Raw genomic sequence first — 72,089 nt, 5'->3', positions numbered from 1 at the left:
TTTATAGAAAAGTTTTAATTTTTGGAAGCAACCCTATTCACCTCTTTCTAATGTTGTCATACGATCCTATATTTTTAGCTCTCCCTCTTGCCTCCCCCTTTCATACTCTCACAAATGCTTGATCTTGCTCTCATTTATGTTTGATCTTTGTTCTCATTCATATTTGATCTTGCTCTTGCTTCAACTCTGGCCCTATGACCAAAAAACTAAAGTGCGACCCAGTAGGCATTTTTTTTCTTCTCTAATTTAAGATTTTATATAGTGAAAAAGATTTTGTTTAAAACATATATACAATCATCTAAAAGATATCTATCACAAATATTCATATCAACATTACTTTGCCCTTTTATCATTAATCAATGAAATATTTCTTATAAAAAAAAATTCTTTGAAAAAATAAATCGAGATTAACGAAATTTATTGTAATTACTATATTTTTTAAATCCTAGATTTTTATGGTTTAGGCAATAAATTTGGTTAAATATAAAATTTCAATTACTAAATAAGACAAAAGAATGAATAAGTATAAAAAGAGATTCTCACAAATGCATAGAGATCACTACTAAGTCATATTTGGCATGATTGAAATGCAGCTTTTCTCTGCCATAAGAAATTCTAGAGAATGGAAAAACCTTGTCTTCATATCCCCAAGTGAAAGAACCTTACTTCTTTATGTGGTTTATGGTTTAAAATACCAAAAATATTGGAGAAAATTCACCTCTTTACTGAATGCAATACAAACAAGTCAATACAAATAAACCAAGCCAGATTTTAAGTACATCATTGAATGAGAAGAGTTTCTTTTAGATTAAACATCCATTACATAAACAAAATGATCATCACATAAACAGCCAGCAAAGAAAAGAGACATATACCACCAGGTCTGACAATTCCACCCTCAGAAAACACCTTATCTTCTGCACAATCAATAGAAGAAGCAGCAAATATCATAAATCTCAAATCAAATGTCAAAAAGTAAAAATTAACTTTGTAAGATTAGAGAATCAGAAACATACTGCACTCAAGAACATGGCATATGCATCTCAAACCCACTCCACAATGCCCATCAGGCTTTTGACACTCATTACACAAATTAGGAACATGATCAGGAATGTCAAAGGAGATTGAAGTTCCCAATTTGTATACATTTTTCAGGTCAAAATCTGAGGAGTTTCTGTAAACCCTCCTGAAATGGGAGCAATTCAAGTCATTTGGATGGAAGCTTTCCTTCAGCTTTCCAAGATCCTCAAAAATCAAACAAGATGTTCTTTGGGACATTTCTTTTTCATCTTGCTTTTGTAAAGCTTCAAATTTTGGGCAGTTTTGGACAGATTCAGAGATGGGTTTTGTTGGGTTTGAGCAGTTGAAGAGGAGGAGTGAGTTAATGAGGTCTGGTGGTGAAGGAAGCCCTGAGAATAGAAGAGAAGGTGAAACAAAATGGTCTAAAGAAGAATGAAAATGAGAGATTATGAGAGTTTTTGTGGTGTAATCAATTTTGGAGATGGGGAAAAGGCCAATTGAAGTTCTGAAAAACAGTTTCTGAGATCTGCAAAGAATCATATGGTTTAATGGGAAGGACCCAGTTAGATTAGAAGAACTTAAGAAAGGAGGTTGAATTTGGAATTTACCACAAGAAATTGGGTCAGTTTTCTGAGAAATGGAAGAACCTAAGCAGAAATTCAGGAACAGAAAAGACTGTAGAAGATGAAAACTCTGGATTTTCTGCATTTTTTTTTGTTTCCTTTGTCCTCCCTGGGTTGATTGTTTTTTTCAGGTGGTGAAATTTCAAAGGTGATATGTTCTATGGCTAATGGTTGAATACAGAGTGATGATAATAAAGAATCAACTTTTGGGTTTCATTTCTGCTTTTTCTGGTGGTCTCTTTGATCGAGGCTTCTTTGGAATCCAAAACAAAAGAACATTTTTCAGTTTTATAATTTAAGAGATCTCATTTCTTCCTTTCATGTCTGTCACTTTCACAATAAATTATTGACTCTCCCTCCTTTTGTAGATTCCCTTTAAAATAAAGAAACAACAAATGCAAAAATCAAAAACTGAGAGCATCAATAAGACTGAATATAGTGCTGGATATGACGAATCATATCCAGCATCTACAGATTTAGCTTTTAACTTGGTTGTGTTATTTCTCCCCCCCAAGAAACTTGTATGGACATGCATAGTAAAGAGAGGAGAAAAATCACAAGATAGCAGACCATAGTTTTGGACAAAATAAAGCCAGACAAGCATAACCACAATTTATATCAAAATTTGCAATCCATACATATGTTATCAATTAGTTCATTTTTTTCATGTCATGTTGTGTCAAACCATCAGTTGATAGTTTCGTCCACATACTATATTAACATTTAGCGGTTGTTTGGAGTACTGAGTTAAGTTCTAAAGTCTAGAATTAATATGTTAGAGTTAAAAAACTTGTATTTGGGATGCAAAGTTGTTTAATATGAAAATGGGAAAACAATAGAGGGAGGGAGAGAAAAAGAGAGGAAGATGAAATTTCTCGATAAATATGTAAATTTCAATAGTGAACACTATTGAAATTGGTGAAGTTGAATTATTTAAAATCAAATTATGAAATCAATAGGCCAAATCGTGGCCATGGAATGAAAATCAACAATTTAGGAGTATTGTAGAAACTTCTTTTATAATTACTCTATCATCCGTTCATCTAGGCAAGTAATTACAGATCTTCCGACAAAAGAGTGTTTAAGGCAACAATAGTGGCAGACAAACTTTGTAAAATGGGGCCTCCTACGTTTGAACAAGAGTGGATATTTTCATCATCCAATTATCAATCAGGGAAACAAAAGAAACGTAGGAAGTACATATTAGACGAGCTTAGCAAGCAAATGCATGGATCATCAGCCACTTTTTTCCCATTAAGAAAAGACTTCACTTTCCATGATTCTCAAAGCAAACAGAAGAGTACATACTGCAAATAAAGATGAGAGAGTACTATTTTTTAACGCTTGACAATGCCACATTGTCTTTGAAGTCTCCTAGATCATGCTGAAGCAGATGCCGGTGTTGGGGCAGGGGCAGTGGCAGGTGTTGGTAGAGGTGTGGATGTCAACACTGGTGGTGGAGCAGCTTCCGGTATTGCTTCCACTGCTGGTGGTGGTGGCAGCGGTGGCGATGATGGAGGTGGTGCAGGTGCTTTGACAAGAAGAGATGGGAAATCAAGGACTACAATCTTGTCAATGGCTGCACTGAAAGTGGGACAGAACTCAATATGCTTAGGATGGGTAAGAAATGAAGTGATGGCTTCTTTATCATCAAATGTCATTGAGAAGACGTGCGTGAAGCCTTGTGTCAGCATGTCTTGGCCTTCCACATCATGTCCCCTAACAAAGCCAAGCAGTAATATATTTGCATCACCCATTTTCAAGTTCCAACAGCACTTGCAAAGAATAACACTCTATAATTTGTTTCGAAAGTGTTGTTTTCAAGAAGATTTCAACAATATGCTAATAATATAACAGGAATTTTAATCTTCTAAATGATCAACTATCAGTAGAGTACTGTCTCTATCTAAATTGAACTATCCATCCACTATAATCCAAAAAAGATGATAAAATGATTGTAATTATGACTTGGAATCAAATATAACATGGATTAAAAGGGATAGAAAGGGGAGAGATACCACTCAAAGGACTTGACAGAGTCAATAACAGAAACCATCTTCTCCACTTGCTCCACAATTTCATCCACATTCACACCCTCCTTAAACTTGACAACAACAAGGTGCTTGAACTCGGCCATGGCTGCCTACAAACACTCCAAAGGTGAAAAGAAAGACATTGGAGACCAGAATATATACAGAGGCATTTCATCGAACAGTTTAGCGTCAAGTTAGAGAGTAACTGGGTTTTACCCCCCCTGTTCGCTGACACACCCCCACGTTCCACTTTCCCGGTTGGATTTTGTAATTGTAGCAATCAAACGCCTAAAAATGGCTACGGCTACGGCTATTGCTAATGCAGTAATGCTTGGCTTTGTTTCCATGTTGACTGCATCAGCTCTGTAAAAGGATTAAAGGAGAAAGGACCCACAAGTCAGCCGCTTCGGCGCTGAGCCGCACGGTTGGACCTGTCCTTCCCTGCTTGCTTACCCTCCATGGGACCCTCTCTCTTTTTCTCCTCTTATTATCAACGCAAAATTGGAATACATTCATATAAATTGGAGCATCAATATTTAAGAATTAATCTTCTATTAATCTCCATATAGATATAAATAACAATTACTTAGTTTTCCTTTTTGTTGGTTGGTTTTCTAAGTAACAATAACATAATATTTAAGAATTAATCATCTATTAATCCTCTTGGTTGGTTTTCGAAACTTAGCTTGAAGGGTATCTTTTCTTTTCGGATTGTTCATTTAGCATGGGGCATGCATGATGTCACGGTCATGTTTGTCCAGGGCGTGTTGTCCATGGCTGCATGTCCGCCTCCATCTCTTCCTACTATGCTTTCATTCTATATATTTCATTTTGCTAGTTAGTTTACTTTTATGTACTTTTCTTAATGTGTGACCGTTCACCTATTTCCATATGCAAAGGTGACAGATGTCTTTTTGTTTATAATGCACTATATGGGGTAAACTAATCATATCTTCATAACCGAGAGTTGTATGCTATAAAGTCGTTGTTATTGCTTATTACTTTCTAGCTGTACGACTAATCTTCATCATTTAATCATGTTTTCAAACGTTTGCGAAAACCTTTTTCTCTAAACCCGTTTTCTAAAACATTTTCTCAAGAACGGGGGTGGAGGTTGTGAAAAACGTCCATTGTGCCATCGGCTATTTGAATTTAGATTGGTTGACTTGTTCGAGGGTAAGAACAAGTGTCGCACAATCGTCTTGAGCCTCTTACGAGGATGTGATTGTGAAATACGATACATGTGGTTTGCCACTATATGATAGATTAAACTAAGAAGTGAATTGGTGTCCTAGTTTGTGATTATTGCCCGTTGCTTTAATATATTACATCTTTTGAAAAATTAAATTCTTTTTATAAATTTCTTTATTTACAAAAATATTCGTCTATGTTGATATTTTATATAATGTACATTTAAAATTTAGATATCAATGTTGTAATCCTTGGTCTAAACATAAAATTTCTTTTCAAATTACAATTTCATGAAAAATTATATAAAATCTCTTTGAACTTAAAAGATGCCCAAAATAGCTTAATTCATTAAGGGGCATTTGGGGTAAAAACTATTTAAAAGACTATATAACCAACTCTTACTACAGTATATACTATCTTGTAGTTTCAAATTAGCTATAGTAACCATCTTTTACTACAGTATACACTATTTGCTATAGTTTTTACTTTTTTTTTATTTTATCATTTTTTTACTGTCGTGTTTACTATTTTCTTTTCAAATTAAAATAGTTTATACCTCAAACACATACTATTATAATCCAAACTAAAATAATCTACATCTCAACATAAACTATTATGACCCAACTATAATAACCTAGGACTATAACCAATTCCTTCCTCCAAAAGACCCCTAAAGTATTGTATCTTCAATCAAATTATCAGATGTTCAAATCCACACTCCAAAAAATAATAGTATACTGCAAGTTTTTTGTTTGCCTTTCGTGGTCTACTTACTCTCTTTTCCCTTCAATTTGTTGGATCGTAAGAGTATTAGATAACATGAGTTTGTTTTCTTTCTTAGTACGATAAGGGTAGGAAATTTGAGCCACATATCTCTTGATCACTAATACATCCGTATATCAGTTGAACTATGCTCACTTTGACGATAACATGAGTTTTTATTTCAAAATTAATTGACAAAAAGAGAAATGATCCATGTATTTTACAAAGATTATGAGGTCTTTCTATTTTTCCCATCTAGAATTTCAACAAAGAAAAACAATATTTTACCATAATTTCCAAATTAGTTCTTTCCTCCACAAATCAAAACGACATCATTTCAAAAGTGATTTAAGACTTTTCATTTTCTTTTCTTTTTTCCTTAAGCTCGTTGTTGAGCCTAATGAAATAGTTTTTTTTTTCTTAATAATGGAATAACGAAAACCTAACCTAAAGTTTAAAGGTATAATTGAAATGGCCACATATTATTGTACAAATCTTTGTCATATCATATAAGATCTTTTTTCTTTTAGTGAAAACGATGTCACAAGGGAAGATGAAATTATTATTTTGAAATATATTTAAAATTAAAGGGTATAATTGAAAATTTTAAAAGTTCATTGGTATAATTGAAATGCACAATTAAGAGAATTTGGTATAAATTAATCTTCCCTTTTCAATTTTATATTTTTAAAAACTTATGTTTGCCTTCCAATTAAATTTGAATGGCATGTTTTCCACTTCCTTTTATATATTCGTATTATTAGCTAATTTTCAAAAATAAAAATACATATTAAATAACTTTTTTATTTTTAAAAACTTTGCTTAAATATTCAAATCGTTTTCAAAAATAAAATAGCAAAACAAAGACATACGATTTAGGAATGAAAATAGAGTTTATATGTGATCCTGGACTAAATAGTATAACCAATATAAAATAGGGATAGAAGCAACAAGGCCAAGAAAATGACAAAGTTCAATAAAAAATAGCATCATAGGACCAAAATGGGTCTAAGGGTGAAGGATGACTTAGGTCAAGGCCCAAATCAATGTGCTCGGAAAGGTAAAGATTGCGTCTGGTTTAGCAAAATAATTAATGTGCATGCCCTTCCTTCAAAAAGCTAAATGATTATTCTATTATAGTTCCGAAACTCAATTGGAAAAAATCTAAGTCATATACTCCTATAAATACATCATTATAGCTCTTGAAAAAGGAAGTCTATTTCTTCACTCACAAACTATTAACTTGTTGCATTGATCTACTTTCTAATTTAAGCATCGAAGTGCATGACACTGGTGCTCAAATCTTCCTATTTTATAGGTCACGTTCCTTTTCAATTTCAAATAAATTTAACGTAGTTATCACATGAAAGTTAGGCTCTTCCCCTTGTTTGAATTTTGAAAAAAAAACCCAACTGCATTTTGTTTAGTGGAACATGTAAGGATGTGATGATTTGAATCTTAAACCTCTTGGATCAAAGATATATTATCCCAATCAATTGAGTTTTGTCCATACTGATATTTTCAACTACCCACTAAATCATAATTGTATGTAGTTTTCTATCATTGACACGGTTAATTAGACTATAATATGACATTTTTTAATGGGATAATTGTCAAAAATAACACACAAATAATATCTTTTTTGGCTATTATTTTTCTGTAGTGTCCCAGTGTAATCTCAGCCAAAATCGATCCAAGACCAAAACAAAATTTCTCACTTCTTTTTTTTTTTTTTTGGCACATTTGAACTATCAATTGTGCACTTTCTTGGTGGTAATTCTGAACAAAATAGAGACCAAAACAAAATTCCTCAAAGCAACACTATTTTGATTTCCACCTGTTTCATTTTCTTCTTGTGTTTAGACCATATGTTTATGTTTATGTTTTCATTTCTGAATATATTGATTAGTTTTTTAATCGACGTACGACTCTCATCTAAATATTGAAAATATGTTTAATTAGTTAAAAAAATCTCGAGATAGAAGGTAGAGTTCGACGATAGTTCAAAATCGTTGGATTGTTGAGAATGAGAAAAAATTTCATTATAAAGAAGGAAGTAAAAGAGGTGCAAGACATTTGGAAAACTAATGAAAGAGTGGGATGCTTTAGGGGTGATAGTTGGTTCGATTTCGTCGGTTTTGAGGTCAATCAAGAATCAAACCAAATCAATTGGTTTTACAAACAAGAGATCTAAACCAATGTCCAATAAAGAATAAAACCATTGAATTGGTTTTAGTTGGATCGATTTATTACCGATTTGGTTCTCGGTTTTTGTAATTTTCTTCTTTCTTCCAATTTTTATTTTTATAATCACTTTATTTTGAATTGGTCATTTTTGCTAATTTAAAATTAAAATTAGGTCTATTTCTTAAATGAAATATGACAGTTTTGTGTTTTTTTCTTAACACTTTTATAAATAAAAAACATACATAGTCCATAATAATTGGTCTTTTTTTAAACAACAAATATACATGCACCATAATACTAAAAAGATAGTTATTTTTTAGGGTATATATATACCATTGGATCGATTTCAGTTTTGATTGGTTTTTCTAATAAAAATCGATTGAAACCCATATTTTTTAGTTTTCTCCAAATACAAACCAAGATGTTCAATTTTATACTAAAAAATCAAACCAAATCATTGGATCGATTTGGATTGGTTTAGTTTCGATTTTTTGTTGTACTCCTAGGAAGCTTGTAACAAGGGGATATGCAATCTCCTATGAATTTATTAAGCCAAAGAGCAAAGATTACACACATAATTTGTGGTTCGATTGTGCCATGCATAAAAAGAAAGTTAAAATTTTGGACAAATATCAATTTATACTCCTAAACTTTGGCGATTGTATCAATTTAAACCATAAATTAAGAATTATATCAATTTAAACCTTAAACTGTAGGGATTGTATCGATTTAAACCTTGAACTTTGGGATTGGTATTAATTTAAACTCCAAACTAATAATTATATCACTTTAAATCTCGAACTTTCATAGGTGTATCAATTTAAATCCTGAACTTTTATAAATATATCAATTTAAACTCCGAATATTCATAAGTGTATCCAAATAAAACATAATAGAGAGTTTAAGTTGATACAATTATAAAAGTTCAGGGTTTAAATTGATATACTTAAAAAAGTTCAGGGTTCAAACTGATACAATTATTAGCTTGGAGTTTAAATTGATATCATCCCTAAAATTCAGGGTTTAAATCGATACAATTATTAGTTTAAGATTTAAATTGATATAACACTCAAATTTTAAAGGTATAAATTGATATTTATCCTAAAATTTTTGTTTGAATCCAAGTATGGATCCAATGGAGCTGGTAAAAAAAGTGTTATTTGTGAGAGGTAAAATTTTGTTGTGTTATTTATGATAATTGTCCAGGGATATTTTCGGTATCTTGCATTTAAAACATCTGTATATTTGACCTATTTTGGAACTTTTTTTTAGAATTTCTTAAACTATTTTTATTACCAAAAATTCAAATAGCATGTTTAAGAAAATCAAGTGAAAAATCACTAAGGGTGTGTTTGGTGTGTGATAAAAGTAGAGAGTTGAGTTGAGTTGAGTTGAGTTGGTAATTATTATTTGGAGAGTTAAATTGTCTGCGTTTGTTTGCAGAGTTGAGTTGAGTTGATAATTATTATTTATATTTGTTGTGCAGAGTTGAGTTGAGAGTTGAGATCTAATACAGTTTTTTTTGTGAATGAAATTAGTTATATTTTTTTTCTGTTTGTTTTTTATTTCATTCTTTTATTTTTTTAGTTTTATGTTTTGCTATTGTTGATTAATTTTCAAATATACACGTATTTTCTCAAATCATTTATGACATAAACTGAACAATCTCAATTTTTTTTCTCAATTTGTAGAACATAATAGATTATTTTTTATATATTCTTTTAAAAAACTGTAATAATTCTAATTCTCTTCAATCGGTAAAACATGCCAACAAAATATATTTCATATTGCTACTAAATTAATTGGTATATTGTATATTGTATGTATATATATTGAAGGTAATTATCCCAATTATTAATTGATATATTGTATGTATATATATTGAATCTTGCTAACTTAACTTTATTATTTCACATATCATACAAATTATTTTTATATAATATGGATAGTATATTTGGAATTGAAATTGTACATAAGATAATTACCTTTCATTTGATTATGATGATGAGAATGTGATGTAGTACAGTAACATTTTTCATAAGATCACAAAAATAATATGAACCGACCGAACACGTGGTCGTTTCCAAAGAAATTCACAAAATATATGTTCTTTTCGATACCTATAATATCGTGTCATAATACAAACACAAAAAATTTTTACGACAAATTTTTTTTCGATACTTAGAATCCAAATGTTTGACGATAAAAAAAAAAAAAAAAAAAAAAGAATCAGATCTGGATCCAAACGGCAAAGATGAGGGAAGAGAGAGAAATAAAAATATATTGATTTTTAGGATTAGTTTTGAGGAGATAAAAAATGAGAGTTTTGAGTGGTTAAAAGAGGGGTTTTAATAACTCATAGGTTTTCTTTATGGGTTTAACAAACACGAGTAATAAATACCCATCCAACCCAATAACTTATACTCATTTATCAAACACCTCCTAAAAGAAATCTAAATAGGTTCAGCTTTCAAAATTTATGAGTATAAATTAACTTTTTCCTAAATAAAATTCAAAACTAGTGACAATTCAATGAGTAAACAAACACAATGTTATGTTGATCAAATGTAATTTGTAATTTATAATTTATTTTAGTATAAATAAATAATAAAATAAAAGCCTTGTGCCCCATTTGCAGTAAATTATTGAGTGTGAATATTGGAAAGTTTGTAGTGACTTGACTTGAAGGGCAGAGTGTACTATTTTGGGAGTTTGTTGAGTTGAAAAGAAAAGCCATTTCAACAAGTAAAACATAACCCACACTCAATTATTCACTCTTTCCACCTTTGCAACTTTCTTCAAAATTTCACCTTCCTCATTTTTTTAAACAACAATACTTTTAGGTCTCATCTAAGTCCATACTCTTCATTCTCTATACACAAAATAATAATAATAGTAATTGCTTAAATAATTTTTTTAAAAAAATTAATTACCACGTGACAATTTTTTCCCTGCTACACTGAAGTTTTTTCCTTTTTCAAATATACAATTTTTGTTCTTTGAAGCCAACAAAATTAGATATTACAACTCCAAATTAGAGGAAGAAGATCGAATATCGGGTTGAATAATGAGAGTTTATTTTATTAATAAGGGAAACTCCACTTACATAAATACATTTCATAGACCTATTTATATAAGGATCTGAAAATGAGAAACTAATCAAATAAAGACTGTTACAAAGGTTGTCGGATTACCAAACTAATAATAGAAAATACTTTTATAATATTGATTACCAAGATCTTAATACTCCTCCTTAAGTTGGAAGGTGGATATCAACAACACCCAACTTGGATAAACATCTTGAGAGAGCTAAAGATGACAAGGCCTTAGTAAACATATCAGCTAGTTGTAGATTCAGACAAATAAGCAAGACTTTGAGGAAACCATCAACAATCGTATCCCTCACAAAGTGACAATCAATCTCTATGTGTTTAGTCCTCTCATGAAATGTAGAATTAGAAGCAATGACAATGACTGCTGGGTTGTCACAAAAAATTGTGGATGGCAGTAAACACTTTATATTCAAATCAGTAAGTAACTGAGAAATCCATACCCACTCACTTGTGACCGATGCTAAGGCCCTATATTCAGCCTCTGAAGAAGACCAAGAAACAGTGGGTTGTTTCATCATTTTCTATGAGATCAAAGAATCTCCTAAAAAGACACAAAAACTTGAGATAGAACGACGAGTATCCAAGCAAGTCTCCCAATTAGCATCAACAAAAGCTTGGAGATTAAACTCTTTAGCTGGTTTGATTAGAATACCTTGACCTAGTGAACGTTTTAGGTACTTTAATAGAGGGTATGCGACATTCAAATGAACCTTGGTGGGTTGTTGTAAAAACTAACTGAGACGATGGACAACAAAACAGATATCTGGCCATGAGATCTGTAAATAGAGAAGACGTCCAACCAATCGTTTATAAGAAGTAACTTTTTCGATTGCCAAAATAGTACTGGTGTCCTTTGAATGTTTAATATTAGGATCCATTGGTAATAAGATTGTCTTGGCATCAAGATAACCAGTGTTTTCGAGTATTTGCAAACAATACTTCCTTTGAGAAAGGAACAAACCTTGTCGTGAATGAGACAACTCTAAGTCCAAAAAATACTTGGTCTATTCTAAATCCTTAAGTCTAAAATGACTCTTAAGGATCTCTTTAACAGAATTAATCTCATAAGAAAAAGGATCTATGAGTAATATATCATAAACATACACTAATAATGCAATAAAGGTTGAACCATTGCCTCGAGTAAAAGGGAATAGTCAGACTTTGATTGTATAAATCCATGTGCAGAAAAGGCTGAAGAAAACTTAACAAGCCATTGGCAAACCATGGATGGATTTATCTAAACGACAAACAAGTTTCTCCCCCTTACTTGGAACAATAGAAATCTTATAACCCATAGGTAAATTCATGTAGACTTCTTCAAATAATTCACATTTTAAAAAGGCATTATTAACATCAATTTGTACTATATGTCAATTAAAAGAAGTCACTATGGTGAGAAATACCTTAACTTTGACAATCTTAGCAATCGGAGAAAATATATCAGAAAAATCTATGCCTTCTCGCTGACAATAACCTTTTGCAACAAGACATGCCTTGCACCGATCAACTGTGCCATCAGTGTGATACTTAACTTTATACACCCATTTGCTTCCAACCGTGTGATGCTCCTTGGGTAGTGTTACCATTGTCCATTTCTTATTTCGTTCTATGGCAGCACGCTCTTCAGATATGGCATATCTCCAATTTTGAAACTTGACAGGCTGATGATAGAATGATGGCTCATAAATGGAAGCAACATTTAACAAAAAAAATTTATGTGTTGAGAAATATGCATCATAAGACAGATATTTCCCAAAGAAATGAGGAGCTGTAGAGGAAACAAAATTATTGAGAAGAAGATTGCAGTGAAAATCTTTGAGATATGAAGGAGGACAAGTTTGTCTCGATGATCTTCTTAAAGGAAAAGAGACAAGATCCTCAGCCTGAGATTTTGATACAACTTCTTATTCACATACAACATGACATGGAGAGGAAATAATATTAATAGGTGGTTCTCAGTACTCTATTCTATATCAACATCAATAGTTGTAGGATTCCCAATAACAGGTGATGAGTCAGAAGATGATCCATGTTGAAAACTGCTACTAGAAGGCCCTTAAGTCATATCAAACAAGGAACAAAGAAGGACAAAGTGATCCAAAAAATCATTATGTTCAACAATAGTACTACCAAGTTTTGAGGAAAAAGGATACAAGTCTTCAAAGAAAACCACATCTCTAGAAACAAAGAAAGTTTTCTTGATCATATCAGACAATTTATATCCTTTAACCCCTAGTGAATATCCAACAAAGATACAAGGATGAGCTAGTGGATTAAATTTGGAACGATGTACAGACAACGATGAAGCATAAACAAGACAACCAAAAACCCTAAGCAAAGAATAACCAACATGCTTTCCAAATAACACAACAAAAGATGTAGAATGAGATAACAAAATCATTGGTATTCTATTTATTAAATGTGTTGCAGTCAAAATACTGTTGGGATTGGTGTTCTAATTCTCTCGGAGTCTCGTTATTTTGTAAAGATACACATTGTTCAATGAATAAAATAAATGTTATTTAATTCTGGCATTTACTCATATCCAATAAACAAAACTTCTTGGTTATCTTATGTGAACTTAAGCATGTATATGTGATATATAAGTGGATCATGCCTTAAGTGATAACCTAAATCGGTCTGTAGTATAAGGATTAAGGTGGGATACTTGATCCTGGTGATACTACGGATACGACCCGCTTTGTAGAGGTTTGCAAGTGTTGTAAACTACTACAGATGGTAGATCCTGACCATTCGTGTGGAGACGTGGAGCGGGGGTGTCATATACAAAGAGTTTGTATAAGACCTAGACTACGAGATGACTAGACCTCTTATATAACATCGTTGATACTAGAGACTTGTATCTCACCTAAACGACCATAGGTGACACGACCTCAATCCTGAGTGTTTTGGGAACTCCTACCTTTGAGGGCGTGCCTTTGATTAGTATGGGTGAGAGTGGCCAGATTGCCAACTCAACATGCCTACCTTTTTTCGAACTTGTCTGATCTGGGAGCTTAAACTCAATCCACAAGATGGAATTCACTTCTTTCCCGAAGCAGGGATAAGTAGAGAGATTGCTCCCTTAAGGGTTGATTCCGAAGCTTGAACATAGTGGCCACAGCTTCTCTTTGAAAGAGAAGACTCAGTCATAGTAGAACTATGAATTATGTTCATTAGAGGGATCAATGGTACTCAAGGAGACAGATGTAACTACAGGGCCATAAGGTTATTGGCCCAGCTGTACTTACAAGTGATCTGTAAAGAGTTGTCACACTGCTGATTGGTAAAGATGGACACATAATATATCGGTAGTAAGAAGAGTTTAGCTGTCGGTCTTTAGTGGAGTACCTGGCAGTTAACGGATGGTGGATCCCGTGAGTAAAGAGTTTAGTCAGTTATTCACGTACCGTTGAAGCTTTAGAGCTACAGGTCCATGAGGTCCCCTTGGTAGCTTTGATTCAGTTGAAGATCAGTTCTTGGTATTGATTTGAAATGTTCAAATTGACAATAGGTATTTTGATTATATATAATCGGTATGATATATGAGATACATCTAGTGGAGGATTGATGTAAATGAGATTTACATTAAGTACCATGGAATAGAAAAAGAACTATGGTTTATAGTTTCATGAGATGAAATATTAAACTATAGGTTATAATATAATATGGTAAGTTGGTTATCATTTAGTTTATAATAATATTAATTATTAGATAATAATTCTTTTTCTTTTAAATAACCAAAGTAGTGGGTGGTTATTGGATCATGGTAACCGTGAGTTTAAAAAGAAAATGGTTTTCCTATTTGAAAAAAAGTTAAACAAAAGATTGAAAAAGAATTTTTGAGATTTCTCTCGACGTATAGAAACTCACGGTGGTCGTCAATAAATTCAGATTTACTAAACGACGGCTGGACGAGCTAAAAACGATCGTGCAGGTGCGAGCTAAACGATCGTGCAGTATTTATAAATGATTGCATAGTTTTGCTAGACGATCGCTGGCCCAAGGTAAACGATCGTTTAGTGTCTGTAGGCACCGAGCTAAACGATAGACTAAACGATCGCATAGCTTTTGCTAGACGATCATATAGCTTTATCTAAATGATTGGGCATCGACCTATACGATAGGTCTCCGCCATCTTCCACTTGCCCAGTCGTGTACGCGATCATTGTTTCCTCCGTTCTTCTGCCTCATACCAAGTCCGAACAGAGCCCACCCTCTGGATTCTCACACCGAGAATACCAAGGTTGCCTTGTTGGTGGTGTCAGACTGAACTCGACACCATCGAGGTTTTTTGGAGGCCGTTCGTGGTGCTGTGGAGGTCGTTCGTGTTGTAGAGGAGTTCGTGACTGAGGAGATCGTTGAGGACGAGCGCGAAGTGTTCGTGTTGTGTTCGTGCGTTGTTACGATCGTATAGATTGGGTGTTCGTGGTCTCTGTTGTTCAAGTGTTCGTGCGCATTGAGCGTGGAGACGCTTCTGCCTTTGTGCGTTCAGTTTTCCTCTGTACATTTGAGATTTTCATGCTGTAATTTTTGGATTATTTGCATAACTGCTTGTTTGAAGTCGAATGTAAATGATTTTTTCATTCATAATTGTAATTTGGAATAGTCTTGTTCTGCTGCTTATGAAAATCTGATTTCCGATTTCCTTCAAATACATTTTCCTCAAAAGGTTATAGGGACTTTAGGTTGAAACATCAAGGCCCAGAGATGTTGATGTTTCCGTTCTTCAATTGAATTTTGTTGTGGTGTATATACACGAAAGAATTGATGAACCATGCCAGTAATAGCAAAAAAAAACTCATTAAAACTAAGTTCAGGGGCATTGTCTAAACGAAAAGTTTTGATGACTTTGGAAAATTGAGTCTCAATGAGTTTAAAAAGATGAGGGATAATGTGTAAGACATCACTTTTATTTCTTAAAAGATAAACCCACGTATACCTAGATTTATCATCAACTAAGGTTACAAAGTAAGAATAACCAGCATGTGTAGGAGTTTTAAAGGGTCCCCAAATGTCACAATGAATCAAATCAAACACATTATCAACAACATGATTCAGAGAAAGGGAACAAAGATGACATTGTTTAGCTAATGGACAAACATGACATATATCTTTGCAACTAATAGAATCATTAAAAGATAATACTTGTGATAAATATTTCAATCGAGCAATGGAAGAATGTCTCAAATGTCGATGCCAAACATTAGTTGAAGTTGCACATGTAAGGACTGAATGCTCAACAAATGAACATTCAGATCTCTCGGGAGTGGTGTCAAGTAAGTAAAGACCATCAACAATATCAGTCTTCTCAATGGTTCTCAAACTTAACTTGTCCTGAAGGATGCACTAATTATTAGAAAACATAACAGAATATCTGGAATCCTTTAGAAACACACTAATTGATATCAAATTATACTAAAATTCTGGAACCAAAAGAACACCACGCAATAATATATCCTTGTTAAATTGAATATCTCCCATATACTGGACTATTAAGCGAGTCTTAGCAAGTAAAACAATAGGAACATTATGAGCAGAACGAATGTTTATGAACAAGGATTGATTATGGCTGATATGAATGGATGCACCAGTCAATAAAATAGAGAAACAGGTATCTGCCACATGTGTGATTTCTTTCTGAGGATTACCATCAAGTTGAGAAGAAAAAAGATAAGCTTGTAACATCTGCAATAATTGAGAGTATTGTTCACCATTGAGACTTGCAAAGAAGGCTGATTAAGTTGTCTTAGAAGTATCCGTTCCCTTGTCAACAACAACAGAAGAAGTTTGCATAGCAGAAGGCGATTTTTTATGAACAGAGGTATTAGTGTTCACAAACTTGTGACCTGGTGGATAATCATGTAGCTTATAACATTTTTCGACTACATGTCCTTTAATGCCATAATTAGAACAAACCAACCCTTGTGCATCTTTTTTCTTAGACCGATCAGCATTAGAACGCTTATTATTAGAATTGGCCATTAAAGTGACTGCTTCAATTGGAGAAGTATGATTAATAGATCGTTGTCTCTTTTCTTGGATTATTAAGGAAAATACCTTGTTGATGGAGGGCAATAGATCAATTAAGAGGATTTAAGTACGAATCTGAGCAAAGGAATCATTTAAACCCATAAGAAATATCATAACGAATTCAACAATAAGAAATTCAAGCATCTTCTTCATTCCTCCACATGTACATTCATCAATTGGACAATATTCAACAAGAGCTTTCCAAATAGTAGTAAATTTTGCATAATAGGCCTCAATAGAAAGAGTACTTTGAACAGTTGTGACAAGATCCTTCCTCAATTGATAAACATGGGGACCATTAGATTGTCTATATCGCTCCTTCAACTCATCCCAAAGATCTTTGACATTTCCAGTATAAACTAGACTCACTGCAATTTCTTTGGAAATCGAATTGATAATCCAAGAAGTGATCACATCATTATTACACTGCCATGCCAATAAGAGATTTCCTTCAATTGGCTTCTTGATAGTTCCGATAACAAAATTAGCTTGTTCTTGCCTGAAAGCACCAGACATATTGCTTTGCTCCATGATGAGTAATTGATGGATCCAACGAGAGACTGAGAAACGAGATTGGCAATCAGAACAATCGAGTAATGCAACAAATAAGGATTTCATTGATTCTTAAAATCAGAAGATATTGATGTGGAGGAGAGTGTTGTGTTCTTTGGATTAACCATAGTAAAGAGTTAAATAAGAAGAACGACAAAAACAAGAAGAAGACCTAGGGCAAAATTCAAGAGAAACAATGGAAAAAAAGAAAGAAAATACGCCAATCAAAGAGACCTGGAAAAAAAATCAACCCTTAAATATGAAAAAGCTCTGATACCATATCATAGGTTGAATAATGGGAGTTTATTTTATTAATAAGGGAAACTCCACTTACATAAATACATTTCATAGACCCATTAAATTAATAACAGAAAATACAACTATAACATTGATTAGCAAAATCTTAATATTGAATAAAAGGAAAATCAACCACTACTCTAATAAAGAGATATCCAGAGAATCGGATTCAAAAATGTATGAATGATATACAAATACACATGTATTAAGAATGATAATTGGTGGATTTCAATTTATGTATGGTACAACCATAGAAAAAAAATATAGTTGGAGAACTTTATCAATAAATGTTTGTATTTAAAAAGATTTGACATTAGTAAAAGTAGGATAGGAAATGCAGTACCTAATCTACATATGGTCAAAAGAAAGATATACATCTCTCAATAATTTTAGAGCAATCAAGTTAATCAACTGTTCGGAGTATAAACAATGTGTCACAATAGTTAGAAAAAGAAGTGATCATGAATATATAGGTGAGAAAAATTATCTTCATCGGTATGAGAGCTTTTAGGTGGTTCTAAAAGTAATGCCAGTGAAATCTTTTTTTTTTAATGTCATAGAAGTGGGAACAAATTGGTGCATCTCCTTTCTCGAGCAATAATCAATTTCCCTTTTGTCCAATTTTCTTCCTCCTTTTTAGAGGAGGAAATTGTTTTTTGAATATATAATTACTTTGAGTGGTTCTCCTTTGTGCTTAATAAAGAGTGTTGTTGTTCATAATTTCTCTGGTTTGAATGAAACTTGATAATTTCAAAACTATACCTGACTTTTAATCGTTAAAGATACTTTGTAACACTATTTAAAGGACATGTCAAAATACATACTAAAAGTTCAAGGCAAAAATTAACTAATTGGACAAATATTTAATATTAAGCTAAATCATGCACATAATATTAGATGCAAATAAAATATAACTTAAATTAATAGGTCCAAAACCTACATACATAAGAAGTTATGTTATATCAATACATTCATAATATTATTTGTAGAAAATCTATATGTTAACATCTAATAAGAAATTGAAATAATTGGCTCATTATATGTAACTTTTACTAGCTAAGCCCAAGTGGGTCAAATGGATTAGATTGGCTTGAGAATATTCCATCTTTTTCTTCTCTAGGTTCTTAGCTTCTTTTGAGTCAAATGTGTTAGTTGAATGCTCCTTGTAGCTATTTTTTTGTTCTCTTTCTAGCCTTATTTATTTATTTATTCCATCGGAGTTACATGTATCATTGTATATAAAATAAATGCTAATTAATGTATATATCATAGTTACTAATATCACAAAAGTATATTCAATATTACATATCTTTTTTTTTTTTCCATACAATTTATCCTTCTTTGTTAAATCGTTGCAATTAATTTCTTTGATTAACTCTACAGGACGTTTGAGGCGAGAAATGAAGTTGTTTAGTTTGAAGAATTGTTTAGTCGTGAAACACACAGTTGTAAAGAATTAATAAGTCATAAAATAAAATCGATGTTTTTAAGTCGTGCAATCATGAACTCCTAGAACCAAACAAAAGTAAAGTTAACGACTTCACTTCCCAACTCGTTGGATGAAACATATTGGCTGTTGTTTTCATTTTAGAGGCTGATATCAAATTCTAAGTAGATTTGTTATCTTGACATCAATGATATATTTACGGGTTAACAAGGAATCTATATATTATTGATCAACACTCTATTAGTATATTATAAATATTTAGAACAAGTATATAAAAGTTACCAACCTCAAAGTACATTTTTATCTCATTTAACTCGAGAGAGGTAATAATTAGTGCATATCAATTATCGTTAAACTATACTCACATTGACAATACATTAAACTCATGCTCGTGTTTCAATATTTAAATTCTTGCATTAGCTCACTAAATGTACGCTTAATGATTTACTTTTTAATATTTTAAGTATCATTTGATAACAATATTATTTTTAATTTTTGAAATTTATGTTTATTTTTTTCCCAATTTTCTAATTATGGTTTTGCCTTTCTTAAAGAAATACTTGAACTCCATGTCAAATTTTAAAATAAAAGAAAAATACAAAAAGAAAATTTTACCTTTTTTTTCTTTCTTTTTAGTAAAAAACAAAATAAGACCTTGTTTCGTAATCATCCAATTTTTTTATTTTTTATTTTTTACTCTTTAAAACTAAATCTATTTCTTACCATTTTTTTTATCTATCTTAAGTAAAATAGTTAAAATTTTAGCAAAAATCCAAAAATAAAAACAAATTTTTAAATCTATTTTTTTTAGTTTTCAACACTTAACTTGATTTTTAAAAACATTGGTAAAGAATAGATAACAAAACAATAAACTTAGATATAGAAGATATAGAATGAATGTATATAAGTTCAATATATTTTCAAAAACTAATTAAAAAAAAACGAAATTGTTACCAAACAGGTCTGAAAAATGTGCAGTCTCTTCCTACGAATTAGTAAATTGGGCAGTATACTTTTGTACCGAATAACAAAGAACGAGTAAATCTTCATAATTTTTTACATTGTAAATGGAAAATGCTTATACAAATAAAAATAAAAGGAGAGGAGATAAAAAAAAATGCAGACTAGTCAAACATGGATTCATTCATAGATCTTTAAGTTTTAATTACCAAGGATTAGAGACTTTACAAATATAATTCGAGTAATGGCATTCCAAAATTGCAGTTATTTTATACGTATATGGTTACAATTATGCAGCTTTCCAATGTACTTATAATGTAGATATCAAAATGATAAAGAGAGAGCGTGGAATTGACGTGCAATGCAAGGCATTGAAGGATGGACGATAGTCAAATGATAAATGATAGTGTCTAAAAGCATCAATTTTTTTGGCAATACTATTTAGGGCATCACGAGGTGATTGCAGAAAAGGTCTCTAGGGGCCTAAATGCAAAAAAAAATTAAAAAAAATAAAAATAAATAAATAAAATTAAAAAAAAAAATCACAAAATTGCTTTGGGTAAAGTCCCACAACAAGAAAAATAATATACACATCCTATTACAACAAGAAAATGAATGTGTATATATATATATAAAAGGAGGTTGCAATAAAAGCTATGAAACCTCTCTTGAATTGCACCAATTGAGTCAAGAAAGTAAGATTTCATGCCAACAAGAAAATGTAAAATCACTTAGTGAACAAGAAGTGGAGTGATCATGTCACGCCTCCGGTCTAAGATACGAAATTTGAATTCGACATATGATGATACAGATTAGTGAAGATTACCTTTATAAATTAACATAGGTCTTTTCAGTACACTTAGGATCATTTTGGATTAATGAAGATTACCTTTATAAATTAACATAAGTCTTTTCAGTACACTTAGGATCATTTTGGATTAGTGAAGATTACCTTTATAAATTAACATAGGTCTTTTCAGTACACTTAGGATCATTTTGGATTGACTTAAGAAAAAAGTGTTTTTGAAAAACTTGTTTTTATTTAAACACTTTTGATCAGAACTGTTTAAAATGCACTTTAAAAGTTGTTTTGAGTGGTGGTCAAACACTTCAATTTTGTTTTAAAATAACTTATTTTTTAAATTAAACACTTGAAAATGTATTCCAAACACACTCTTATTTTTGGAGTTGTTATGATTGAGTCACCAAAAATGAATGTGTATATCTTATTGGTCTAGGTAGTAGTAGGTACCAATTTTAAATTTTTCTTAATCATATTTTTATGTCCTCAATATCTATCTTATTCAGATGTGATCTCAATCCATTCATGTACCCCTTATTGACTCAACGTTATCAATTAAGTGACTCAACTTCCTTTGGAACAAAGGATATGAACTGCCCATAACATTAAAACATTAGTTATATTTTATTTAATAATTTTAGTGTAATTTTTGTATTTTTCAATTCTATCCTTTTTATGACATATTAAGTAAAGTTAATATATATCTTTTTTTCATTTTACTATACTCTATGATTTGACATTAGAGTTCTCATTGGGAGACGAGGTAAAGTCCTGCCTTTATGTTGTTTAAATGATTACAATGAATTGAGTTTTGACTTGCTTCTTTCAAGTTTAATTAATAGAGCTTTTTGAATTTTATAATTCAGGTAATGATTTGTGTGTCAAAAACATTCGAGTGGGATTGATCATTCTAATTTGTAGAGTGTTCAAATCTTGGACTAAGAAATTTGTTCTTTGTTTCAAAAGTTTTGATCATGAGACAATCCATGTCTAACCTAATTCTAAGAATTGAAATCATATCAATTTGAGAATTTTGGTAGAATCAAAAATTTTCATATTAAAAGGGTTTCTAATTCAAATTCGCGAATTTCCGTAAAGGAAGATAAACTAAATTTTCTTTTAAACAGAATCTAAAGAAACTATGTGCATCTTGTCCATTAGAGTTGGGAGATTGAGACAGATTCTCAATGAGAAACTTACCTCATTTCCAAGTGTCTACTGTAAATACTTGAAGTGGAGTAGACATGGGCCAACTTTTAATTCTCCTATATATATATATATATATATATATAAAGATGCCTTCTGAAACTTAAATCTATAAGCACAGCTTTGAGCATCTCACACTTCAAATAAAATTACGGTTGAAAATCATTTTTAATCCCTAAATTTTGGTACAAGTAACAATTTAATTTCAGAATTTTGATTTGTAACGATTTAGTATCTGAGCTTTTATTTTTATAATAATTTAATCTCTAAATTTTACTATGTAACAATTTAGTCTTTGTACATTAAAATTTATAATAATTTATCTTTATTGTAGAAATTAGTGTTAAGATTTAATGAGATTTCATGCATAAATAAATTGATAAACTAATTAGAGACTCAATGTTTTTATAAAATACAATGTTTATATCATAAACAATAAAAATTAGCATATAATTTTGATAAATTTTTTTAAGTTAGGGAGTACAATTATTACAAATTTGAAAGTACAAGAGCTAGATTGTTAAAGTTTAGTGACTAGATTGTTACAAAATTAAAATTACAAGGATTAAATCGTTACAAATTAAAGTTTAGGAACTAAATTGTTACTTTTATCAAAATTAGGATCAAAAGTTTTTCCTAACCTAAAATTATTTGTAACTAGATGAAGGGGTGTGGGAGCTATTGAAGGAGGGAGTACTTATTCCTCTCCTAAAACCAAGTTTATACACTACATGCATCTTGAAGTAGGAAAGGTCAAACATTAAATCTAAGAAGGCCAATGAATTCTTGAAGGCAAGCAAAGTAAGCAATTTTGGTTCTATTTGATAACGCTCATGTTTCTCGTTTCTTGTTTCTCGTTTCCTATTTTATGTTCTTATTTTTTAAGAACATGAAATAGGAATATGTTTGATAATTATTTCTGTTTCTTTTTTCTTGTTTCTTGAAAAAAAGAAACAGAAACAAGAACTTATTTGATAATCATTTCTTGTTTCTTGTATTTTTTCTTGACATTTTATCTTATTTTATAGTTTAAATAATTTAATTATAAAAAATAAAAAATATATAGCCTGCATTAAATTATAAAAAAGAATTATAAAACATTTACATTATCAAATACACACAAATCTCGATGCAAAACTAACAACTATAATACAATTGCTTTTATCATTCATATGTTGCTAAAGTTTATTTTGGAATATTATTTATCACTCACATTTATCTTAAATATTGTTGACTCAAATTCGACCCAATTATATTTTTACGTAAATGTTGTGGTTATAAAACATTGAAGTGGACCTAATTGAATGTCTTAGTAAACAAAAAAATTATATATTATAAAATTCCAATCAATTTCGAATGTACTAAAATTAATAAATTTAAATTTAAAATAATATATAAACATGCATATTACAAAATTTAAAATGTAAAATTCAAAATTTATTTGAATAATATATATTGAAATTTTGCCAATATATATATATTAGAAAAATTAAAATTCAAAATTAAATTAAATATATAAATATACAAAAAATAATAGAAAAATAATATATAAAAGAAAGAAAGAAATGCAAAAGAGATCTAGCCAAATTAATATAGAAAAGAATAAAATATAAAAATAATAATAATAATAAAATGAACTTGTAGCCCTAGGAATTGAACTTTTGTCAATTGAACCCAAGACAAAAGTTTAGCCCATGGATGAGGCTTGAGCATGCCTCACTACCAACCAGCCAAGCCAACTTTTTATTTCACGCAAATATATAAAATGGAAATTCGGCCTCTCTTCGCTGTGTGAATAAGGTCTTAGTACGTATGGCCATTCTGGATGGGTCGCAATAGGTTTTGACCAATCACAATCCATCACCATCTTGTTCGCTTCCAATTGATGACGGCTATTAAATAAGTGTTGATCTAAGTCCTTGTGCTGGGGCTCGACTCCCAAACCGTACGTGAGTTGCCTCGTATAGCTCTTCCTAAGAACTTAAAGCCCGGCCGACTTTCATTGTTGCAACCTTTGCATTTCCTGTTGAGATCCCAAGTCTCCAAGTGGGCGCTCTTGAAACAAAACATGGAGAAACGACTTTTGTTAGTTCATCAAATTTGATCCAATTTTTAGAAACGTTTCTCAAATTTTAGAAAAAAGAAACGGAAACAGTTATCAAACAAGTTAATTTCTTAAAAAGAATGAAAAACAGAAACAAGAAACAAGAAACAAGAAACGTTAACCGACCCTTTTATGCTTCAAATAACTATGTGCCAACTAAAAATAGTTCAATGTTTCTCTACTATATGCCTCAATGTCTAATCCGCCCAAGTGAATAGATCTCTGCTATCTTGTCACCAATCAAATGAGCATCATCATTTTTTGCTTTAAAAAGGAGTAGAATCAGATTATTGTTAGTGTAAACTGGCTCCAACAACAATCGCTCCACCAATATCATCCAGTCTTGCCTACAAGTTAAGAGAACCTTAAATTAAATAAATAAATAAATAAAAATCCAAGCCCAAATTTTTTCTTCACTCTTAAAGAGTATGCTTGTCTCAAGAAGTCAGTGAAATTAGGAGGTGTTTGGAGTAAGAGTTATGAATTCTAAGGAGTTATGAACTCCTAAAGTCCACATGAATAAGTTAATAAGATATAAAATTGATATAAAATTAATGTTTTTTAATAATAAAACCCACCAACTCTGGAGGGATGACTTATCATGTATAAATTGATAATGATTTGCGAAAAATAAGATACATGAGGAACCAATTCAAAGGGGCTTCGACAATATCAAATTAAAACTTTTCCTCTTTTTGTGTGTAACTGAGAAAGTTAAAATAAAATGAATAATAAATTACATAGATCCTCTGCTTGCTTAATTTGTAAAATTAAGGTCTAATTTAGTAACTATTAATTTTTTAATTTTAGTTTTCAAAAATTAAGTCTAAAAACACTCTTTTCATCTCTAGGTCTTTTGTTTTTATATCTACTTTTTATCCATATTTTTAAAAACCAAGTCAAAATTTAAAACTAAAAAAAAGTTTTTAAAAACTTGTTTTTGTTTTTAGATTTTAGTTAAAAACTCTACTTTTGTATTGATAAGAAAATGGGAGATTATATGCTTCATTTTTAAGGAAAAAAAAAAAAAACAAAAAAAAACAAAATAATTATCAAAGAGCCTAAAATATCAAATTATTGAAAATAAATTTTCTAAAAAAAATCTGATTTTTGAATATTCATTTAAAATGCCGAAAACAAGCATTACTTTAAAACATTTTGAAAAAGTAATTGAATTTGGGTTGAATTTAAACTACAAGTTCCTAAACTAATTAGAAATAAAAATAAACTTAACTATATTAAAGTAATCAAACAAATAATTAAGATGACATTTTAAATTAATCTAAAATCTAAACATTTTAATTAAATACAACAAAATATTTAACAAACTATCTAAATCTTCTCAAACCTACCCTCCAAACACAGACTTTGTTGCACTCCAAATATAGTTTTGTTAAATCTAGACTATCTAAACCCTTAGTTTAATCCCTCAAATTTAACATTTTTTTTTTAGGTTTAAGATTCCAAAACCTGTGGGCGATATGTCCACTAAAAGGGTAACAGTATCCTAGAAGGGCCCGAAAAAAGGAGCAAAAAAATCAGAAACCAAGAGACGGCTCATTATAAACTAGGCTTATGCAGTTCGACTCTTAAGAGCCTAAATTACATTTGATTGAATCTAAAGGGTTAACATTTTTTTTTTTCCTAAAATCTAAAGGGTTAATAAAAAGTCAAAAAACAATGCCAATACTACTTTGCATTACCAAAACTGCAAGCCATAAGAGCTACTCTTGAGGAGATAGTTTCTGTTGCAGCAAGGAAAGCGCTTCACACTTCTTCTTAAGCCGATACATTCGTTTCCGATGCGTGCGACCTTGATTGTGTTGTTCCCATTCATGTGCTCCTCTTAATACTTTATTCCCACAAGCCTGTACAAATCAACTACTTTCAGGAATATGTTAAACAGGTGGTATTCAATTCTTCTTTATTCTTTTGTATGGGAAAAGTGTTTGAAATGTTGTGCTTTCATGCAGTTTCAACAATATTTATGTAAGAATATAGAAGATTAAAGATGATGTCAACTATGCCATTCAATGGTTTTTGCTAATTATTCAGTGTAGAGAATACTTTGAAGCAACAATATATTGCTCATTTTCCCAGCTTTTTACCATTTTATTCTTTGTTAAATCACTGATTGACCCAAAGCTTAACCTAATCGGTGAAAGTAAATTTAATATTATATCAACACTCTCCATCACTTGTGTGGGCTCAAAAATATGTAGAAGACCCAACGAGTGAATCAATATTAATTGAGAGGAAATAACAATGCATGGGTTTGAGCACAGTACTTCATGGATCACCTGTTTTGATACCATGTTAAATAATCGATGACTCAGAAGCTTAAGCAAATGACTATTTTGTAGCAGAAAACTATCTTCAATTTTAAAATGCAAAAGTAAATAGGAACACACCCAACCCAATATTATATTACCTGGCATATATACTGTGTCCACACGTCCTTCTTGATTGTTTGCCCTGAGTTATGCGGGTTCATTGTCTCAGTCGCTGAACAACCATCTTTAAGGAAAGACCTAATTATGTGGACTGCAGGTTCAACGACTTGTGCAGTCCACGAATCCTCCACTTTGGCTAGGCATTTGAAATAGCAGGTGTTCAGGATAATGGATCAGGCAAGAGGAAGCTTATAAAATAATTAATTAAATAAATAATAAACTTAAGATCATTACAGAAGTTATACATGTTATATATTCCGTGGAATCAACATAGTGGATCTTCCATCCAAACAAAGTCTCCAGCCTCCTTAGCTGCCTCCTCTGAAACCAACAAATAACACTTCATACAGAAAGTATTGGATAAAAACATACCTGTACCGTTTTAATGCATGTACTTATACATATATTTAGAATTTAGGCCTATATAGATCTCTAAGCTTTTTTGAGGAAACCAAGGGATTTCCTTCATTGTCGTTGAAGATCCGCTCATTCCCCTCACACCAAAGATTCCAAAAGGAGGGACATATTGGAGGCAAGCCAGAGAGTTTTTCTTTCTTCTTTAAAAGGATATCCAACAAAAATTAAAGCAAAAAGATCGTGGATATTTCCAGGCATGGCCATGCTCCAGCCGAAGCCTTCCAACATGTGGTTCCAATACTTTTTAACAAGGACAAAAGCTAAAAGAGATGAAACTGTGATTCTGCATTTTCTCTATGAAGGGAAAAGAAGAAAGAAAGGCATTCTCCTTCGAAGGCTAAGCTCCCACAGGAAAGTTCTCATTTTTTGGGTAGGAACCTTTCCAAATGACTGTAAGTACATACCAATCCGCGGTCTCTAAGTTATATACCATTTAAAAATTTTGATCCTAATATTCTCATTCTTAAAATAAAAAATAAAAAACTAGAGAGACAGAAATACGTTTTTTACTACCTGAACTTTTAGGTTTGTGTCTATTTGATTCATGATTCATGAACATTTAAAATGTGCCGAATAGATCCTCAAACTTTCAATTTTGTATCTAATAAGTCTAGTCCCTGAGCTTTAAAAAGTGTCTAATAGATTCTTGAATTTTAACATTTATGTCCATTATAAACTTTAGAAAACATTTAATAGATTCTTAAAGTATCAGTTTTATGTCTTATAAATCCTTAAAGTTTTCAATTTTGTATCGAATAGGTCCTTGACCCATTCAACATATTCTTTAAAATCCACGTATCTACTATATATATAAGTAAAAATTTAAGGTTCTATTAGACATAATATTCAATTTTACAGCCAATATATCAATTACAATTAATTTTTTTAAAATAAATTGAATATATCACGGGCATGTGAGATATAATATTGAAAGTTTAAGGACCTATTCGACAAAAAATTTTAAGTTTAGAAACTTATTAAATACAAAATTGAAAGCTCAGAAACCTATTAGACAATTTTAAACTTCATCCCCAAGTAAGTCTTCCGTAGCATGTTGCCAAGTCAACTTTCCCTACTTAGCAAACCCAAATTCCCTACACTTCATCCCTAAGTAAGTCTTCCGTAGCATGTTGCCAAGTCAACTTCCTTAATTCAAGAAACTCAACTAGCTCCCTACTCCACTTCGAACAGCATACTGTTTACTCAGTCATTTTGTTCCTCTGAAAATGCCCACCAAGTTTGGACAAGAGTTACAACCTCAGCAGATCACGCCCTCATCTCAAAGGTCTGCTAACAGGTTGTCTATGCGCACCCGAGCTTCAGCCCCCTGTCTGCCCCGTGTGCACGCCTGCACATCCGTGCGTGCATGCGGGGTGAGCGATATACTTGAGGTGGAGATAATCAGTGGGTGGCTGACATCTTCACAAGCCACAGGGTAGCATGGCATGCCTTGGCACACAGCCAAGACAGGTGGGCCTCGGAAGGGCATTAATACACCAACGGGCATGGGTGGACACATGGTACCGGGATGGGCATTGGTCGGCGCAAAGGCATGCACGGGCATGGTCGGACACAACAAGGTAGCAAGTGTTGGGAAGGCCTTGGCGCGCGCTAGGCAGCGCTAGCATGGGCGCAGGCGCACACGGTGGGCGTGTGCATGCAGCAACATGCGCACGAGCGCGACAGAAAAGGGCTGACGCTCGGGCTCATACAAACAATCCTGTCAGCAAACCTTTAAGATGAAGGCGTGAACTGCTGAGGCTATAACTCTTCTCCAAACTTAATGGGCATTTTCAAAGGAGCAAAATGACCGAGTAAACAATATGTTGTTCGGAGTGGAGTAGGCAGCAAGTCAAGTTCCTTGAATTAAGGAAGTTGACTTGGCAACATGCTATTATTAGCATGGAAGCCTTATTTGGGGCGGAAGGGTAGGGAATTCGGGTTTGCTAAATTTAGCTTCTCCACTTCTCCAAGTTTCTCAACTTTCCTAGAGAATAGGAAAAGTAGTTTGTAAATACTTGTATAAATAGGGGACAAGTCCTTCATTTGGATCATCTCACTCCACACGTTAGAGTTGTAAGAAATTTATTTTGGAGAGAATAAAGAGAAAAGCAAGGGACAGTTCCCCTTGGCCAAATGTGTGCTTGTGTGCTACTTGTATTCTAGTTTTAAGGTGTCCACGACGATCCCAGGATGTGAGTAGGCTAAACTCAAAGACATGAACCTCTTAGACTGCACGAGGTATCCTTAGTACAAGCCTCACAACTCCAAATTGAAAACATCACAAAGACCCTCACCAAGTAGACATAGCTACAGAAACAATGACAAAACTCTCTTTATAAAGAAATTAACCATCCAAAGAAAACAACTAAATTACGAACTTATTTGAATAGGATATGTTCTATAGGTTGTACAATTGTGTCCTTGAGTTCTAAAGAAAACAATTAAATTTGACATATTAGGAACTGTGGGACTTGTACTTAAAAACCTTCCTTAGATCAACAAGAGTAGGGTCTTCATTTTCATATTTCTTCACCAAACATGAAACCTTTTTATCATCTCCATATTAATATCAGTTTGGCTCCTATCACACACTCACATAACTCTTTCCCACAATAATCAGTTAGGGGGAGAAGTGCCAGATCTATTAGATGAAGACATTAGTATTTCTTTTCTAAAGTATTACCATCGCTAACATCACCATTAATAAGGGGAAGGGACCCACCTTCCAATTAACTTCATGGCTACCACCATCTAGGCTGTACTGCACCTTCCCATTTATAGAATCCTTACTAATTATCAATTTCCTTAGATGCCGTAATGGAAGATAAAAAACAGAGAGGAAGAAGAGGAGAAGAGGGGAAAAAAGGGACAGCTAAAACGAAGTTAACCACCCACCTCCAGAAAAAGTAATATTTCTCCATTTATATAGTCTCAATTGAACTTTTTCCAACACAGGAATTCAGGATAAAATATATTAGCTTACCTAGATAGTCCTAGGCCAGATTCCCAGCTTACAGCCCCAAAACTGACAGCAAAGAACAAGCTCAACTTCCCTCTTCTCAGTGTGTGAACCCACGGCAAAAGACTTTAAAGAGTGATTCATAACTCCTCAAGAAGCTCAAAACCATCGATTAAGTTGTACAAGTTTTTAGCTTCCCTCATCCAAGGCATATAACAAAAAAGAAAAGTGTCATTTGCAAACTAAAGGTGGGATATATAGACCTCATCCTTGCCTATAAAGAAGCCTTCAATCAAACCCTCCTAAACTAAGACGATCAGCCACCAAAACAAGAAGAAAAGAAGATAAAGCATCACCATTGACTTTACTACTTGGTCCACCACAAGCCATGATTAAGTAAGCTTAGTTACACAGCTACGACCCTAAAACATGAGCTCCATTTGTCCACTAACAGTTCTCAAAACCTTTAACTTCCAGAATGTTAATGAGAACTCCCAATTAACTTCGACATAGGTCTTCGCCTTCTCCATATCGAGTTCTAAGAGCACCCTCATTCTTTTCTTGCACCTCCACTAGTATACTGCTTACTTCATTTGACACCAAATTCAGATTGATAATCAATCAGATAGTAATAAAGGTGGATTGTAAAGAAAAAATAGTTCCGAAAATTCTCTATGCTATGGTGTAAGGTGGTGAAAAGCATACATGGAAGTGGTTCTCATAACTGGCACACATCCGGTAAATTCCGAGAGGGGAGAACGAATGGCTCAGGAATCGACTGGTTTCGAGCGGACTCCCAAAGAGAACCTAAGAGACCTAATCCTCAGAATGTGCAAAACCGAAGCCTCAAAAGTCCTTGGATTAATATATCTCGAGGGTGGTTGCAAGTTGAAAAGTTTGCTTCCTTCAAACTTGGTTGTGGAACAAGAATCTCTTTTTTGGAATGACATATGGCTAAATTCATCTTCATTGAGCTCTTTTTTTTTTCTCTTTTTGGAAAGGAAACAAGGCTTTCATTGAAATAATGAATGAATCTTCATCGAGCTCTTTGTTTCCAAGGTAGCCCATATTGCCTCAATTTCGAATGGAGTAGTTCTAATTATTTGGACTTGAATACTCTCTCCTGGTCTATCAATTTTATTGGAGTCTTAGAGGGTCGAAAAGCAGTTGAAAGTCTAAATAAAAGAAGTTGGAAGCTTCAGGTCAGTTTTCTGTCAAATCTTTATTCAAGCACCTGGCTGCCTACTTTTCCATGGATTCAAGGCTGTACAAAGCTTTGTGGAAATCAAGTTGTCCAAGAAGAATTAACATCAGAATTTGGGTTATGATTTTTGGAGCTCTTAATTGCTGGTGCCTTAAAAAGAAGCTCACAGGCCACTCATTATTACCCTAAATTTGCCCTTTGTGCATGGAAAATGGGGAAGACTGCCAGCATTTATGCTTTGGGTGTAGTTTTTCAAAACATTTTGGAGAAAGTTACTCTCTGTTTAATTTGCAGTGGGTGTCGTGCAATGCTTTCAAAGAGAATGTAATTCAGATTTCAGTGGAGCCTTCTTTGAAAGCTCTTCCTCACCTTTTTGTGGGTGAATGGAGTTATGTGATTCTCTCATAAAATTGGTTTGAAAGGAACCAACGAATTTTTCAAGGCAAATCCCTTCCTTTGATTTTGTCGTTATGAGATTGTTTGAGTCAAGCTTCTTCATGGTGCTCTCTTTCCAAATTCTTCATGGGCCTTCTTTAAGATTACCAATGGCATTGAGCGATCCTTCAGAAACTTCTTATGATCTGGCCGCAGGGACAAAAAAACATCTCACCTTCTTAGATGGGATCGCCTCAATAAACCATTAGATGAAGGGGGGTTGGGAATTATTGACATCAATCAGCACACCAAAGCCCTACTTGCCAAATGGTTTTGGTGTTTTCACCTTGAAAAGGACTCTCTCTGGCGTATTTTGATTAAGGCCAGATATGGCTCTCAGCATTACAACTTTGAGGCATCTGTTGGCAGGCCATCTTCTTCTAGAAGTCCTCGGAAGTACATTCTCCCACAAAAGGACCTCATCTATGGCAACATCTGGTACAACATTGGTAATGGCACTTCAACATCCTTCTGGCAAGATATTTGGCTTGGTGATTCCCCCCTCAAACAGGTCTTTCCAAAGCTTTATCATTTGGCGGGTACCAAAGAGGCATCTGTGAAGGAAGTGTGGAATATTGAACACAACACCTAGAGGATGAATTTTAGAAGACTCCTAAAGGATGATGAAATTCTTGAATGGGCCGAATTCACTCATCTTGTCCCAAACCTGCCACATACTGACTGTGAGGATGTATGGACATGGAAACTTGAGCCTAAAGGCTTCACTACAAAACCCCTATACACTCACCTCATTTCCATCACACCTGCCTCTTCAGAATCATTATTCAAGGCGATTTGGAGTTGCCCTTGCCCGAGAAAAGTCAAATTCCTTCTTTGGGAAGTGTCCCATACTTGCCTTAATACTATGGATAGGCTCCAAAAGCGTCGTCCTTGGATTAGCCTCTCTCCCTCTTGGTGCTGCCTCTGCCAGCAGTATAATGAATCTGTACAGCATGTGCTCATTGACTGCCCTTTCACTAGCAAGATTTGGTACGAGATTTTGGAGGCTTTCAACTGGTCTATGGTTCTCCCTCATGTTACTCAAAGCTGGCATCGTTTGATGGCATGTCACATCCCTTTCAAAGCTTCTAAAGGTCGTTTATGGCTGAGCATCATCAGTGCTGTTTTGTGGAAAATATGGGAAAAAAGGAACTCTTGAATCTTCCAAGGAATTTCTTGATCGATAAAGAACATTATAGACATTTTCATTCAATCTGTTTTTATGTTTTGTGTAAAGATTTACCGACTATTAGTCATATTTTTCCTTTATCGCTAACTGGAAACATTTTTGTATAACCAAAAACCTCTGAAGGAGGTCCTATGATCATTTGTACCCTTTGGATATTTCATTCAATCAATGAAATTGTTTCTTATCCAAAAAAAAAAAAAAAGATATTAACTTAAATTGGAATGCATTTATTTCTTCTTAACTAAGCTTGTTTGGTTTGTTAAAGATTTGGTCTAGTTATCTTATTGTACTTTCATTTGTTGTTAAGCTTCCTTTTGTTTCATATCTTGTACTTTGAGCATTAGACTCATTTCCTTCAAAAATTTTATAAATACCCACCAACTACTAATTAAAGCCCTGATTGTTCAAAAACTACTTTAAATATAAAAACCAAAGAAATTGGCAACTAAAAGTACTTTTTGAAAAACAGAAAATACGAAACAAATTGGTCATCAAATGGACAATAAATAACAGATTCCTTCTCGATCCATATTGATATTTGCATTTGAAAAACATGTTCACATCTCTGACAGAATCACATCAGAGAAGAGAAAAAAAAAAAGGAAGTTCACAGATAGATATTCACATACCTGACGACGAACCAGTCTTCTAGTATTCAACTTTACATTATCTATAGCTTCTTTCAGTAGCAAACTGGGTTGGCCATCACTTGGTGAATTTGGGATTGACCTCATATTCTCTTTCAAAATCTCATTGCACTCCATCAAATTTTTTGGACTAAACCCAGCACTATCATCTTCGCATCTACCTTTGGGTACATGATATCTCAGAAACTCCTCAAACTCCCGAACACCAATAGCTTGACGTAATCCTCTAGTATAGTTTGCATTTGGATTGTAAATGTCATAGACCTCATCAAGTAATCCAGCAGTCATCATGCTGTCAACTCTAGAATTAACATGTCCATCAAGTTGTGGAACAGAAGCATCGACACATATCAAGCAGCAATTGTATCTGAAATTATCAGCTTGACCCCAATTCTGCCCTGCCACATGCAATATTACACCATGTATTAAAAGATATGGGTTTAGTAACATTCAAGGACTTACGCATGCAATGTGAAATGAAGAATGAATAATCTAAAGAAAAGAAACTTATTTTAGAAGTCCAAGCATCAAGGAAGAACTAAAAGGAGGGCATGCACAAACATATTACCATAATCACATAGCTCAATGGAAAGAAGATTCATACCTCAGCAGCCTTTCCTTGAAAAAGTATACTGGGAAGAACGCCAGTGCGGTAATACAAACTCAGGTATTGATTTATCTGCAACATATTCAATGTCGAATGAAAACAAATCAAAAGTTGGGTAGGATATTCTGTTAATTTGTGCAAGATTAAGTAGTGCACCATATGACGAAGGGTTTTTGGGTTATTTGCACAGAAAGAAGGAAGGAATCATAGTTGTATTTCAATGGCAGAAGCACGAGCAACATGTTGAATGATATTGGGCATTGAACCTTTGACAGAAAAATAAACCCCCCCCCCCCAAAAAAAAAAGCTAAACAATGTTGAAAGTCCCCATATTCTAGGTTAGTTTTTAGGCCATGCTACTTAAAAGACCTTTATCTAAATATATATATATATATATATATATATATAATACCAACTTTCATTGAGAAAAAAATAAAAAGAATTAAAAGGCATAAAAAAATCAAGCCACAAAAAAGAACATCCTAGAGAAGGGCTCCAATCAAACAAAATATAAGACCAAGTGAAAAATAACAATAGGAATTCATCAACGAAGTTCAAAGAGAAACCAAGAACATCACAAAGGAAAACATCCAAAGACTCCCTCTCAATCCTCCGATGTTATTTCTCTCACCCCAAATACCCCATGACAAAACACACACCCCACTTTCATAAAAAACTCCTCACTCAAAACTGCGAAGGGAGGAGGAACTCCTTAATCACACTCCTAAAAGCTCTGTGTTGAGCTATCAGAATGTCAAATCCCCTGAAAAAATAGTTCCATACTGATAGCTTGTAGAAATACAAGTTATTGTTCTCTTAAAGTTTGAATAATTAGAGCCAAATAATGAGAAACGTATTCATTTTAGTAGAAAAACACATAAAATTACTTATATGCGTTCAATACATACAAAAGTATCCTTTTAAGAGAAAAATGCACTACTAATGTTTGATAACGTAGGAATCGTAGATTTTTCACTAAATGTTGCAAAGAAGCCAACGCAGGAAGCATGCATTGGAACCAAGGGGACGCAAGAAGATACATTTCACTCGTGCACTTAACGTCAAATCTCAATTTGCAGCAATGTTGTTGAGGCGACCCGGGCACGCGCCTTAGGTGAGAAGCAAGGCGCCCAGGGGCCTGTGCGCCTCGTATGTGGCTGGGGCAAGCGAGTTGAGTGAGGCGCTCGCCCCGTGGTGCCTTGCAGCACCTTGTGCCTTGGCCAAGGCGTGCGCCTGAGTTATATTTAGATTTGTTTCCTTTTCTTTTTTTTTTTTTTTACTTTAAACTAATACGATGTTATAACCTAAAGCCCACGAAAAAAAGCCCACCATAGCCATGCAACCTAATATTATATAGCCATCTGTGATCATGCAAAAATAAAAAAGGAAAACGTGTTTGTGACTCTTCCAATTCTCCTCATTTACGTTTGCTGTTTTCTGCAAAGTTTGAAATACTTCTTCTCATCGTTAGTTTCTGAAGAACTTCCAAAAAAAAGGAAAAACTTTTCAACTTCTTAATCTTGGCTGCACTTCTTAGGGTTAAATATCACAGAAAAAGATTAGTGTTTTTCTTTTTCCCTTTCATTCTTCTTCCTTCCGGCACATTCTGATCTGAGTGGATTCATTTAACAAATAAAAATCAGTTCTTTTCCCCTTTTTATTATTCTTCTTTCCGGAAAATTGTTTTCTAAAAAGGTTAGATTTTTTTTTTCGTGATTTTCGGCAGAATCAGAATGGAAATTCTTTTTCAAAAAACCAATTTTTCGGTTTGTGGTTTTCCGGCAGATTCTTCAACTTGTTTTTTGAAAAAGGTTAGGTTATTGTTTTTGCGGCAAATTCTTCAATATTTTTCTAAGAAAGGTTAGTTCTTTTGGGTTTATTTTCATTTTTTTTAAAGCTTTTTTGTTTATTTTTAATTTTAAAAAAGTTGAAAACTTGAAAGTTGAAACCGATTGTAGTGTTTTTTTTTTTCCCTTCCATTCTTCTTTCCAGCAGATTCTGATCTGAGTGGATACTTTAAAAAATAAAAACCATTTCTTTTCTCCTCTTTTATTAATCTTCTTTCCGCAAATAGTTTTTTAAAAAGTTTTGTCTTTTCTTTTTTGGGGGGACCTTAGTATAGTGATTTTCGGCAGAATCAGAGTGGAATTTTTTTAATTAAAAAAAACCAATTTTTTGGTTTGTGGTTTTCCAGTAGACTCTTCAACTTGGTTTGTGTTTTTAAAGTTTTTTTATTTAAACCGATTTGAGTTTTTTTTGGTAAGCTAAGTTATAAAATTATAGATTTATAGCATAGCAGACAGTAGCACTAGGTAGATTTTTAAGGTGTTGTTTCTTTTCTTTCTTTTATAATAGGATGGGAGAGCAAAAACGCAAACATCCCGGTTGGCAATATATGATATTAGAAAATGAAAAGGATACGAATACGTGCAAATGTATGTTTTGCGGAAAAATCACGAAGGGTGGGATTTGTCGGGCAACACAACACTTAGTTAATGAAAACCGAAATGTTAAAGCATGCTTAAAATGTCCACCTAATGTAAGAGAGGAAATGAAGGAGTATCAAATGAAGACAAAAGCAAAGAGGGAGGAAAGTAATGCCCTCCCAGACTATGGTGCTTATGATTTGAATATTATTGATGGAGATGAGATGGAGATGGAGGATGAGATGGAAGTTGGTGAATCAAGTACCAGAACATCTAGAAAATGAGCAATTCAATTGCAATCGCAAGCAAAACCCCCACGAACAAAGGGAGCAATGGATAATTTTGTGTAACCAAATCCAACAAAGGTTGCTGATGATCGGAATAGACTAGAGAAGTTGAAGCAATCAACCATCATCGAAAGATACAACAAAGAAGGTAGAGATGCAACAGTTCAGTTTTTCATGTGTTGGATTTATCATGCGTTGTTCTACTTCCTTCAAAATACAATTCAGTTGAAAAGTTTTCAAGTAATGATTGGAGCCATAGGACAATTTGGGCCTGGGTTGATACCTCCTTCTTATCACGAGGCAAGAGTAACATGTTTGAGAAAGAAAGTAGAACACACAAAAAAAAGTAATGAGCAACTATGAGATTGAATGGAAAAGAAATTGTTGCTCGTTGATGTTTGATGGGTGGACTGGTAGAAGAGATAGGACCTTAGTAAACTTTTTAGTACATTCTGCTGCTGGGACATTATTTTTGGAATCAATTGATGCATCTTCCTACATCAAAACTGGAGAAAAATGGTTTGAACTATTGGAGGGCATGGTGGAAAAGATAGGAAAAGAAAAAATTATCCAAGTTGTGACCGATAATGCCTCAAACTATATCCTAACTGGCAAATATTTGGAAGCAAAGCGACCACATTTATATTGGATATCATGTGCTGCCCACTGTTTAGATTTGATATTAGAGGACATTGGGAAGATTGATCCGATCAAAAGATGTCTTAAAAGGGTTGTATCACTTAATAGTTTTATTTATAATCACTTGTACGTACTGAACATGATGAGGGAGTTCGCCAATCAACATGAATTAGTAAGACCGGTGGTTACACGTTTTGCAACGTCGTTTTTTACCCTAGCAAGTATCCACGGGAATAAAGCTAATTTGAGAAAGATGTTTATTTCTGAGAAATGGATTACTTCCAAATGGGCAAAAGATCCAAAGGGAAAGAGAGCAACCGACACCGTTTTGATGTCATCCTTTTCAAACTCAATGGTCTATACTTTAAAGGCATTCAGACCCTTAGTTCGAGTATTTAGACTTGTCGATGGTGATAAACCTGTAATGGGATATATTTATGAGGCTATGGATAGGGCATCATTAAGCGTGGATTTAATGATAGTGAGATGAAGTACAAGCCGATCTAGGAGATCATTGATAGAAGATGGGATTTCAAACTTCACCGACCTTTACATGCTATTGGATATTATTTGAATCCATCACTTTTCTATGACCACAAGGATAGAATTACTCAAGATGTTGAACTCATGAATGGCCTTCTTAAAATTGTGCAAAGATTGATATCATCTATTAGTGTCAAAATCAATGCACAGTGGAGTTAGAATTATATTCTGAAGCTAAAGACATGTTCGGCATTGATTTAGCAATCAACACGAGGAAAGTTAAAGACGCCAGGTAAGGACATTCCCTACTACATTAATAATATACAAGTATATTTAATATTAATGTTCTAAATCATGTCAAAATGTGTGAACAGCATCATGGCGGGCTCTTTATGGTGGTAGTACTCCAATTTTGCAAAAATTAGTCATGAGAGTCCTTAATCTAACATGTAGTGCTTCTGGGTGTGAGGCGCAATTGGAGTGTTTTTTAATACGTATGTGATTATTTTGTTTTCTACATTATTATTTTAAGATTTAAAATATATTTATAACTCTATATTGGTTAATAATTTGTAGATTCATACAAAAAAAGAGAAACTGATTGGAGCAGAAGTGCTTAAATGATTTGGTTTATATAAAGTATAATCAAGCACTTAAAGATCACTTTGATCTAAAGCATCAACTTGATCCAATCTCCTTAGATCATATTGACGAGAGTAATGAATGGCTGATCGGAACATTGGATGAAGAAAATAATGAAGTTGAAGTTGACAATAAGCTAGTTTTTTATGACGGGGACCTCACATGGGGAGATGTGGCTCGTGCTAGTGGCATTAGAGAACCCATCACGTACACTAGATCAAAAGGAAGGTCAACTGCCTCTGCCACCACTTCTAAAGTTCAAGAGCAAAGACCAACTATACAAGTGGTTAGTGATGAAGATGACGACGATGAGGAAGAATTAGACATTGAGAAGGCCAATGGCCAAAGAGAGGCAATGGACGAAACCTTAGATTTAGATGGGGAGGATGATGATGAGTTTGACATTTGATCATGATTTAAACTTTTACTTTTAGAGTTTTGTTCATTTTTATTGATTAGATTACTATTATTAGTCTTTGAGGCTTTGACATTTGCATACAAATTTATGTTCTACTTCTACATATATTATTTATTTATTTATTTATTTATTTATTCATTCATTGCACCTCGCTTTGCTCGAGCGTCGCCTCTCGCCTTGAGGCAATCAAGGGACTTGTCGTCTTGAGGTGCGCCTTGCGCTTTGAAAACACTGCTTGCAGTATGGGTAACCTGACAAGCAGCATCTAAGTTGATCAGAATGGCAGGTTGCTACAGCAAGGCATGGAATTTAATGTCATCAAATCACAAGTTGTTGAAGCCCAACGCCTAGAAAAGGAGATGTTGCCCACATGAAAAAGAATTAGTTAGTTAGAAAGTCATAAAGTCAGACACTTAGGAGTAGAACATAAAGCTTTTTGGGCAGTCAAAAAGCTCAACTTGGATTTGGATATAGCAGAAGATGCTAGAAAACTACAATTGAACGAGTTAAATGATTGGAGACTCGATGCGTATGAGAACGCGACGATCTATAAGGAGAAGACTAAGCGTTGGCATGACCAACGCATCTGTAAGAAAATTCTTTTTGTTGGACAAAAAGTCTTGCTCTTTAATTCACGTCTGCATTTGTTTCCAGGAAAGTTGAAATCTCATTGGTCTGGGCCTTTCATCATAAAAGAAATCTTTCCTCATGGGTCGATCGAGCTGACTAGAGAAGATGGATCAAACCCCTTCAAAGTCAATGGGTAGGGAGTAAAACCCTACTTTGAAAGAGAGGGCGAGCGAAGCAAAACTTCCATCGATTTATGTGAGCCTGCTTGATGCTCACGTCAAAGCCATCACTGCATCGGAAGCTGAGAATCACATTCCAGGGACGCTTCTTTAATTTGTTAACTTGTTTGGTTTGGAGAATGATTTTGTGATTTTTGAGACTGAATTCCTTTGTTTGCTTGCCAAAAGAGAACCAAAAACACAGCTAACGCTTAACTGTTCAGAGCTAACGCATAGCTATGCGTTGGAGTAGAACTAGCTATTACATTAGGGGAATACACCACTCAAGTGGTGCACTGTCCCATGCATGTCTCTTCAGTTGCGCATTTAATGAGCCAACTTGAGGGCACGTGTGAATGACACGCGTTGCCTCTCTCTCTCTCTCTCCCCTTCTCTCTCCTCGCATCTGGCTATTTAAACGAACCCTCTTCATTTTCTTCTTCTTCTTCTACTTCTCATCTCAAACTAAAACCCCCCTAGCATCCCCTTCGTTTAGACTTCTCCCATTCCCGTGACCTGAGGGATTACCTGCGCTAACAAACGTAGAGCAATTTAACACCCCCTGCTCAAATTGGTCCTGACTTCTCTGCGTCTGTTGGCACAAGTAATCCCTCAGAGCAACGTTCTGACGCTGAGGTGTAGCTTGTTACATATGAAACACCTCGAGAGATGTCGCGATTGGTGTAAGTTGGGCTTGGATGAACTCTTTGAAGTCATCCATGTTAAAGCTAGCAAAAGATGATATTGGAAGATTGGCATGAGATTCAAGCTTCTGCTACGAGTTTTCCCGCATCTCACCAACTGGACTTTATGAATTTTGGGCATTGTTGATTCCAAGCCCATTTGGTTCATAGATGGTCGCAGGGAGGTTAAATTGGGTTAGCAGAGAGTGGTTTGGTGAATGCGGCGGGCTTACTATCTCACCAACCAGGTCCCTTTACGTTTTATCATAGGCTTTTGGATCTGTTGGCTCATCGACAGGAGGTACGAGTTGGGTTGATTTTGAAGGTCTTGAGGAGGAGGCAGCAAGATAAGGTCTTCTTCCATGTGTTCAACTTCTTCAGGGAAAAGAGGAAGGTTTAAGTACACAAATTCGGACTCTTCGTTCTCTAACACAAGCTCAGCCTCGGATTCTCCGTTAAAGGAGGCTTCATTGCTTTGTTATTCTTCAGAAGTCTCAACGCGTCTTCTTTTCCTTTCACGTTTTGAAGGCTAAGACTTGGAGGTTTTGGGTTTTGGTGGAAGGTCTGGCTAACACGACAATCCTCTCATCAAACGCCAAATTAGAACCAAGTCCATTAGGCCTTCCACTTCTTCAAAATCATCCTCCACGGGGATGCCTACTCACTCACACAACGCGTAGATCAACCACAGAAAATATACTTGGTCACGTGGTTCTCCCTTAATGCTTTTAATCTGCTCTGCGATGATCTGTCCGTCGTCAAGTGGGATGCATTGCATGATGCAGTAAGTGGCTAGCACCCTCTCTCTCGACATTGTTTCATCATGCAAGGTAGGCATAATTCTGTTCTTGACAACATATAACCATAAGTGTGGGGGAGAACGTTATTGGCCAAAGTCATAACGCCTGTTGTTGAGATTTGCCAACTGCTTCCCAGCTTCGCTACGACTCGGATTGCATCCTCTAAGTGTTGGGGAGTTGGCTGCTCAATGATGCGATTGCCTTCAACGTCGGGGTTGTTTAACGCATTGAAAACTTCATTAATAATTCTTGGAGAGAAACGAACTATTATGTCTTCCACTAACGCCGCATTCTTTTACTCATTAAACTCACTGCTGTAGAAGGTTCGGACGAGATTTGGCCAGATTCTTGTGGGGTTGACACAAAGTTGACGTTCGCCCATTACGTCAACTGTTTCTGGTATAAACTCTAGCAGTGGATGGCGTTCAGGGAAGAAACCTTTCTCCACTAAGATGTCTGAAAATTGTCGCTTTCTTCCTTGCTTTCTCCTTCCTGCCTCGTAGGCAACGGCTTCTTAGGCCAATGCCTTCAATTCTTTTTCCAACTCTTTCTGGAAAGCTCCTTTCCTCCACCCACTTTTGGCTGGCACATATTTCTCGAGCATGCGTTCCAGCTTGTTCAATTCAGCCGAGCTCTCCTCATGCGTTGCAACTACAGGACCAATTGCAATTTCTTCCTCCCTCTCTTCATCACTTTCTTCGGCCAATATTAATCTTCTTTTCCTCGTTGGCTGAACTATTGGCCCTTCATTCGCATCAGATTGGCGTGCCATGGATGCGTCAGGACCACCTGCCACAGGGATAGACCCTTGCAGCTGCTCTTCTTCTTCTTCTTCTTCCTTAGCCATCTCTTGGTCCAAAATAATGGCCCATCGATCGGCTTCATTCAATTCCTCTTGCAGTTGTGCTAACATCTCCTCGTTGTTGCTCAATACAGTTACCACCTTCGGACGCATCGGCTGCTCCGCACTCCGTAGTTCTTATCTCTCTTCGAGGCTGGCTAGGATGTCACCAAAGACTTCCTGTAGCCAGCTCGACTGCGCCATGTTGAGAGTCATCTTGCGGGAAGGGTTGGTCATATGGCGGTGGTGGGGAGAGAGGGCGAGTCTCAAGAAGGGTATGTGAGGAGTAGGGTGGTGATGCGTCGGGTTGATCTTCAGCCTCTATAGGGAATATGGTGGCCAAAGGTTCTACGGAGAGTGGAATTGTTCGGCGCACAACAGGGGATGGAGCAGTCCGAAGATGCTCAGGAATTGGGTCTTGTGTCGAGATGATTGGTTGGATGGTTGGGATAACAGGTGGTGGAGCAGGCTGTTTGTATGGTTTCGCATCATGCTTAGTTGCTGATGTCTTCGACGCAGGCTACCGCGTTGGCTTGGAAAGGGTTGAGGACTTGGGATTTTTAGAATTTTGGGAGACGAAAGGTTTAGGTTTTAAGGAGGCTCGGGTAGATGGAGATGAGTTGGTCGACGCCGGTTTCTTAGGAATTTGAATAAACGCCAGAGGTTGGAGTTTTGAATGGGGCTTTTTCGATGGATGGCACGGTGGTCTTAGGCTTTGGTTTGCTGGAAGCTGTTGATTTGGTGGATGTTGGGGGAGATGGAAAGGACAAAAGAAAACGAGAGGGGGACGAGAAAGAGCTCACCCGGTTGTCACCAGAAAAGCTCATTGACGCGTTTTGGCAATCAAATGCATCCGACATTGCTCCGACGAGGAAGGTGTGAACAATCTTTTAAGCTGGTCACCGGAATGGGCAAAGTCTAGACAAAGGGGATGCTCGGGAGGCTATGGTTTGAGATGAGAAGTAAAAGAAGAAGAAGAAGATGAAGAGTGTCCGTTTAAATAGCCAGACGCGAGGAGAGAGGAGAGAGAGAGAGGCAACGCGTGTCATTCGCATGTGCCCCCAAGTCGGCGCATTAAATGCATAGTTGAACAATTAATCTTTATCTTATAACGCAAAGTCTCAAAGTAAGATAAAAAAACGGCACGAGCGTAACGCAAAGATAAAAGGATTAAAATCGCCAACACATACTGACTAAACATAATAACAACTTCTTAGGGGTCGTTTGGGGCAAGGGCTATCCTAAGACTATAATAACCACCTCTTGCAACAGTAAATACTATTTTGTAGTCCCCAATCCCCCCATTTGCTACAGTATTACAATTTGCTACAGTTTTTACCATTTTACATTCATCATTTTTTATTCTTTGCTACAATATTTATTATTTCATTCTCAAACTAAAATAGTTTACACCTCAAACACATATTATTATAACCCAAACTAAAATAATCTACACCTTAAACACGAATTATTATAACCCAACTAAAATAACTTAGGACTATAATAACCAACTCCTTGCCCCAAATGCCTCCTTAATGAGTGATCTAGATCTTCTTCTACCCTCCTTACCTTCCAACAAAGGATATAAATGAACAACCCAACCGATGATAGAAATGTCCTTGACAGCATATCCAAAGTACTGATTCTTCCATGAATAACTTGTCAGACAAAGACCTTCCAGAAATTCGAGAAAACATACTCCCTTGAAGGGAAAGGGTCCAGTAGATGATGGAAGAAAGAACTAAAAGAGAAGCCCTACCATAACCTCCCTCATTTCTCTAATGGACAAAGAACAACGGATCCAAAAAGAAGAAAGAGCTCCTAGAATGAATCAAGACAATAGGAATGCAAAGATGTTCAAATGTAGATAAATGAGATAGATTAAGGAACCTACTATAAAAGGGGCAATCTCCCGACCTCTTATTCTCCCAACAAAAGGTACCATCCCCATCACCCACTACACACTCAAACCAAACCAAAAGAAAGAAAGGAGCTCCATCGTCCAATCATAAGGATGAGAACTGTACTTGCTCACAATTATCCTATTCCACATGGAACTAGACTAAAAGAGAAATAACCATTTTGCAATGCTCTATTACGGATCCTTAACTTTCCTAACTCTTAACACATCCCAACCCAACTAAGAAATTTAAAAAACACACATTGTATTTACACTCATTTCAGAACATAAACAATTCCCTGAAGTCCTAAACTGACCTAAAGTCGGTGAAAGACTAACCCCAGAAAGACATTATATTTACACTCGTTTCAGAACATAAACAAAACAAAGAGGAACTCACATAAGTATAAATATTCAACAAATACTTACTGATATGAAAAACTTAACTACGGAAAAAACATGAGCAAAAGGAAGAAGTTTAAGGTGTCCAACACCTCTTGAATGAAAAATGTGAAATGCAAAAACCTCTACAATGATTGATGATTCTAAAGGATACATTAGAGAAACCATAAACTTCCCGACACTAGGAAACCAGATCGCACAGAACAGATGACATTCAAAATTTCATGTAAAACTCTGGTTTGTCTACCACTTGTGTTTAGAGATGATTGACATTATTCTACCATTTGGTGGCTATAATTAAAGATAATCGCCCTTGAAAACCATATACTAGCCACTAGAATAGCATTGTAATTCAAATCAATCGTTCGAGTTATAAAAGTAAGACTTAACTTGTTCTCACATTCATAAGAAGGATTACACATAACATAAACTGACAGCCTTACTTTTCTGTGGTTATTAGGATGGATTCTGTTAGCTGAAACTGGATCAATCTTTTTAAGATGGTTATGGTCATACTTCAAATCATCTCTTCCCTCATCCAACTCAATACCCAGCTCTTCATCTCCTGGAAAAACATGAATAAAAAATTAATTTATACACCCGATCCATATGAATACTATTAAACATAAACCTGTAGAATTAGCAACTACCGTGATAAATGGAGCAACTTCCGCTAATATTTTCTGTAGAATCATCCAGAAGAAACGGGCTAACAAGGGCCTGCATAAGAAATAGAACATGGTAGCCTGCTGTAATAAAATGATATATAATATGAGCAAAGTCCACAAAAAAGGGTGATTAGAAGTTAAACATGAAGTCTCAAATCTCCCAAAGGAAGATAAACAGTGTTTTTAAAAACGTATGATAACACATTTTGTATCCAATGATTTGAATCAAAACGAAGGGCAAACAATTCAAATCATGGTTTTGAATGAGTAACTAAATGTACTATGTGATTCAAGATATTGAATCGTGTGACTCAATCTTGAATCAAAACGTTCTGATTCACGAATCAGTAGATTAATATATATATATATATATATATATAATAAATAAAAGGCAAAATACCGTTTTCGAGTTGCAGCGTTGCTGGCGCCAAAGAAGAAAACTTTGTGAAGTAGTCGGCGACAAAAAATCACGAAACAAGCGTTCTTGTCGACGATAGAATAAAATGGAAAATAAAACTTGAGAGATAACTGATGAAGAGTGCGAAGAAAGAAAAAAGAGGAAGGATTGCTATCATGTTTCCCAATTTCTGTTGAAGAAGAAAGAGAGTCTCAAGAAAAATGGGAAAAGAAAAAAAAAACGAACTTTATATTTGAGATGCTTTGTGCGTGTTTAAATGATATTTGAATATTTTAGACTTATAGTTATAATAAGATTTTGTCCCAGACAAGCATCTCAAATCAATAGTCTTTCTATTGAGAAACTTGCCTGCAGCCCTTCCTCTTCTTTCTTCTTCCACACTCTTCATCAGTTCATCTCTCAAGTTTCATTTCCATTTTCTACTAATCGCCAACAAGAACGCTTGTTTCATGATTTTTTATCCACGCAATGTTGATACCGACCGCTCCACAAGGTTTTCTCTCGTCTTCGGCAATGCTTCAACTCAAAAATGGAATTTTGCATTTTCTCTTAGTTTTACTGATTCGTGAATAGAAATGTTTAGATTCAAGAACACGGGGCATGATACAATATCTTGAATCGTACAATACATGTAATTTCCTATTCAAAACCACGATTTAAATCGTTTTCCCTTCGTTTTGATTCAAATCATACGGTACAAATTTGTATTATATGTTAGTAACACTGAGCACACCTACTACTTCTCCAGTCAAATGATCATATTCATATTTCATGTACAATGACAAAAACTAGGTCACAAGATGATCCCCAGAAACTGTATTCTAAAATGTCAAAAACTAGTCTTACGATGTCCAAAAATTTCCTTCTGACTACATGACAACAATCTTGTACTAGAACAATTATAAGAATTTGAGCAATAAAATACTCGCTGCTTGAAGCACTCAAATTATTATATTAATCATTAGATGACTGGACATTTTCTTACCTGTATATAATAATTCGTTCCACCCACTATCATTGGCAAGCATCCACGAGAAATTATGTCATCGATAACCTGAGAAATTAAAATGCAGAAACAAGACAAAACCACATAAATAAGATTGATTATAAGGGGAAAAATCAGCCCACGCACTTCATATAAACGATAAGATTAATATGCTACAAACAGCACAGGACTGTTGACTTACTAACCTAAAAGATGGTCTCTAGACCATAAGTCAATATCCATTGTTTCTCTTCCAGTCTTTTATAACACTAATGTTTTCTTTTAAATTCTGAGTAGCCAGTTATTATGTTACTAACCACCTTCTCTTCCTACGACTCAAGTACAAATCCAATATATCCCAATTGGCCTAATTATTTGACTCGCTCTGGTTCTCCTCCTTTCCCTATATGCCGCAAGTATTGGATATGACTAAGGAGAGGCCTAGCCTTCTTCTTCTCTATGTCTGAATGAGACCAGCAACTACAGTATCATAAGAGAGTTGGTCGGGAGATTTAAGACCCGTTTGGATTGACTAAAGAAAAAAGTATTTTTCAAAAGTTCATTATTATTTAAACTCCTTTGATAAAAACAATTGTTTAAAATACACTTTAAAAGTATTTCAAAAGCTATTTTGAGTGATTGCAAAACACTTAAATTTATTTCAAAATGACTTATTTTTTAAATTGAACACTTGAAAATGTATTCCAAACAAACCATTAACTTCTTGACCTTGATTGAGGAGACTATTGACCATGTTCAGGTCTTCAGGACCAGAAGCAGAAATTGAACCTTAGTAAAAGCTCATCGACCCATATCACTGAAGAATAGCAATACAAAACTATAGTAGAATAGGACAAGTACATTTTTCGACCACGCTAGTATCTTTTCAACGGAATAGAAAATGTCAGACATCAATTTTCATCTCTTTCAATTTACATCTCAGAGAATGCGTAATGAACACTGGAAGCAAAAACCTTTTGCACCGAGACAGTATAGCTAACTTACAGGAACGGCAGAATCTCGGAAGTCTTTAGCCGTGAATTCAACGTCTGGACTCACTGTACCTAAAAGATGATGCGGGACTCCTAGATAACGAAACCCATTGGAAAACCCAAATCAGAAATCAAGAGCAATCAGGGGAAGCACGGTCGCACCAACAATTGGAAAGAATAACATACATATAGAGTAACTGACTGACCATTTTGATCTTCGGGAGGAACTTTGTTTGTGAGAACGTCCAATCCTCGATAAACCTGCATAGAGTCGGCGTTGATGATCTCGACGGGGAAGAGTGAAGCCAAGTCAATAGCGAGACGAGACTTCCCAGAACCAGTCGGCCCCATAATCACCACCACCTTCGGCATTTCTCTTCCCATGTTCGGATTTGCAGACTGCGTTGGAGTGCCTCCGTTTACAACGCTCATCGCTTCTCCGATGATTCAATTTTAGACTATTTATACGATTCAAGGGTTTTTTTCTTTTTCTTTTTCTTTTTCTTTTTTTTTTTTTTTTTTTTTTTTTTTGGAAAATGGCCACAAATAGCCTTAAACTATTTTATCTTTCCAAACTAGTATTTTTAGAAAATTCATTCGAATAGTTTTTTCATCTCGACTTCAATTACTAAGATTTAGGGTATATTTGAAACAGATTTTTAAGTATTTAATTTAAAAATTAAATCATTTTTTAAATTAGAGAGTTTAACAACCACTCAAAACAATTTTTCAAGTGCCTTTTTATCAAAAGTGTTTAAATCTAAATGCAATTTTTTGATAAATATTTTTTTTTCAAGTCAATCCAAATGGATCCTTAGATAAAGAAAATTAATTTTTTCGCTCCCTCGTTTTGGGCTTTCTGATGAAATTTCAATCAGATTAACACTAAGAATCTATATATTTGGGTTGTCGGTGAAATTTTGCGTAGAATAAAAAAAGATTCTATATATTTTCCAAATTTGACTTAATTATTCAGATAATTGTGGAAGCTAATATTGGGTGAAAGAGTTGAGAGCTTACTTAAATTTTTTTTTAGTATAGGTGATATTATTATACAATAACAAGAGGATCCTACAGCCCGAGATTAAGGCATCAAAGCAACAAAGCACAAGCAAAGACAGGCAATAAAACCAAAACAAAGCCAATAAGATAAACCAGAACAAAGCCAATACATAAACGCAAACTCGCAAACCACCAAGGAGAAAGCCAGAGAAAAGAACCCAAAACCCCACAAACTAAGGACAACAGCAAAACAAAGAACAACGTAAAGTTCAAAAAGAAAAAATATTCGTAAACACATTAGATAAGACCAAGAAGATCAATCCGCCAGGAAGCAGTACGAGCACAAACCGTAAAGACCATAAGGTGAACTAGAGCAGACACCGACCTCGATCAACCTCCATGTAGCCACCGATTACGCTCCTACCAGATGTAGTATATGGAAGCACACCAGAATACACGAAACAACTTACTACGCACCCCCTTACCCGACCCCATTCGGCACAACCAACTCAACTTTACATCCCAACCCTCCACCTGATGCGATGAACCCAACTGATGCAACACACTAGACCACACCTCTCTCTCAAACCCATACTCAAAAAATAAATGATCTCGCGACACCACACCTCCCCCACACAGAAGACACCCCCTTCTGTCAACACACCACAACTCCTCAACCAATCTCGCGTACCTAACCTGTCCCTCATAGCTAACCACGCACAAAAGAAGTGACGCGGAATACCACCCCTGCCCACAAAATACCAGCCCAAGACACCCTAGGACGACGAGGACGCAAACTTTCCCACGCACTAGCGATAGAAAACCGACCACTAGCATTCGAAGGGGATTTTCCTCGTGGAATCTCGTGCGTGATTAACATCGAGATTCTATTATTAATTTAAGTAAGTTATTTGTATTTTATATCAAAAATACCCTTCAATTTTTTAAAGTTTCAAAAATATCCTCAAATTTTTAAAAATAAAATAAAAAAATATATATCTTTATCATTGGTTTTAGGTCGACAACGTTAGTACTTTGTTTCAAAACTACTTTGAAGCTCTCAAAAGCTTTAAAAATACCCTTAAACTTAAAAAAAAAAATTAAAAAAAACTTTATTAATATATCTACAAAACCATTAATACTTCGTTGTAAAATACTTCTGACTTTCAAAAGTTACATTAGTACCTTCAAGTTTCAAAAAAATTATAAAATGTCATCTAACGTTTATCTACACCCATCATGACCGGGTTTTATGTACGGATGGCCTCATTTGTGAGGTCCAAATGAAAAATGGTCACTTGTAGAAAAAGTAACGGAAAGTGGCCTTCTGTTAATGTCATCAATGTGTGATTTTACCGCTTCGCCCCTGAGATGCACCTCGCATGCCTGGGCCTTCCAAGAAACTTGATTCTCGATTACCCGTCACTCAATCCTCGATTACTCGTCACACGACCCTCGTTGGCTCGTCACACGATCCTCGATGCACGGTCACTCGATACCCAGATGCATGGTCACTCAATACGTGTGCAATCGACAAGTGTATACTCGATCATAGCCACGTCATACTTGACACTCGATTAATGTGTACTCAATCATTTTGAATTGTCTGCACCCATTGGAGGACCTACTCTATAGTTAATGCTCATGTACGAATATACACCAATTGGGGAATTTTCTGACAATTCTCACTATTCTTTTAAATCGATTTCTTCAAATGTGAAGTTATTTTTTTTATTAACTAAGAACAAAGAGAACTGGAACACAAAAAAGAAAACAGAGCTCACTTTCCCTAAAAGAAATCAACTTTAAAAGCCTGTTTTTCTTGACAGAGATCAAGTTATTAAGGCATTCAGATCATTTCACTATATTGTCTCACACCTCAAATAAGTAAATGTTATGGTTTTTCCTCATTTGTTGCTCACGTTTTTTACTTTCGACGTTGTGCGAGACATACGAACATAGCAAAGAAAATAAGTGTGTGAGTATGTGAGTGTGCATTTAGACATGCGAATAACTTCAAGTGGAGTGAGGATGAGGGGAGAGAAAGTTATGAAATAGCAAGCATCAAGTTAAGAATATCGAGTATCGAGGAACGTGTATCGAGTATTGAGAAGTGAAAAGCGAGTAGCGAGGATCGAGTATAATGAGTATATAACAGTAACCAATTTTCCTAACTGCTCACTTTGTGTATTATTTTTCTTGAAGGATGGAGAAATGTATATTCTTATGTTATGGTGGTATATGGGACGATACATAACAACGCTATATTGGAGGCCTTTTGAAGGGTTTGTTAGTTCTGAGCACATTGACGTATAATGAGTTGGTAAATCTAGTATATAAGATCATGCAAGTTAGTTTCACAGAGTTCAAAATTATAATGAGGGTGACATATAAGATGGATATTGATTCTCCTCCAATATGATTAATGGATGACGTTGATGTTAAATTTCTCCTCTCAAAGTATGACCGTACTAGACCGCAGGTATTTGTAAGTTTTGAGGAAATTGAACAAATTCATCGCGAGGCAACATTTGATTACCCAAAGAGATAAGACCAACTCATGTGTGGAATGGATGTTAATGAGCATGATGTTTGTCCATCGAGTGTCTCACTAAAAAATGATAACATTGATGTTAATATAGCGAATGTATTGCATCTGAAAGTGACAATAGAAGAGGTTGGGACATGTGTAAATGAGAATTTGATGATAGAAAAGGAAGAGGCTGGGAATGAAGAACAACCAACTCAAGTCGTTTTAGGGAGTGATTCTTCTATTGTGAATGAAGAACAATCAACTCCGATTCTGTTAAATAATTGTGGCCATTTTGTTGATAGTGCGCCTCAACAAATTCCGTACAATGTACTACCATCCAGTAGTATACCAGAACGCGGGACTTGATCATGCAATCGCAGTCGTCCATAGGGTTGGAGATATGGTTAAAGTAGATCAAATTTTCTTTAGCAAGAGTGGTGTGAAGATGAGGTTAGCAATGTTGGCCACTAAGAACAACTTTGAGTTGTGGGTTAAAAAATTGAACAAAAATTGTATATTGTTCGGTGTTTACACCCAACTTGTTAGTGGGTTGTTCCAGCAATTAAAATGGACGAATGTCATATTTTCAAGATCATAAAATGCATGCCCAATCACACATGCTCGATTTAAGTATTGAATCATGACTACAGGCAAGCCAGTGCATTAGTTATTGGTCACTTGATGAAGGACAAGTTTGGAGTTGATCGGGAGGACAAACCACACCATATTATTGAGGATATGCAACATCAATACAGTGTCAATATTAGTTATAACAAGGCATGACGTGTAAGAGAAACTACTTTTACTCTTGCAAGGGGGGCGCTAGAGGAATCATATGCCAATTTGCATGCATATGGTGGGGCTTTGAAAATAGAAAATCCTGGAACTGTATTTGAGATCAAGCTTGAAGAATCAAAATATTTCTAATACATGTTCATGGCACTAGATGCGAGTTTAAGAGGTTTTAGGAGTTGCCGACCTGTGATCATTGTAGATAGTACTCATCTAAAGGATAAATACAAGGGAAAAATGCTAGTTGGTGTTGCAATGGACGGTAACAACCAACTGTACCCATGGGCATATGCAATTGTTGATAATAAGAATGACCGAGCCCTGAAGTTGTTCATGAAGAATCTTAAAATAGCAATTGGAGAATGCCTTAACCTCATATTTGTCTCAGACCATAGATAAAGTATAGCTAATGCAGTTGATGCCATATTCCCCAATTCTTACCACAGGCTTTGTACCTACCATTTAAAAAGGAACGTGGAGAAATACTTCAAGGACAAGTTCGTTAGAAAATTGTTTCACGATGCTTGCAGAGTGTATCGGGAATCAGAGTTCAAGGGCCATTGGGTCCAAATAGTGAACTTTAACAACGATTCGCTTCCAAGATATTTGGATGATGCTGATATTGAGCAATGGGCACGGTGGTACCAGTCCAGAAACCAATATGATAACATGACCAATAATAGTGTTGAATGCTTCAATGCTATTACCAAATAAGCCCAAGTGTTACCAATAACTTTGTTGCTAGAATACATAAAAGGTCTACTTCAAAGTTGGTTTCATGAGAGACGAACAATGTGGTCTAATATTCATCAACACTGTAACATCCCAAGTTTTTCGTAATTTAAAATTAGTATTTTGTAATAATTGAAGATATTCTTTTTTTGTTAATTTTGAAATTTGTGTTTTAAAAGGGGAAAATGAAAGAATTTTAAATATATATATGGTTATTTGGTTTTTAAAGAATAAAGTAAAGTAAAATATGGTTATTTGGTTTTTAAAGAATAAAATAAAGTAAAATTAAATTAAATTAAAAATAATATTTTATTTTATTTTTATTATTTTTTCTTTAAAATTAATCTCTTCTTCCCTCTCTCGTTGGTACTCATGCGACCCCCCGCCCCCCACTTGAAACCCTCGCTGCCCACGATTGTCGCTCATCGCCTTACCCACGTCGTCCAGCCTATCACATCCCCTCCCTCGTCTTAGCCCAAGACTTGGAAGAGGGCATGAAGGCATACTAGTAGCTTTTCAAGACAATATTTTAATATAACATTTCCCCCTTTATCTATTAAAAACCTCAATATGTTTACAATAACCTAATAAGCCCAGGGGTGGTGCCTTTTAAGATAACATAGCTTAACAAAACATATTTTTGGGAAGTCAATCACATAATCACAATTATAATCTCTGCATGATCACATGTATCTCATTCAATCATTATCCTCCACTACATGCTATACTTGGCATGTTCACATCATGCATATATTAACAATCATAACAACTTTTATGGAAACTTTCCTATAACTCACTTTCCCTGCCAATGTGCACATCAACCTCTATTTCTCGCTAGTCATGCTTAGGTATCTTGACTATATTTCCCGTCGGTCGTCACCGACTATCATTTCCCGCCGACCGAGGCCGACTATATTTTTCCTGCCAAGTACCATTGTTAAGCATGCTAACTTATGTATTTCAGGTATAATCTTAGTTTCCATAGAAATCACACAGACAATATCATAGCAAGTAAACATAACATTACAAGTATGCATTTGTACTTACCTATGCATTTATTCATATAACAATGCATAAAACTAAATAACCACTCACCGTAAGCAAGATTTCTTACTAAAACCACTTTGAGAATATCTTCTTGAGATTTCCTTCATATGAATGAAAATTCCTCAATTAATACTTGTTATATCAATAAATAATGCTAAAATAGCCAAAATACCTTTATATAATAAAAGTACCAGCTTACCCCACTCCAAACTTAGCCAAAATCCCGAAATCAGCCCCTTTAGAGGTTATTTGAACTGTGTGGGCGCAATGGAGTTTGGCAGGCAGCTGGGCGTTCGGCCGTGTGCAGGGTGTGTGTGATGCATTGCACGGTGGGCTGCTACATTTAGGCTGGTGTGAGTGATGCATTGGTGCAAGGCACGCTGCTTTACGATGGACGAACGCAGTGCTGCAAGGTGCAAGGCGCTCGCACTGTGTGCTGGATGCGTTGGCTGGCTAGGCGTATGCATCCGAGCTGACTCCAATGTTTCACCAACATAACCTTAGCTCCCTCAGACCCCAATTAATTTGGCAGCCTAAATACTCAAGCATAGCACTCTAAATAAGCTCTCAACACAGAGATTTTGGTGATGGCATGAATGAATTCTTCTCGCCTAACCTCTCTATTTATAGCCATCCCAAGCTCACCCCTTTGCGAAAACTCAACTCCCATTTGTCCCTTTTTAAAGCTGCCAACACTTAGCCTATTCCAGCACAGTCTTGAGTTGTTCTCACCTTAATTTGCCAACCAAATTTTTCATTTTGTATGCAACCTCCTTCATCCACCTCCTACTTAGGGTGATAGGACCACTTTTGCATGTAATCTCCTTTGGCCACCTCCTGCTTAGAGTGATAGGATTGCTTTGTGTGATCCTCCTTTCGCCATCTTAATCACTTAAATACTTAAACATGTTCACCTATCAAATTTGTTAGGCTTATGGATGCATTTCATAAATATTGGCATCTCCCCTTGGGGCTCTTTTCAAACCTATCAATTAGCCTTCCTTTTGTCCATAACGCATAGCAAGCCAACGCACTACCATCACAATCCAACTTAGCCATCACATAAGCCAGCCATCACCAATGCATAGGGTGGCCGCTTATCCTTGACGCATGGCTCACTAGGTATGTCTGCACGGCTTACTTGGCATGGACGCATGGCGCTTGGAATAGGCGCTGGCCATCGACGCATGGCCGTTCAACAATGCGCTCGTGGCATAGGCTGGTCGCTCGACGCATGGGCAGGGGCGCTCGGCACATGGCATCAACGCATGGGCATGGCCGCTCGGCAGGGCAGCTTGGCATCAACGCATGGCTAGCAGTTTGGCAGCGGTTGGCCTACTCGCCGTATGGGCTGTGTGCTTAGGCTCGACGCATGGGCTGGGTGCCTGGCATGCCCGCTCGACGCATGCCTTGCCCGCGTTCGCATGCCTTATGCATGCCCTTGCGTTAGTTGCATGCAAGTCCACGGCCATTGCCCAAGCCTTCTTGCTTCCAAAGTTTAGTACAATATGAAGCCAGCCTTCTACGTACTCTTAGGCCATGCGTTCAAGGTGCCTAAACTCTCCACATGCATTGGCCATATTCCTAACCACTTGCCACCCTTTTGATATAACTTAGTATATATGGCTGTACTCCTCCATATGCTTTCACCATTGCCCCAATATTTTTTATTACTTAGGATTTTCCTTCTCCAAATAATCTTCCACCTTAGATTTAGTGTTAAGGTCTTACATAGCCTCCAAGTTGTGTGTCGCTGCTCCTCCATCGAAGCCTCATCCCAGCCGCTGTTGTTTGTCAGCGCCGATTCATGGGTTTCGTTCATGCTTTTTGACGCCATGAATCTGAGTTCCCCCACCGACAACTGAACCTGAGCCTCGTCATGTTTTTGTTTTGCTAGTCGCGTTTGCCGTCGTGACCACCCAGCCATGCGAAGTCTTCAAGCCAGCCGACCATGCGTCTCAGCCTAGATATACCAATGGCAGACCTCCCATCTCGTCGAAGTCGTGTTGTCTAGAACCATACGCCATCGTTGAGCATGCTACCGCCGGTCCAGCGTCGTTGCCACTGCCTCTGCCTAAGTTCTCACTGGAATTTCGAGTTTTGGGAGAAGTTTTAAAGCCAGGAACGAGTTGTCCAACGTTACAAGGATTGATTTTTTAAGGATTTTGGTAAGTTTTATGGTGTTTTATGAGTTTTCTTGAAAGGTCTTGATTACCCATTTAGTTTGGCTTGAATTTAATGTTACCCATAATGCTTTGGATGCAGGATTGAAGTTTTGGAGAGGTTTTGAAGCAATTTTGCATTAAGTTACATTTCGGATAATTGTTTAGAGATTTCAAGATGTTGCTATAGAATTGAGACATTGTTAAGTTGGTAAGATTGGTGAATTTCAACACTTTCGAGTTTTGGATTAAAGGTAATGGTGAAAATCAATTGTTTAATGTGGGTTTTGTTTTTATGCTCAGGTTCGCTAATAGATCTGAGTTTCGAAACTAATTTTGGATCAAGCCTCTTTTTTTTTTTTTGGTAAGTTAAAACATTTTTGGACCAATTTGGTTAATTGGGTTTAGCTCCCAAAGCGTTAATTTAAAATATTGGATGCATGATTTTAGACCATGGTCACTAAATTAAATTTGGCAATTTATGTTTTAGGATTGATTCAAGTTTTCTAAAGGTTTTTAAGAAGATTAATTTCGTGGACTAATATCCCTGACACATTTGAGATATCTTACTAGAGGAACTGCCCTAGTGTCTGACAATGATAATTATGATTTATTGAGGATTATTAGTTAGCATGATATTTATGTATGCCTTCCTTGACTGAGGTTTGAAAGGACTAGAGCCAGGTATTGATAATTATCATTTACTGAGGATATATTGATAGTTTGATGTTTATGTATGCCTTGCTAGCACGGGGGTTTAAAAGACTAGATGCGCATAGAGATGTTTGAATGCTAGCATGATTTAAGTATGCTATTATTCTTGGAGATCCTACTGAATCTGAGGATGATGAGATGTATATGTATGTTATAGAGCTATGATGACGAAATCTATATGTATGTTATGGAACCATGATGACGAGAGTATATGTATGTTATGGGACTAGGATGACGAGATGTATATGTATGTTATAGAACCATGATGATGAGATGTATATGTATGTTATGGGACTAGGATGACGAGATGTACATGTATGTTGTAGAACTATGATGATGAGATGTATATGTATGTTATAGAATCATGTTATGATACTTGTGATGTTGGGATCGTGATAGTGTCCTCACTGATTAGTTAGATGGCCACTAGAGGTTATGTATCTTTCGAGATTCACTAGAAGTGGTGATTTCCTTCGGGATCCACCAGAGGTTGTGTTTCCTTTGGGATTCACTAAAGGTGGTGCTTTCCTTCGGGATTCACCAGAGGTTGTATGTCCTTCGGATTCACTAGAGGTGGTGGTTTCCTTCGGGAATTTCCACCAGAGGTTGTGTTTCCTTCGGGATTCACTAGAGGTGGTGCTTTCTTCGCGATTCACCAGAGATCGTGTTTCCTTCGGGATTCACTAGAGGTGGTGCTTTCCTTCGGGATTCACCAGAGGTCGTGTTTTCTTCGGGATTCACTAGAGGTGGTGTTTTCTTCGGGATTCACTAGAGGTTGTGTTTCCTTCGGGATTCACTAGAGGTGGTGCTTTCCTTCGAGATTCACCAGAGGTTGTGTTTCCTTTCACTAGAAGTGGTGTCTCCTTCGGGGTTCACCATAGGTTGTGGGTCCTATGGGACTTACTAGAGGTAGTGGGTATACTTAACTACAGTAGGATGAAATTTAGTTATTCATGTATGTATGTGTCCCATGAGGATTAGGAGAGTGCTTACGTTCCATTAGAGGTAGGCATTTAAGGGATATAGATGCCTAGCCTGACCCCAGTAGTGGAGTTACTTACTGAGTATTTTATACTCATCCTTTTTCATGTTGATGATTCAAGTAAGAGCAGGGACGCGTTGGCGAATGAAAAGCGGAATCCATGATCGAGTCACTGGGGACTAGTTTTAAGCTTCTGCTCATGTTTCCTTTATTTTTTTTTATTCACTTTCAGTTTTAGTATTTGGAACTTAAAATTGATATTTGTTTTCAGACTTATTTATTTTCATTTATGACTTTTTGGTACCCTATCATTTGAATTTATTATTTGGATTTAATGAAAATCTTTTAAGCTATCTTATTTATTTAGCATCTATTTTACTATAAAAAGGACGTCGTTTTAAGTTCCATGCATGCAACGGCCTAGCTTGAGTCCCAGGGGGTCGAGTCGTTATAGTTGGTATCAAAGCCCACATTTTGGGTTCTGTAGACTGACTTACTATGTAAGTCTAGATTGTTCCTATGGCCCATGAACGAATTCCTCGTCATCGCCAGGTATGTCTTATTAATTAAAAGTCATGTGATAGTTGTGCATTAAAATATTTGGCTTAAATGCACCAATATGTTCTAATGCTAGGGCAATGACAAGATAGAAGTTATTATAAAAGGATTATCAGGTACGACACTACAAAAGAAGAAAAATAAAATAGAATAAATTATGAGGTCACTTGGCACTAGTTTATCTCATGGAAATTATGTTAGAAACGAACAAATATATATACCTCAGTTCAAAGATCTTAAAGGTGATGCAACTATATAGGGTTATGGAAGTTTAGGAATAAAGGTATGTATATGTCTAAGCCAAGGAATAAATTGTCGAGACAAGAATTGATCAAGGACTAGTGTATGTTTTGTGTTGGATAGTGCAATTAGTAGTAGTATAAATACACAAGCCAGTACTCAAGTATAAGGTTAAAAGTTGTTTTATGGATAAGAAGGAAAAGAAGAAGAGTCTATAGATTTATTAAAGGTTTTGAGATATTAAACCAAACGTTTCGAGGGGAACTTTGGAATGGATTAATAAGTCATAAGCACTTTGTTAATACTAGGAACTCGATGGACTAGGTAAAGTTTGTGTGATAATATGAAGATTTCTTTTGGAATATCTAGCTAAGTTAATGTCATTAAAGGAAGCCAAAATAGTTGGGCATGAGCTTGGACTTAAAGGGGATAAAAGGAAAGTGTTATTTGTTTGGGTTGAAGGATTATTTTAGAGTACCTAGATTACATCCATAGCCTTATTATGATGAGGAGATCCAAGTTGCACAAGTTTGAACAAACGAAAGCCTTTTGGAGTTTAAAAGCACGAAAATTGGCAAAGGAGAATTCTATGAGATGGAAATTCCTAGTGAGAGAAATAAGACTTTATGGGAGAGTTAAGTATGGTCCAGAGGCTTGATATGAGGGGTTACAAGGTATTTGTTCTGGTGTAAAATAAGAATACCTCATTATCATGTGGAACTTTAGGACAATATGTGTTGGATGGAAAGATAACTTATATAGGTGATAAATATGGAACTTTGTTTTAACACAAGAATCTGTTAGCGAAATAGAAGGTCGAGAAGGGATAAGCTAAAATGGAGTTACTAGTAGCAGCAGATGTTCAAGAACTATTGGCATGGTATGTTGAGGCTTCATTAGTTAAGAGGTAAATCATTGAAGGCATTAGTAAGATTTAAGGGATTTCGAGTTTGTGTGCTAGTTAGAAACATGAACTAGAAAGACCATCAAGTTGATTGAAAAAGGAAAATAATCTAGCTTGAGGTAGACAAAAGTGATATATGCACAAAAGTAAGTAAGTTAGATCTTCCAATATAACTATTGGCATAAGGGATACACTTGGTAATAAAGTTGAGTTGATAACAAGAAGTTGCTATAGGTGGGTTTGGAGCATTACAAGATAGTATGTTTTCTCTTGCATAGATAATGAGTTAACTAGCTCTATAGAGTACAAGGAATTCAAGCTAGGACTTATGAATCAAGAAAGTTTTATCGTAAAAAACTAACTTCAAGGATCAATTATAATTATTATGAGGTTATGGAAATGTGTTATCCATTGACTGATGCTTAGCATCCAGGGACTTCAAAACCTCATTTTCGGAGGAAATTCTAGACTTGTTCACAATAGGGTCTAAGTAATGGTATGTGGTTGTTTTAAGGCTAAAGAATAACATGAGGATTGACTCAAGAAAGTTTTATAGTCGTGACAGTATAAAGCCTCGTGATGAGTTTCATATTAATGTGAGACTTAATTAGACAGAGTTATTCTCATACATGTAGACCCTAAGAAAGACATCACAGTCGGCACTTTTGGATGAGAAGCAATTTTCAATTGACCAGATTTGATCTGTTACGTATCTTCAGATGATGCCTTATATAGTATGACCAGTTTCTCCACCGCATGTACGGGGATTTTCCTGTGACAATACGGTAGGCTCAAATATTTGTTTTTAGTGGATAAGACTTTTTTAAGGTCAGGACAGTTTTCACAATTCTCAGCATGAATGCATTAAAGTGTTGTCGATTTTCAGCATCTTAAGTTTCATAGTTATATATGGAAGGGGTTATCACACCTCTTTTGGTACCAGTTTCAATTATGTCAAATGGTGACCCACGTTTTACATCTTTTTTTTTTAAGTCTCCCAAAAGGTGTATGATACCCAGTCAGAATTTATTACAACTTTTCACCCGCAGACTGATGGTCAAACAGAGTGTTTGAACAAAAAATTCGAGAATATGTTACGTGCTTGTGGATGGGAGTGTTCGAGGAGTTGAGAATTTCATTTGCATCTTATGAAGTTTTCTTATATTAATAGTCACGAGACTAATATTGACATGTCACCATTTGAGGCCCTATAGGGGAAGAGTTGCAGGTCTCCTGTATGTTGGGACGAGGTTGGTGAACAAAAGTTGCTAGGACCTGAGTTAGTGTAGACCACGAATGAGGCAATACAGAAGATTAGAGCACACATGCAAACAATTTAGAGCAGGCAGAAAAGTTATGCCGATGTCAGACGTAAAGATCTAAAGTTTGAAACTGGCGACAAAGTGTTCTTAAAAGTGGCACCTATGAAAGGTGTTCTAAGGTTTGTAAGAAAAAGGAAGCTAAGTCCACATTTCATTGGCCCTTTCAAGGTCTTGGAGTGCATTGGCCTCATAGCTTACCGATTGGCATTACCTCCAGCATTGTCTTTAGTTCATAATGTTTTTCCATGTATCTGTGTTGAGGATGTATGTGACGAATCCATCCCATGTGGTGGATTTTGAACCATTACAGTTGAATGAGAACTTAAGTGATGAGGAAAAACCTATTCAAATTCTCGCCAGGGAGGTAAAGACTTTACGCAACAGGAAGATAATTCTAGTGAAAGTTTTGTGGCAGAGTCACTAATTCGATAAGGCAACATGGGAACGAGAGAATAAGACGGAGAGATCAGACACTGTGATGAAAGGTACACTTCTCACTCTAGATTCTAACACCCTAGGGTTATGCTAAACCATTTAACTTGTGTTTTCAAATTGGTGTTTACATTAGAGTTGGAGGTGTTACTTATATAGGAAAAGTATAAATCTTCACATACCGTGAAAGTTTGAAGTACTCGTATACATGATATAATGAATTAGTTTGAAATCCAAAGGATGAGATGAAAGCTCGATACCCGGAAGCTTTTTCAGGACTGAACTTTCGAGGATGAAAGTTCTTTAAGGAGGGAAGTGATAACGAGCAGAAATGCACGTTATCATAGTGCTAAGTTCTTAAACGATATTGGATTGCGTTGATGAAATATGTTAATTTGCATCCATTAAGCAACGATTTCATATAATTGCGATCGCATGCGTTCAACGCATTAGAACAGTTGATTTTTGTATTTTTGTGCAGAATATGCGTCAACGCAATGCAAGAATTGCGATCATAGGAAATCACTGGTCGAGTGCAATTTCACCGCAAGGCTTTGCGATGATTGTGTTCGCAAACATTCGCCCGAGAAGGATCACCGCAACTTGATCAGCGCAACATGGTGGGCGCATCTGGTTGAAAGGCTAATCAATCGCGATGGGACAGAAAGCTTATGACAGTTGGATCCGAATTAAGTTGACAGCAGATAACAGTCACAAAGTACATTCAGCTTTTCGGTGACAATTATTCGGTGCATCAGTCAGGAATTAAAGCCGTCCCATCTGTACAACCAAGAGAGAGAAGCCGTCTTTCACCATGGATGCTCTATAAATACCAATGTCATTCTTCAGAGAAGGGGTTAAGCAGTTAGAGATTTCATACTTTAGTTCGCACGCTTTTGTCCATTGTTTTCTTCCATTTTAAGGTGGAAGCGAGGAAGGAGGTTGTGCCGGCTTTCTACCTTTAACTTCCATTGTCATTTTGTACTCAACTCATTTATAAAAATGGAATTTACTTCTCTATATCTGTTCACTCTCTGTTATTCACGCATGAGTAGCTAAATCAGTTGAATGGGTTGAGAAGCATTTAGCTAGCACAACTAGGGAATCTTCATTCTTTGCGATTATCTTGTATTATGTATGCTTCATTCGTCTATTAGAGATACCCGGGAGGGTAGTCTAAGGACAGGATCTAGACTTGGGAAGGTCAGGTTAGAATCTAGGCTTGGGAGAGTCAGATTAGAACATATAATACAAGAGATAGGCACTTAGGAATGAACACTATTTGTTATTAATGCATCGCATGCATCCTAGATATAGGATATGATTGAATGCGGTCACCTTACTTTCATGCATTTTGCATCATTGCATAGGACAAGTGTAGAGACTTAGAAATAAGCTCTATGGACACTTTTGCATTTAACACGTGCGTCCTAGACTTAGGAGCATCACATTTACATTGGAAAATGACTCTCTGTGTATGGTTGTAACATGATCGCATAGTCTGACGCATTCCCAAGTAATGCTAGCTAAAGATTTTCTCAACCCGTTCATTGCATACTCATTGCTTCTATCACACAACTGTCTTTTCTCAAATCTGTCACATTTGTTTATTTTCTTATTAACGCAATCAACAACAAACCAACAACTTATTTACTCGGTTATCGCAAGGTTTTCATAAAAATTACCAACGCAATCTGTTTTCACAAGTCCCTGTGTTCGACCCTGGACTTACTAGAAAACTTAGAGGAATTTACACTTGGATTCCGCTGGGGAAACTTGAATGCACAACGCATATGATCCTCATTTCCACTTCATAAAATCAAGCATCAAGTTTTTGGCGCTGTTGTAGGGGACTTCGGAAAAATAGAGTGCTAACAGTAATTTTTCTGATTTCTTTGTAGACTCTCAATCTCTGGTGAATTACGACCCAGAGATTGAGAGGACATTTAGAAGAAGACTGAGAAACCGCCAACAGCAACCATAATCCAATATAGAAGAGATGGCGAAGTAGCCTGGAAATGGAGCACCAAATGATAATAATGTCATGGCCAATCCAATTCTGTTGGCAAACGATCGCAATAGGCCCATTAGGACTATGCATCGCTAAACCTCTATGATTTCTCTCCAGGAATCATGAGGCCTGCCCTCGACGAAAGCAGATTCGAAATGAAACCGGTGATGCTGCAGATGATCTAGACTGCAGGTCAATTCGGAGGAAGGCGTGGGAGGATCCGCATGCTCACCTCTAAAGTTTTATTGAAATCTGCAATACTTTTGTGTTCCCGAACATCTCTGCCGAAGAAGTTCGACTAATGTTGTTCCCATTTTCTCTCTTTGATCAGGCTAGGAAATGGGCATATTCTCTCGAACCGAGAGAAATCACTTCTTCGAAACAAGTAGTGGAGAAATTTATGAACAAGTATTTTCCACCTACCGAGAACGCCAGACGAAGGAAATTGATTACAAATTTTGAACAAGACATGGACGAATCACTCAACGATTCTTTGGGCGAGGTTTAAGAGGTTGGTCCGAGACTGTCCACATAATGGGTTACCAGACTGCCTTCAAATGGAGATTTTCTATCATGGTTTGAATCCCGCTTCGCAGACCGCTGCCAATGCGGCAGCTGTTGGTGGTCTGCTTAATAAAACATATGATGAGGCGAAGAATATCTTGGATCGCATCTCTAACAATCATGAAGATTGGAGAGAGAGTGACTAGAGATTGAGACTCAAAGACACCGACGCAAATAACGGTGCTATTGCTTCACTGCAAAACCAGATGACCTCAATGATGAATTTAATCCAAGGAATTGCGATCAGCAGCCCAACATCGCAAACTACGCAAATCAACACAATCAGTCAAAACACCGCAAGGTGTGCGACTTGCGGTGATGGGCATGAGATGGAGGATTGCCCGCGAAATCCACAATTTGTCTACTTTTTAAAGAATAACCTTTTTTCGAATACCTACAACCCTGGGTGAAGAAACCACCCCAATTTTTCTTGGAAGAATCAACAACAAAATTTCCAACCTGTGGTGCAAAAAGAAGGGCCACCAGAATTCTTTCCACGCAACAACGGTCAAACGAGCAATCAAGCAAGTAGCTCACAACAACCATCGCAATCCTCTTCTTTGGAAAGCCTACTGAAGCAATACATAGAGAAAAATGAAACCGTGCTTCAAAGTCAGGCAACGTCCATCCGCAATCTTGAATTACAGATGGGTCAGATTGTGAGTGAGCTGAAGAGTAGACCGCAAGGGGCTCTGCCAAGTTCAACTGAACTTCCACGCAACTCGGGGGGATTAGGTAAAGAGCAATGTCAGGTTGTGACATTGCGTAGTGGGAAGACTGTGGAGGGAGAAAAGAAGGAGCTTAGTAGAACAACTTCCATTGCGGCTGAACCTAAGATTGCGGTGACGCAAGAAGAAGGAAGAGAAAATGAAGCAGTAGAACTGGAGGTTGCGTCGACCTCAAAGCCAATTGAAATGGGAACCATGAAAGTTCAGTTACCCTCTTTCCCACGGAGACTAAGGATGAAAAAGAACGAAGAGGTACAGTACCAACGCTTCTTATCTATATTAAAGCAATTACATGTTAATATTCCTTTCAGTGAAGCGATTGAGGAAATGCCTGCCTACGCCAAGATTCTGATGGATATGGTAACTAAAAAGGGGGAGCTGGAAAATTTGCCACGCTCGCGTTAATGCAAAGTTTCAAATCAATAATTCCACCAAAGATGAGCAATCCTGGGAGCTTTACTATTCCTTACTCCATAGGAGGACTGTACATCGGGCAAGCCCTATGTGACTTGGAGCCAACATAAATTTGATGCCTCTGTCAATGTTTAGACAATTGAATGTGGGGCAACTTATACCCATAACCGTGACTCTCCAGCTGGTCGACAGATCTCTAGTTCATCCAGAAGGAAAGGTGAAGGATGTGCTGATAACTATTGAAAAATTTATCCTGCCAGCTGACTTCATCATTTTAGACTATGAGGCCGACAAAGATGTGCCCATCATTCTAGGGCGACCTTTTCTATCAACGGGTCGTGCTCAAATTGATGTGCATAAAGGGGAAATCACTTTGAGTATCAACGAACAGAAGCTCAAGTTTAATATAATTCGTGCCATGAAGTTTTCGGATGAAGAAGACCTACAGGACTCTAATGATGACCGTAATTCAATTGAAGAAGAAAAGTTTGATGAAGAGAATGAAGAAGAGGATGCCAGCGCATCCGTTGCTGCTTGCAATGCGATCACAACAAAAACAAACAAGGAAGAAGAGATGATTGCAAATCAAGAAGTAGAGCCAACAGAAATAGATCAAAGAAAAATAATGCAACCTTCCCTAGTGGAACCACCAACACTTGAATTGAAGACCCTACCAACCCATTTAAAGTAAGCATTTTTTGGGCAGAATGAGAAGCTGCCAGTGATCATTTCCTCTGCGCTCAACGAAGATCAAGAGAATGCGTTGATGAGCATTCTTAAGAAACATGTGCGAGCAATTGGCTGGACACTCGTCGACATTAGAAGAATTAGCCTTGCGTACTGCATGCAACACATTCGTCTTGAAGATGACAACAAAGTAACAATTGAACATCAACGCAGACTCAACCCTGCGATGAAGGAGGTCGTCAAGAAGGAGATTATCAAATGGCTAGATGCGAGAATTATCTATCCTATAGCAGATAGCACGTGGGTTAGCCCCATGTAATGTGTGCCAAAAAAGGGCGGAATGATGGTAGTCCCGAATGAAAGGAACGAATTAATACGCAAAGAACCGTCACTGGATGGCGTATGTGCATGGACTACCGCAAGTTGAATGCGGCCACAAAGAAAGATCATTTCCCTCTGCCATTCATTGACCAAATGCTAGACCGTCTAGCTGGAAATATTTTTTACTGCTTCCTGGATGGTTATATCGGATACAATCAAATTATGATAGCTCTAGAAGATCAAGACAAGACCACATTCACCTGCCCATATGGGACATTTGCTTTTCGCCGCATGCCGTTTGGTCTCTACAATGTGCCAAGCACGTTCCAAAGGTGCATGATGGACATCTTTTTAGATTATCTAGAGGACTCTGTGGAAATATTTATGGATGAGTTCTCTGTTTATGGGAACACTTATGAAGTCTGCCTAGCCAATTTGGAGAAGATACTGAAAAGATGTGAAGAGACAAATTTGGTGCTCAATTGGGAAAAATGCCATTTTATGGTAAAGGAGGGCATAGTTTGGGACATAAGGTCTCTCGGGATGGGTCGGAGGTGGACAAAGCGAAGATCGAAGCAATTGAAAAACTTCCATCTTCAACTAGCGTGAAGGCTGTACGAAGCTTCTTGGGGCACGCTGGATTTTACAGACGATTTGTCAAAGAATTTTCTAAAATAGCATGACCACTGAGTGCGTTATTAGAGGCAGACAGAAAATTTGAGTTTGACAATAATTGCCTCAACGCATTTAGAGTTTTGAAAGATGCACTGATTACTGCACCCGTATTGATTGCGCCGGATTGGACACTGCCATTTGAAATCATGTGCGACGCAAGCGAGTATGTGATGGGAGCAGCTTTAGCGCAAAAGAGAAAAACAATTTTGCATTCCATCGCATATGCGAATAAAACGTTAAACCCTTCTCAAACAAATTATACCACCACAGAGAAAGAACTCCTGGTACTGATTTTTGCGTTGGAAAAATTTCGGGCATATATGTTGGGAACAAAGGCATACTGATCATTCAACGATCAAATACTTAATGACAAAGAAGGACGCAAAGCAGAGGTTGATCAGATGGGTTCTCCTCCTTCAAGAATTTGATATAGAAATAATTGACCAAAAGGGGACAGAGAATCAAGTTGCGGATCACTTGTCGAGACTAGAAAATCCCGAGGTTGACTACAACGAGTTTGAGGTGAGTGTCGTATTCCCAGATGAGCAGCTGTTCCATATAAAAGAATTTCCCTGGTATGCAGACATAGTTAATTATTTGGTTTGTGAGCAATTTTCTGAAGATTACACCTACCACCAATAGAAGAAGCTCAAAAGTGAATGCAGACATTATTATTGGGATGAGCCGAATCTGTATAAAAGAGGTGCAGACTAGATTTTTCGATTATGCGTACCAGATACTGCTCAACAACACATATTATCGCAATGCCACGACTCACCATATGGTGGGCACTTTGGAGGGCAGCGCACCGCAGCCAAAATTTTGCATAGTGGATTCTTTTGGCCTATATTATTCAAGGATGCAGTTGACTACGCAATGAAATGTGATCGGTGCCAACGCACAGGTAACATTTCATGGAAAAATGCAATGCCAATGAACATTATCTTGGAGCTTGAATTATTCGACGTATGGAGGATTGATTTCATGGGACCATTCCCTCATTCGAATGGTAAACATTATATTTTATTAGCCGTCGATTATTTCTCCAAGTGAGTAGAGGCAATAACATGCGCTACAAGTGATGCGGTGGTAGTCTCCCAATTCCTGAAGAAAAATATCTTCACTCGTTTTGGCACTCCCCGTGCCATCATAAATGATGAGGGATCCCACTTTGTCAACCGCAATATCAAGGAGCTGTTGCGCAAATACAACATTCTCCACAAAGTGGCCACCGCATACCATCTCCAAATGAATGGTCACGCTGAAGTGTCCAATAGAGAAATTAAGCTGATACTTGAGAAGGTAGTAAGGCCTTGATAACGGGCAGAAATGCACGTTATCATAGTACTAAGTTCTTAAACAATGTTTGATTGTGTTGATCAATTATGTTAAATTGCGTCCATTAAGCACAAATTCTAAAATATTGCGGTTGCATGCGTCCAACGCATTAGAGCAGTTGATCTTTACATTTTTGTGCAGAATATACGTTAACGCAATGCAGAGATTACGATCATAGGGGTACATTGGTCGGGCGCAACTTTACCACAAGACTTTGCGTTGATCGTGCTCGCAAAGATTTGCCCAAGAAGAATCACCGCAACTTAGTCAGCGCAACATGGTGGGCGCATCCTGGTGAAAGGATAATTAAGAGTGATGAGACAGTGATGACAGTCGGATCCAAATTAAGTTGACAGCCAATAAAGGTCACAAAGTACATTCAGCTTTATTGGTAACAATCATCCGACACGTCAATCAGGAATTAAAGCTATCCCATCTGTACAACTGGGAGAGAGAAACCGCCTTTCACTATGGAAACTCTATAAATACCAAGTGCATTCTTTAGAGAAGGGGTTAAGCAGTCGATTACTTCATCACTTTACAAGTTCACGCCTTTGTCCATAGTTTTCTTCTATTTTTAAGGCGGACGCGAGGAAGAAGGTATGCCGGTAGATCGTTTCGGTAAGCTTGGGAAAGCACCGAAAGCTCCAAGACAGAGAGAGAGCCGACGCCTGCGGAAGCAAGAACATTTGTAGATCAGAATAGAGATTTAGTGTAAAAAGCCTCGGTCAGTAAGGAATTGCTACCAGGCTCTTTACTTTACTTTCCATTGTCATTTTGTACTCAACTCAATTATAAGAATGGAATGTTTTTCTCTATATCTGTTCACTCTCTGTTATTTATGCATGAGAAGCTAAATTAGTTGAATGTGTTGAGAAATAGTTAGCTAGCATAGCGAGGGAATATTCATCTTTGCGATTATCTTGTTTATGTATGCTTCATTCATCTATTAGAGATACTCGGGAGAGTAGTCTAAAGACAGGATCTAGACTTGGGAAGGTCAGGTCAGAATCTAGGTTTGGAAGAACCAGATTAGAACGCATAAATGGGAGATAGGCACTTAGGAATGAGCATTATTTGTTATTAACGCTTCGCATGCATCTTAGCAATAAGATATGATTGTATGTGGTCACCTTGCTTTCATGCATTTTGACTCAACGCATAGGACAAGAGTAGAGACTTAGGGATAAGCTCTATGGACATTTTGCATTCAACACATGCGTCCTAGACTTAGGAGCATCGCATTTACATTGGGAAATGACTTGCTGTGCATGGTTGTAACATGATCGCAAGGTTTGATGCATTCTTGAGTAACACTAGCTAAAGATCTTCTCAACCCGTTCATCGCATACTCATTGCATTTATCAACGCAACTACCTTTCTCAAATCCGCCGCCTTTATTTATTTCTTTTTCATCAATGCAACAACACACCCAAAACTTATTTATTTACTTGGTTACCACAAAGTTTTCATAAATATTACCAACATAATTATTTTCACAAGTCCCTGTGTTCGACCCTGGACTTACCAGGAAACTCAGGGGAATATACACTTGAATTTCGCTGGGGAAACTTGAGTGCACAATGCAATCCACCAACGCATATCATCCATATTTCCATTCATAAAATAACGCAACAAGTTTTTGGCGTCGTTGCCGGGGACTTCGGCAAAATAGTTGTTAACGGTATTTTTTGTGATTTCTTTGCAGAACTCTCAATCTCTAGTGAACTATGATCCAAAGATTGAGAGAACATTTCGAAGGAGACTACGAGACTGCCAACAGCAACCACAATCCGATAAAGAATAGATGGCAGAGTAGCCTAGAGGTGGAGCACCAAATGATAATAATGTCATGGCAAATCCGATTCTATTGGCAAATGATTGCAATAGGCCCATTAGGGACTATGCATCGTCGAACCTCTATGATTTCTCTCCCGGAATCATGAGGCCTGCCCTCGACGGAAGCAGATTCGAGATGAAATCGGTGATGCTGCAGATGATCCGGACTGCAGGTCAATTCAGAGTAAGGCATGGCGAGGACCCACATGCCCACCTCCAAAGTTTTATTGAAATCTGCAATGCTTTTATGTTCCCAAACATCTCTACGGAAGAAGTTCGACTAACGTTGTTCCCATTTTCTCTCTGTGATCTGTCTAGGAAATGGGCTTATTCGCTCGAACCAGGAGAGATTACTTCTTGGGAGCAGGTAGTGGAGAAATTCATGAAAAAGTATTTTCCACCTACTAAGAATGCAAGACAAAGAAAGCTTATTACTAATTTTGAACAAGATATGGACGAATCCCTCAGCGATGCTTGGGCGAGGTTTAAAAGGTTGGTCCGAGATTGTTTGTATAATGGGCTACCAGACTGCCTTCAAATGGAAATTTTCTATCACGGTTTGAATCCTGCTTCGCTGAACGCTGCCAATGCGGCAACCGTTGGTGGTCTGCTTGACAAAACTTACGAGGAGGTGATGAATATTCTGGATCGCATCTTCAAGAACCATGAAGATTGGAGGAAGAGTGACCAGAGATTAAGACTCAAAGATTCTGATGCAAATAACGGTGTTATTGTTTTATTGCAGAACCAAATGACCGCAATGATGAATTTGATTCAACGAATGGCGATCAGCAGCCCAACACCACAAGGTGGGCAAATTAACGCAATAAGTCAAAACATCGCAAGGTGTATGACTTGCGGTGATGGACATGCGATGGAAGATTGCCTGCAAAATCCACAGTCTTTATATTTTGTAAAGAATAATCCTTTTTCAAACACTTATAACCCCGGGTGGAGAAACTACTCCAATTTTGCTTGGAAGAATCAACAACAAAATTTTCAATATGTGGCGCAAAAAGAAGGGCCACCAGGATTCTTTCAACGCAATAACAGTCAACAAAGCAACCAAGCAAGTAGCTCGCAACAACCAACACAATCTTCTTCTTTAAAGAGCCTATTGAAGCAATATATAGAGAAAACGAGACAGTGCTTCAAAGTCAAGCTACGTCCATCCGCAGCCTTGAATTACAAATGGGTCAGATTGCGAATAAGCTGAAAAGTAGACCACAAGGGGCGTTTCCAAGTTCTACCGAACTTCAATGTAACCCAGGGGGATCAGGTAAGGAGCAATGTCAGTTTGTGACATTGCGCAGTGGAAAGACTGTGGAGGGAGAAAAGAAGGATCAGAGTAGAACAACTTCTATCGCAACTGAGCCCGAGATTGCGATAACGCAAGAAGAAGAAAGAGAAAATGAAGAAGTGGAACCTGAGGTTGCGTCGACCTCAAAGTCAAATGAAACAGGAACCGTGAAAGTCCAGTTACCACCTTTCCCTCAGAGGCTAAGAAAGAAGGAAAAACGAAGAGGTACAGTACCAACGCTTCTTATCTATGTTAAAGCAATTACATGTTAACATCCCTTTCAGTGAAGCGATTGAGGAAATGTCTGCCTATGCCAAGTTTCTGAAGAACATGGTAACTAAGAAAAGAGGCACTGGAAAATTTGCCACAGTGGCATTAACGCAAAGTTCCAAATCTATTATTCCTCCGAAAATAAGCGATCCTGGGAGCTTCATTATTCCTTGCTCCATAGAGGAACTCTATATTGGGCAAGCCCTGTGTGACTTGGGGCCAACATAAATTTGATGTCGCTGTCAATTTTTAGACAATTAAATGTGGGGCAACTTGTGCCCACATCAATGACTCTCCAATTGGTTGACAGATTTCTGTTTAATCCAGAAGGTAAGGTAAAAGATGTACTGATCACGATTGATAAATTTATTTTGCCAGCTGACTTCATCATCCTAGATTATGAGGCCAACAAAGATGTGCCCATCATTTTGGGGCGACCTTTCCTATCAACGGGTCGTGCTCAAATTGATGTGCACAAGGGAGAAATCAGTTTAAGCACAAACGGATAGAAGCTCAAATTTAATATAATTCGTGCCATGAAATTCTCGGATGAGGAAGACCTATAAGATTCTGATGATGACCTGAATTTGATTGAAGAAGAAAAGTCTGATGAAAAGTATGAAAAAGAGAATGCTAACGCATCCGTAGCTGCCTGCAATACGATCGTAGTAAAAACAAACAAAGAAGAAGAAACGATCGCAACGAAAGAAGAAGAGCCAAAAGAAGAAACAAAAACAACTCAACCTTCCCTCGTGGAACCACCAACACTTGAACTGAAAAACCTACCAACACATTTGAAGTACGCATTTCTGGGGTAGAATGAGAAGCTACCAGTGATAATTTCCTCTACGCTCAACAAAGATCAAGAGAATGCGTTGATGAGCATTATCAAGAAACATGTGCGAG

The 72,089-nt window shown here is 36.1% G+C and overlaps 4 protein-coding genes across 8 annotated transcripts; all 4 read right to left on the bottom strand.

Annotated features, from left to right (window-relative positions):
- Nucleotides 1–701: 701 nt before the first annotated feature.
- Nucleotides 702–1,922, bottom strand: LOC120082681. Its single transcript, XM_039037951.1, has 2 exons — nt 1,017–1,922; nt 702–917 (listed from the first exon to the last, which is right to left on the bottom strand). Exons 1-2 carry the CDS (start codon nt 1,726–1,728, stop codon nt 820–822), a joined length of 810 nt encoding a protein of 269 aa, XP_038893879.1. The 5' UTR covers nt 1,729–1,922; the 3' UTR covers nt 702–819.
- An 850-nt stretch (nt 1,923–2,772) lies between these two features.
- On the bottom strand, nt 2,773–4,156 carry LOC120082682 (stress-response A/B barrel domain-containing protein At5g22580-like). Of its 2 annotated transcripts, XM_039037953.1 has the most exons (3): nt 3,893–4,156; nt 3,662–3,786; nt 2,773–3,362 (listed from the first exon to the last, which is right to left on the bottom strand). In XM_039037953.1, the coding sequence occupies exons 2-3, from the start codon at nt 3,778–3,780 to the stop codon at nt 3,023–3,025; spliced, it is 459 nt and encodes a 152-aa protein (XP_038893881.1). In that variant the 5' UTR covers nt 3,781–3,786; nt 3,893–4,156; the 3' UTR covers nt 2,773–3,022. The 2 variants fall into 2 exon arrangements, with proteins under 2 accessions (XP_038893881.1, XP_038893880.1); XM_039037952.1 differs by lacking the exon at nt 3,893–4,156 and having other exon boundaries at nt 3,662–3,884.
- Nucleotides 4,157–17,025: 12,869 nt separating this feature from the next.
- LOC120083117 lies at nt 17,026–17,493 on the bottom strand. Its single transcript, XM_039038674.1, has one exon. The coding sequence runs from the start codon at nt 17,491–17,493 to the stop codon at nt 17,026–17,028; it is 468 nt and encodes a 155-aa protein (XP_038894602.1).
- A 6,326-nt stretch (nt 17,494–23,819) lies between these two features.
- On the bottom strand, nt 23,820–48,070 carry LOC120083441 (tRNA dimethylallyltransferase 2). 4 transcript variants are annotated; one of them, XR_005483423.1, is made up of 12 exons: nt 47,823–48,070; nt 47,630–47,709; nt 46,625–46,693; nt 45,204–45,273; nt 44,997–45,118; nt 34,242–34,316; nt 33,620–34,030; nt 27,029–27,104; nt 26,762–26,919; nt 26,034–26,198; nt 24,457–24,677; nt 23,820–24,281 (listed from the first exon to the last, which is right to left on the bottom strand). XR_005483423.1 is itself a non-coding variant. In XM_039039202.1 (11 exons), exons 1-10 carry the CDS (start codon nt 48,046–48,048, stop codon nt 26,055–26,057), a joined length of 1,431 nt encoding a protein of 476 aa, XP_038895130.1. In that variant the 5' UTR covers nt 48,049–48,070; the 3' UTR covers nt 23,822–24,281; nt 26,034–26,054. The 4 variants fall into 4 exon arrangements, 3 of the variants coding, with proteins under 3 accessions (XP_038895130.1, XP_038895131.1, XP_038895129.1); XM_039039202.1 differs by lacking the exon at nt 24,457–24,677 and having other exon boundaries at nt 23,822–24,281; XM_039039203.1 differs by lacking the exons at nt 23,820–24,281; nt 24,457–24,677 and having other exon boundaries at nt 25,587–26,211.
- Nucleotides 48,071–72,089: the final 24,019 nt, after the last annotated feature.

This window comes from Benincasa hispida, chromosome 8 (genome assembly GCF_009727055.1).
Source record: "Benincasa hispida cultivar B227 chromosome 8, ASM972705v1, whole genome shotgun sequence".
Lineage (NCBI taxonomy): Eukaryota > Viridiplantae > Streptophyta > Magnoliopsida > Cucurbitales > Cucurbitaceae > Benincasa > Benincasa hispida.
The sequence above is the reverse complement of the archived record's forward strand: the minus strand, read 5'-3'. Positions and strand labels throughout refer to the sequence as shown.

What these genes read in the sequence shown, in the direction of transcription:
- LOC120082681 (XM_039037951.1), bottom strand. Translation starts at nt 1,728, where the DNA reads ATGCAGAAAATCCAGAGTTTTCATCTTCTACAGTCTTTTCTGTTCCTG. An exon ending in ATGCCATGTTCTTGAGTGCA is followed by an intron (nt 918 to 1,016) that starts GTATGTTTCTGA and finishes TTGATTGTGCAG; the next exon opens with AAGATAAGGTGTTTTCTGAG.
- LOC120082682 (XM_039037953.1), bottom strand. Translation starts at nt 3,780, where the DNA reads ATGGCCGAGTTCAAGCACCTTGTTGTTGTCAAGTTTAAGGAGGGTGTG. An exon ending in TCTGTCAAGTCCTTTGAGTG is followed by an intron (nt 3,363 to 3,661) that starts GTATCTCTCCCC and finishes TGGCTTTGTTAG; the next exon opens with GGGACATGATGTGGAAGGCC.
- LOC120083117 (XM_039038674.1), bottom strand. Translation starts at nt 17,493, where the DNA reads ATGGAGCAAAGCAATATGTCTGGTGCTTTCAGGCAAGAACAAGCTAAT.
- LOC120083441 (XM_039039202.1), bottom strand. Translation starts at nt 48,048, where the DNA reads ATGAGCGTTGTAAACGGAGGCACTCCAACGCAGTCTGCAAATCCGAAC. An exon ending in GAACGAATTATTATATACAG is followed by an intron (nt 45,274 to 46,624) that starts GTAAGAAAATGT and finishes TTTCTTATGCAG; the next exon opens with GCCCTTGTTAGCCCGTTTCT. An exon ending in ATCCTAATAACCACAGAAAA is followed by an intron (nt 34,317 to 44,996) that starts GTAAGGCTGTCA and finishes AATATGTTGCAG; the next exon opens with ATAAATCAATACCTGAGTTT.